Source organism: Cibotium barometz, chromosome 20 (assembly GCF_041138505.1).
Source record: "Cibotium barometz isolate CiBa-2024 chromosome 20, ASM4113850v1, whole genome shotgun sequence".
In the NCBI taxonomy this organism is placed as follows: domain Eukaryota; kingdom Viridiplantae; phylum Streptophyta; class Polypodiopsida; order Cyatheales; family Cibotiaceae; genus Cibotium; species Cibotium barometz.
Window position 1 is genome coordinate 20,602,894 of NC_141065.1, and position 72,089 is coordinate 20,674,982.

Sequence of the window (72,089 nt, forward strand, 5' to 3'; positions counted from 1 at the left end):
TAATATAAAGCTTTATTGTAAAGATTTTAAAATATTTAAATTAAGCTTCACCCACAAGTCAGCGAAAAGCGCGTAGAAGAAGACAATAGTTAAAAAAAAATCCACCATCGGGAGAGGGAGAAAAAGAGAAATGCAAAAAAAATTAATTAAGAGAATTAAAAGGAAAAAAATCTTTGTTTCTTCAAAGGGAGATCCTCCAACGCACAACCATTTATGGAGAAGGGAAGAAGAGGAAAAAAAATTGAGCCCTCCATTATAGAAATTGAGTAAAGAGTATGATTAGCAATTCTAAAATCAGGGATTTGACCTTCTCAATTTTTTGATTCGATCTATAACATACGGATTATAAAGAGGATTAGTGAGATTAAAGATGTTTTTGTGGTTTTCACAAACCCACTAATGGTTTTCCACCTTGCTTTACCTTTTGGGCAAAAGATTGATGGAAATTCGTTGTCCCCAATGGTTAACAGCAAGCCTTCTTTCAACCATACATAACCATGAACGTATTCTTCTTCAAATTAAATTGAAAAAAATCGCTAAAAAACACCTTTACCTTTGTCTCCTTCTTCTCTTTGTCCAGAAGTCTTTGACCGGCTTCAAGAAGATTAAATTAATCTAAATCTCTGATACCAATGCTAATAATTAACCTCCATCACCATAACATAAGCTTGGTAAATAGACAAGAAGAACATAAAAAGCAAACTATGCACAACAAAAGAGTGGGTTTAATCTCCCCCATGCATGAGTGAGCACGTTTCCTCATGCATGTATTTATTTATTAGCCAAAAAGCAAGTGCTAAAAAATAGCTTTGATACATTCCACTTTGGGCTATTAATATCAAAAAGTAACTTGGTCTCCAAGCTTGGCTATTTACATTCAAATTGTAGCAATTTAATTAAATGAAACTATGGGCGAGTGACCATTGGCGCACACCAAAACCCGACGGCCGCACACCAGCCAAAATCCATCGCACCCACGCTACTCCGTGCATTGATCTGCTCACCAAAAACACAAGACACATTAAATCTCGCTTATCTTCCCATCACGATGTGACCACTGCTCCACGCTCTCGCGCATAGCTAGTCACGACCATGCGGCAAATGAGCGTACCATAAATATCACATAAAATATCAAATAGTTCCACAATTCACATTTCCATAACATAACCATCATTCTTCATAATCAAGGAGGGCCAGTCGTTTGTCCTTGCCATGGATAGCAGGTATCTCATCTTCCTATTGTGTGCATCTATCTTGAACTTTCACTCAACAGGAACCTAGACAAGCGTCCCCACACTTGAAAGGGAGGTGAGGTTCACTTGAAAGGGAGGTGAGGTTCACATGAAAAGGACCACCATTAGTGTCCCCACACTTGAGAGGGGAGCTACATGTTTGGAATCATCACGAAGGCAGAAATGTCACCTAGAGAGTTGAGCCTTCAACATCGTTATCATGACGTTATTTGCAAAACGAATAGTGAGAAAATAAGACATGGATATCCCCACACTTGAGTGACATCTAGGTTAAACTACTAGGAGCACCCAAGGAGGTGTCTACTTACTCAGCTAGAAGGAACACTACTGAACAACCAAGGGAGACAGTGAGAAGATAAGGGGAAGCAACAGGGGTTGGGGATGGTGGGATTCACAACAAGGACCTAATGATTTATACACCTAAGGAAGAGTCAAAATATTTTATAGGAAATCTGTAGAGGCTGAATTCGGAACCACCCAAAGAGGCGGTTAACTTTTGTACCATCTTGTGTTGTGAGGTTACCATATGCGGAAAGAAATCTAACAACTGTCGAGAGACATAGTATCAAACCTATTTTTGGAAAGGTTCGAATGGTAGAAAGGGACTAGACCAAGAGATAACATCCAGGGGGCACTAGGAATAGGGAGGGTTCTTGTTAACAAGGATGTCCACCTAGGGAGGATACAAGCACTTCAAAAATATCACCCAAGAAGGCAACGATAATCATTGTATGAGGAGATCCACCCAAGGAGGCGGGAGTAAATTACTGAAGAGGATGTGTGCAAAGAAGCTAAACAAAGGGAAGGGACCCAAGGCATGCTCCACAAGATCAACCAAGTGGGGGTAGATGAAACCGCGGCTAAGGGGGGGTGTTGCCACCTATTGTGTTATGTCCACCCTTTAGCTAAAGGGGAACATCCGGACGCTAGTGTGCCATAATAGTGAATCAGTATCGTGGGTGACCTTGCATTAAATACCAGTTACCTAGTGTTATTGGTATAGCTTGAGACTGTGCTTGATGGGTGTATGTTATTGAAGTGTAACAAGTAGTGCCATGTTTGACGACTGTGTGTGGTCGAAGTGAAACAAGTGGACTACACTAGACAACTGCACACGGTCGAAGCGTAATAAGTGGTTTATGCAAATGATGTACCATGCTAGATGATGTATATAGTGATATGCTCATTTTAGTGTAACAAGTGGTAAGATGTGCCATGCTGCTAGATGATGTGTATAATGACACTCTCATCAAAGTGTAATAAGCAGTGAGTGTATATTGTGTTTGTGCCTATCAACATTTCATATTGGGATTAATTATTGTGATAGCAATTAGTTGGAACAACTAATGTATAAAAAAAAAGATAGGTGATGAGCAGTGCGTGCATCGCACATAGAGAATCTTATCTAAATCATCTCGCATTATTATTATTTCGTACGAGTTATTTTGTCGGCCATTTGTCAAATGATTGTACATACTATTTGTGCACGGTTGTGCATGGCGTTGCTATATTACTATCACATGTGTTAGAAGAGTTTTAGTGATTTTACACTTAGTGTGTGAACAAGCTCTAGTGCTTGAGTTATTTTCGTAAAAGTGGAAAAGCAAGCCCTATTTTGTATGCACAACTATTATTAGCTCCTTGGGCTATTTTTTGAATACAATTCTCAAAATACGCATATCGTGAAAGGAGGAGCTTCACGCATGAGGGGAGATTGCACCCAATAGTGTGTTAATGGTGATGTTTACTCTATTTTCATGTTCTATGCTATGATTTAATCTTGTCAATTTGATTCAAGTCTATGGTTTAATCCTTGATCTATCAGTGAGTTTGATTAATTTTTCAAGTACATGTGACATGTTGTCACCTTTTCCCTGACCGAGGCTCCTTATTTTCTCCCACAAGGGATTTTTCCCTCTTTTCTTTAAATGCTAAGATAATGGAAAACTTCCCAAGATAGGGAGGGTGGGATTATATGCTAAGATAATGGATCATCCCATGGTAAAGAACCTCGAGGGTAGAGCGCAAAGTTCGGCCTTGGTTCACCATTCTTCAAGGATTCTTTGCCACAATGTTTGGGGAGCCTTTGGAAGCATCTTCTTGTGAAATTCAATCAATGCCCAAAGTACCATCATCATTAAGAGGGTTAAGAAGCTCACAAGAATTACTTGCGACTATAATTGTCGAGACTCCTGCGGAGAGTGGTACAAATAGGTGACTATGACTATCCTAGGATGTATAACCTAATCCTCTCAATGGAAAATAGGGGGAGATAGATAACTCTCAAGAAGGATAGGTTCCTAGTAAGGTAATGAATAGGATTCCTAATTCTTTGCAGTATTTTCTCATAGAATGCAAAGAAATAGGAATAGGATTCCTATTTCTTTGCATTCTTTTCTTGTAGGAGGAGACTTCTTTTCAAAGGGGGTAAGAAGCTTACCAAAGAAGGTTGGTCTTTCTTCTTTTCTTTTTTCCTTCTTAATTGCTAATTGTACTACATTCTGGCCATCAAATCCTTCTTTGGAAACTTCCTATCAACTCCTTGGTTGTTGAATGCATGGTTCCCCAGTTATGCACAAAAAAATGGTCCTCTCTCGAGCAACATTTTAATCAAGGGTACTCATGCAAGAAAGTATATCTTATAATTCAACAATAAATCAAGAGAATAATTTATTGACAGATAGACAGATAGATTCAAAGAATAAATCAAGAGAATAATTTATTGACAGATAGATTCAAAGAATAAATTAAAATTACCAATAAGAATATCATTTTCTTTATTTGTTTACCACTACCATGGATTTTTAATGCAATAAACAATGAGATTCAATAGAATTTGTGATGATGTTTTGATTTAATTCAATAAAACAATTCTTTTACCATTACAAATCAAAGATTAAAACATCTTTTACTTGAATTTGACTTTGAAGCATTGATTGGTACATTTAACCCTTCTACCTATATTTGAATCATTTCAGGATATTGTTTTGTAAACTATTTTTACTTGTAAACCTTTCAAAGGTTCATGAATATCGTTATGGTTTTCCTGTTTTCCATTGCTGTACCAATTCTTATAGAAGTAATCAAGAGCAGTGCTCAGGGCATACACTCCCAAAAGACTCTAGTACTTGTTACTAGTGCATCACTGCTACAAGGTAGTGCTAAGTAGTGATAAAAATGGTAAAACAAGCAATGTTGTGACTACTATAAAGCAGTGTTATTACTGCTAAAAAGCATCCAACTAAGTCAAAAGCTACTACAAAGCAGTAAAATAACAGTGCACTAACTACAAATACACTGCTCTGCCTACCAAAAAAGTAGTTAGAAGTAATTTTATAACTGCTATAACTACAACAAAGCAGTCAAATGTAGTGCTATGGCTGCTAAAAAGCACCTAAACTTAGTCAAAAGCAGTAAAAAGAAGTGTTGTGACTACTACAAAACAGTCAACTGCAATGCTCAAAAGCTCAAAAGCACTGTTGTGGCTATTAAAAAGCAGTCAGAAGGGTGCTTCAAAGTAGTCAAAAGGTAGTGAAAAGCGATGCTCTCACTGCATGGCAGTCAAAAAGAGCCAAAATCAGTGATGTGTCTACTACAAAGTAGTCAATAGCAATCCTATGGATGCTGAAGTAGTGAAAATAAGATACCATTACAACCAACAGATACCCTTGCATCATTTGGCAACAAAAAACATTGCATGAATATGAAAACAAGGTAGGGAAGCAATATGAAAACAAGCAATATGAAAGGAAGGTAGGGAAATTTTTTATAATTACCCAATTTAAAGCTCATATAGCATGATATTGTAGACTGCCTCGTACACTTCAAGTGAAAAGAAGTACAAGTTCTCTCCCTCAATGGGTTCCATTGGAAACTTGCAATGAAGGGGCAAAGAGAGAGAGAGAGAGAGAGAGAGAGCACGTCCGGATGTAGGAGTTACAAGCTGGTTTTTCTTTTTTCCTTTTTCTTTTTGTTTCAGCTCATCCTTTGAAATTTCAATTTGCTTGTACAAGTAGTCAAAAAGCAAAGTCTCAGGACACTGCTTTTGAGTCCACCCAATCATGCATCCACCCACGATCTAAATCAATAAGATCTAAATCAATGATGTGCTTGTGGGGGGGGGGGGGGGGGGGGGGGTGAAGTACTGAGAGTTTCCACTCATTCCACTAAGCTTATGCACATATGGCAAGAACTAAATCTCCTCCTAAGAGGGTGCATCCAAATGCAAGACCATAAAAAGGAGGTGAAAAGCAAAAACTAAGGACTAGAGTTAAATAACCATTAAAGGCAAAGAAAGAACAATACCTAGTGTCAAAGCCCTTCAAGATGTAAGAAACCTTACTCTAGTGGTAAAAACCTAGAACCCTCATGAAATGTAAGATCTTTTTCAAAAACATAGCTTATGCACAATAGAAGACAGAAATAGAGACAAGTAGGGTATATTGTGCTAAAGCAAGAATACAATGATGGTTGCATTCCACACCCATGTGCTCTAGTAGAGGGAGTTTAGATGGCCGTTAGAACTGCTAAGAGAGTGGCTAGTAGGTAAGGGGGTAAACACAAAGTGATGACTGTGAACTGTGTAGAGACCGGATTGACATTGTCTAAATAGGCCTAGAGATGTGGGGCGGCCATGACTAGTTTGTGGTATGTGGTCATAGTTGGTGCCACCATCCACAGTGCGAACTCGACCCATAAACTATTAGAAACTAATCCGAAGATTTCCCCCACCTCCCATGACCATCTAGTCCCCGCAACGTCAAGACGTGTCCATGAGTAAATTATACCTACCTTGGTGCATCATCGTGTTTCCAACATAACTGTCCACATCGACCCGTAGCCTATCTAGCAGTGTGCCAGTCCTACCAGTACCATCCAGCCACCAAGGCCATCGCCTGGTGTCTAAACCAAGCCTATGTATTAAGTTGTTTACAACTTAGCTCATGTGGCTAACTAGATAAATTAGAAATGGAATGAGGGAAAATATTGATAGCTAACACCCCACCTCAATGAGCACCGCAATGAACTAGGTGTGAGGCCCAATGTTGAGTCGTCGTCAATTCCACTCGAGCTAGTCCCTACCAAGAGCCTTGGTGAACATATCATCACAATGCTTCAACATGGGATTCTTTGCAATTGCCATGCAACTATGGTGGTTGCCTTGCAAGTTTGTTGGTTGCTCTTGTAGCACTACTCTTAAGTCCTCCAAGATTCACTTGAGCTACAATGCCTCATAGGAAGCTAAGCATGCAGCTTTATACTTGGCCTTTGTCAAAGAGAGGGCCACAATTGGCTATTGCTTATTATTGAGCATCTGGTGTCTGAATCACCGACGTAGTCTAAATCACAAACCCACCCACAAACAGTTTTGCGTGAAGTGTAGGTGGCACCATAAGCTAGTGTCCCATGGACATAGCGGCACCCACATTCATGCCTTCCAATGGTTCTCTCGTGGTTTATTAGAAAACCTACTTACGACACTAACAACGAAGTTAATGTCTAGCTTTAATACCTAATATCCATTATTTTCAACATTTTTTAATCGAATTCCATTTCATTTTCTTCCATTGATCAACGCTGTGGTGTGTCCAACTCATCATACCAAGGACATTTCTCCCAAAAATACTAGAGATGCTTGAAGAACACTGGCTTTCCACCAAGAAATCCAAAATGAGCATGATCACAGTACTCTTGGCCCATGAAGTCAGGAAAATACACTTTGAACCGCATTGTCAGGTTGTCAGTACGCTACGAACTCTATATGTAGACATTGAACCAGTATATTGCCTAACACGAGAATACCTCCACATCTGGCTGCACAAGAAATGTGACTTCAATATCAGGCCCTTCGGAGAAATCTCGTACATGCTGCATTGATGTATGCCATCAAGGCCAAAAGTCCATCTTGCCACGATGATGCATATGTACGAGCACCCCATTCATGCCGAGGATCAGAGCAGGACGTTGTGTGCCCTTGCACTCAGGCATGCTCAACACATCTTCAGGTGGAGGCAGCGTAGGCCGAATCTCCCAATTTGGCAGCGGTATGGCAGTATCACTGCCACACCAAATGACCCCAAGCTTGGCAACAGACCTTTTGTATAGTTGCATTCAGTGATCCGGATGAGACTGACATGCGTACCAAGCCCGTTCATAAGCTTTCTGTTGATGCAATCTCTCTCTCTCTCTCTCTCTCTCTCTCTCTCTCTCTCTCTCTCTCTCAAAGTGTTCAAAACAGAACATGTTCAAGAACATGCAGAAGAGATTTGGAATTTCTCATTGAACATCGAGATACAAAAAAACATCGTGAGGGCTGTGGCCCTAAAGACTACTGGGGGTACAATGACTGTCTCGACTCTCGAGATGAAACTTGCTGACATAGCTCAATAACCCTAAACGCTAAGCTAAATATTAGAGCCTCCTGCATGTTTGCAACCTGTGGTTGGATGCCGTACTTTAGCTAATCTTTACTGTAGGACTTGCAACCTTCTCTGCAGTAGTTGGGGTTTTAGCTTTCTTGCTCTTCTTCTACGGCAGTTCTGCATTTGATAGAGTCAAAATCTTACTTACCTGCTGCAAGACTTACTTCAACAACATAAAGTAACCAAATCGCATACCAGTCTCAGCATCAGACTCATTGCCCTTCATGCACACCTTTAACCAGTCTCCCACCGTCTGGTCCCCTGGACTGGTCCCTAGGTTGGGCTGGTGGGTGTAGCCTCTCCTATGGCCTCACCTGCATCTCTGGGATCAGCCAAACATTCCTCACCCACATCTGTGTCTGCCTCACCAACCTCATTGCCAAATCCAGCACCCAAGTTTACTACTCCACTGTCCTCTTGTGCAGTCTGAAGCTTTGGCCCCAGGGTTTACACGAGAGTCTTCTCAAGCTGTGCACGCTTCACCTCAAGATCGCGTTCATCACTAGATGTGTGCACAGAAACATGTCTGCCAGGCTTGTATGAGGACCCAGCTTGAGAATTATCAACAAAGACTGCACAAAGAAAATGTCAAATTTCATACGGAGATTTTTTACCTGCTTTTATACCAAAACGGGGTTCTAGCAACTACACGTAGGCTCTTGGGAATGTGACCCAAAGGTGTCAATTGTCAAACCAGCTGGATCACCTGCAGAAGCATCAAGTAGAATGTTATATGAAAAGACTGCTAGAAATTAGAAACTACCGAACAAAGTGAAGCACGTCTATCAAGTGGAATGGCTGTAATATGGCAGTCCAAAAGCAGTCCACCCTTCTGCACATCAGTCCAAAAGCAGTCTCATAAGCTGTGTAATCAACACTGAGTGTACACTAATAGAGACAATTAAAAAGCGCTATGAAGTGTGAAATTGCACTGATTGGGAATTCGTCTATTAGAAAGCAGTCCACAACAATCAGCCACAAAGCACCTACAAATAGATCTCTTGTGCTAGAAAGAAAGGTGAAAGCTTGTAGGTCTCTTCTGCTAGAGCCTAGAAAGCAAGGTGAAAGCAGTCACAAAGTAGTGTGAAAGTAGTGTAGTCAAAAGCACCTACAAGAACATTACTTGTACTAGCAAGCAGTGGGAAAAGCAGTCACAAAGCACCTACAATTGGTGCCTTTATTACTTGAGGGACTCGCCATCCCCCCAAGCAGTCAAAAAGCAATCAAAAGCCACCTATAGAGGGTGGCTTTATTGCTTGGGGGCCCCACCAAGCAGTCACAAAGCAGTCAAAAGCACCTACACAAACATTGCTTGTGCTAGAAAGCAGTGGGAAAAGCCCTACAAGCAGTCAAAAAAACACCTATAATTGGTGACTTTATTCCTTGGGGGACTCATCATCCCCCCAAGCAGTCACAAAGTAGTCGTAAAGCACCTATACTTGATGGCTTTATTGCTTAAGGGGACTCACCATCCCCCCAAGCAGGCAACAGCGCTATAAAGCAGTGGGAAAAGCAGTCACAAAGCACCTACAAGCAGTCAAAAAGCACCTACAGTTGGTGGCTTTATTGCTTGGGTGGACTCATCATCCCCCCCAAGCAGTCACAAGCACATCTATTAAGTGGAATGCCTTTTATAAAGTAGTCAACACTTTGACAAAGCAGTCCAAAAGTAGCCTTATAAGACACTGCTATTAAGTGGAATGGCTTTTATAGAGCAGTCAACACTTTTAAAAAGCAGTCCAAATTCACTCTTATAAGCAGTGTAATACACTTAGTCTAAGAGAGACTGCTATAAAGGATAAAAAGCACTATGAAGTCCGAAATGGGACTGGAAGCACCTACCAGCAGATCTCTTGTGCTGGAAAGCAAGGTGAAAGCATTCACAAAGTAGTGTGAAAGCAGTCAAAAGCACCTAGAAGAACTTTGTTGCTTGTGCTAGAAAGCAGTGGGAAAAGCAGTCACAAAACACCTACAAGCAATCAAAAAGCCCCTACATTTGAAGACTATATTGCTTAGGGGAATTTAGCATCCCCCCAAAAAGTCACAAAGCAATCCAAGAGGACTTCAAGCTATCCAAAAGCACTCAAAAGGAGACCATAAGCAGTCAAAAAGCAGCCTAAGCGAAACATCCAAAAGAAGTCACAAAGCAACCAAGAAGTCTATAAGCAATCCACAAGAAGTCCAAGAGCCCAAAACAATCAAGAAGCCTAATAGTGTATCACACTAACACGTTACAATGTTGCATAATACCTAACAGTAAGGCAAAACATGGATTGAAGCATACCAATTGAGGACCTCACAACCATTGATTTAGCTGCTGTGGGGACTTTTTCGGAGCAGTCGAGTGATCTGCAATGTGACTCTTCAAGACACATATTTGCAAAACAAATAGGATGGTATGAATGTCTGCATCGAAGTATCCAAATACCAACAAACTCCTTGTCGTGAAGGGGAAACCCGCACACAGCACAAGCAGCCACAATAATGATTGTTGTGATTTGATCTTCATCAGGCACTGCAGTTCGTGGGGCTGGGAAAATGAGAACTGGTTAATTGCACTGCACTGGTTGCATCATGTTCTTTGCAAAAACATATTGAAGTTTGATTTTCTCCAATTCAACATGTTTGGTCTCTAGTTCCACCTATGATTGAAAATAACACATGAAAAGATTGCCTATGAACTAGAAAGACATAACACATATGGTGTATTGAAAGGAACCTTCTCAAAGGACAAGGACGTTCTCTAGGGTGGTCTTGAATGATGCAATATCTGTTGGGTTTTATGCTGTGTATGCACCCAGAGGAGTGCTAGTGATCATCAGTAGATTATTGGGGCACTTTTTACTTCAGTTAGTGGAGGTTTTTTCCCCCAGTTTTAGCCTAGTTTCACTTATAATAGTTTATAAGTGATTTGGTCCACCTGGCACACTTTATGGCCGGACCATGTGAACACATCTTTTAGGTCACTTCATTATGTGGCTATTGTACTTCACTTTATCACTACTGAATACAAGAGCAGTCGTGTTCCTTCCTCTGCCTCTCACGTTTTCTGTTTGAAGTACCTCCAAACCCTAACCCTAACTACTGACCTCCTTCATTTGGTATCAGAGCCAAAGTTCGCCCAGGTCCGTACAGATCGCCTGTTATCATTTCTGTTCGTACAGCCAAGTTCGCCCAGTACCCGTCAGCTCTGCAAGTACAGTCGCTCTGCTCCATACAGTCGCCCAGCCCCGTACAGTACCTACAGGTGACCTAAACTTGCTGTCAGCTGCTCGTTCAGCTCCGTACAGAACCTACTGCTGTGTACCTACTCGCCCAGCTCCGTATAGTACTAGTCGACTGCTGTCTCCGTACTGTACCTGCTACGTGTAACTGCAGCTCTGTACATCTGCCGTATAGTCGACCGAACCTGCAGTCTGCTCCATACAGTCATCGTACAGTATTGTAGCTGTACAGTCATCCGTACCTGCACAGTACAACAGTCCAGTACCTGCTGCGCATACCTGAAGCCAACCAGTCGACTGTAGTTTCCGTACAGTACCTGCTGTGTGTACCTGCACAGTACAGTCGACTTGTACCTGCAAAAATCACAGTTGTGGTAAGCTTTACAAGTTTTGAAATTTGGGCATTTTTCTCTGTGAAAATTTTCTGGCAGATACAGGCAGATTTTCTTGCAAAGAAATCTTTACAAGTTTTTTGCAAGGTTTTGGGTGCAGTAACTTTGGGCATTTTTGAACATTTTGGCACTGTGTAAGCCATTTTTGCTGCTCTACTCAGTCAGTGGTGCATTGTTTTGCACATTCAGAGGATTGAGAGTGCACGCATATTTGGGTTAGCTGTATTCAGTGGAGTACAGTTGCTTTCAGGGTTGTTGCTATTGGGTTTTTTGATACACAAGTACAACATTGTGCATTGGCATAATGGCAAATCAACAACAGAGTGATGTATTCACGTATTTGTCTAAGGAAGACAAGTTGGATGGCATGAACTACTTCTTGTGGAGTTTTATGCTGAGAAATGTGCTCGTGGCAAAAGGTCTTTGGGATTTTGTTAGTGGTGATGAACCACGTCCAAGTCCATTGGCTCCAGAGACTCCTCCCCAAGGGGGTGCTCGCGGACGAGGACAATAGGTACAGGCACCAGGTCAACCATTGCCTGTTCAAAGAACAAATGCTCAGAAGACATGGGATGCCAGAGATGCACAAGCCTTGTCACTCATTGCATTGTCAGTACAGAGGTCTATTATACCTCATATTCGTTCAACTGGCTCTTCACGGAATGCATGGGTGACTTTGGAGCAGATGTATGCTGCTCGTAATGAGGCTCGGATCTCGTTTTTGAAAAGAGAGCTGGAAAATCAGAAAATGCATGAAGGAGATGATATGTCTAGCCACTTGAACAAGCTGCAGGATTTGAGAGAGCAACTCATCAATGTGGATGAGATTATTCCTGAGACACAGCTTCTGTCCACCATCTTGAACTCTTTGCCAAGATCTTACTTGGCTTTTCATACCTCTTTGAACCTCAGCATGAGAAATGCTGTTGAACCCCTTAAGTATCAGGAACTTGTTGCTCTCTTGCTACAAGAAGAGCAAATCAGGAAGAATATGAATATGAACACAAGTGCTGAACAAGCATTTACTACAGGTCAAAAAGGGAAAGGCAAATCTCAGCCAAAGAGTTCAAATCAGAATTCAGGTGATGGTGGTTCATCTCAAGATACCAAGAAAGGTGATGGACAGCCCAAGAAGAAGGGCAAATGCCATTACTGTAAGAAGCCAGGTCACTACATCACAGAGTGTAGAAAGAGGATTGCCAAAGAGAAGGCAAAGGAATCTGGGATGTCTGTAAATGATTCCTCTAAAACTCCTCCGGAGACTGCTTCTTTTGTTGAGGACAGGGATTACTGTTTCTACACATGCCGCTATGATGCCTCTTGGTCTTCACAGGCACTCAGTGTGACAGAGCATGCATGTACTTGGTATTTCGATAGTGGTGCTTCAAAGCATATCACATCTCGCAGGGATTTGTTTTGTCATGTAGACCCTGCTCCTCTTGGCAAAACTGTTTAGTGTGCCAATAATGCTTCATATCCAGTTCGTGGCATTGGGGAGTTTCAGCTCACAGCCATTGATGGCTCTATTCTTCGCCTTACAGATGCCTTATGTACCAAGGATAAAGAAGAATTTGTTGTCCATTTCTTCTTTAGCACACTGTGGTATGCAAGTCCACTTTGATGATGACAAATGCATGGTCAAAGACAAAGCTAATGCTTTGACCTTGACGCTTACTAGTACATTATGTCATGGACTTTATCAGTTGGATGCATTTCAGCCAGTGGATTAGTCTGCTTATAATGCATTCACTCTTACTCCAGCTATGGTTGATGCGGAGTTATGGCATGCTCGCATGGGGCATGTAAATTTTGGTAGTCTTATGCTTATGCAGCGACATAACATGTTCATAGACCTACCTCTTATGGAGAAGCCTCCAGATCACATATGTGAAGGATGTATTTTGGGAAAAATGCATCGGTTTTCCTTCCCACGTGATCAGGCTCTACGAGCAACTGCAAAGTTGCAGTTAGTGACTTAGTGGTCCCATCAGACGAAGTCATTAGGAGGTTGCTTCTATTTTGCTACATTTATTGATGACTTCTCTCATATATGCTGGGTCTATCCGTTGACACAGAAATCACAGATATATGATGCATTTTTGGCCTTTGTAGCACTTGCTGAAACAGAGTCAGGATGCAAGGTTAAGACTCTTCGTTCTGACCGAGGGGGAGAATATATGTCACACATGTTGAATTCCTTTCTTGAGAGTAGAGGTATCAAACATCAGTATACTACTCCTTATACTCCACAGCAGAATGGGGTTGCAGAAAGGAAGAATCAGTCAGTCATGGAGATGGCCAGATGTATGTTAAAGGCAAAGAAGCTACCACATATCTTTTGGGTGGAAGCTGTCATGTGTGCTTGTCATATTTTGAATCGATGTCCCACAAAGGCATTGGTTTCCAGTACTCCTTTGAGGCTTGGCATGGCCACAAGCCTTCGGTATCACATTTTCGTACTTTTGGGTGTCTTGCATATGCACACATACCCAAAGAGTTGAGGAGGCAGGATGATGATGAGCCTGATTCATTTGTGGATGCACGAGACAATGTGCATTGAAACAAAGCCATGCAGGATGAGCTTGATTCTATTAAAAGGAATCAAACATGGGATTTGGTTGATCTGCCCAAAGGCAAGAAAGCCATTGGTACTAAGTGGGTCTATAAGTTGAAAAGACATGCAGATGGATCCATTGACAGGTACAAAGCCCGTCTAGTTGCAAAGGGCTATGCACAAAAGAAGGGCATTGATTATGAGGAGACATTTGCTCCCACATCCCGTATGTCGACACTTAGGTGTGTCATTGCATTGGCTTCACATTGTGGTTGGGTTGTTCACCAGTTGGACATCAAGACTGCTTTCCTACATGGGGACCTCGAGGAGGAAGTTTATGTATATCAGCCCATAGGTTTTGCAGAACATGGTCATGAAGGGAAAGTATGCAGGCTGAAAAAGGCCTTGTATGGTTTGAAACAAGCTCCACGAGCTTGGTATGCAAAGATAGATGCTTTCCTACTCACTCAAGGCTTTGTGAACAGTCCATCAGAAGCCACTTTGTATGTAAAGAAAGAAGAGAAAGATCTGCTGGTCATCAGTCTTTATGTAGATGATCTTTTGCTCATGGGATCAAATGATGACAAAATTGCAGCTTTTAAAGAGATACTGCAACAGACATTTGATATGTCTGATTTGGGACTCGTACACTACTATTTGGGCATACAGTTTGTGCAGGATAACAGAGGCATTGGGTTGTTGCAATCTCGGTATGTTGCTAAACTTCTGGAGAAGTTTAAATTTCAGGATTGCAAGCCTATTAGCACTCCTATGGAGCCTGGGAAGAAACTGTCACTACAAGATGACAGTATTTCTTTTGATGCCACTACATATGCTCAGGCTGTTGGGTGCCTTATTTACTTGTGTACTACACGGCCAGATATTCAGTATGCCGTATCTCAGTTGAGCAGATTCATGCACAGCCCTCGATTGTCACATTGGCAAGCTGTGAAGCGTGTATTCCGGTATTTGCACGGTACCTTGTCTCCTGGATTGCTTTATCCTGAGGGGGGTGACATGCAGTTATATGCTTACAGTGATTCAGATTGGGCTGGTGATTATGATACCAAACATTCCACTAGTGGCAATTGTTTCTTTCTTGGCTCTTCATGTATTTCTTGGCTAAGCAAGAAACAGACCACAGTGGCCACTTCGTCTTGTGAGGCAGAGTACAGAGGAGCCTACACTACTACCGTTGAGTGTGTCTGGCTGCGTCGTCTCAAGACTGATATGGATATTTCAGTGGAGGAGCCTACACCTATCTATACTGATAGTCAAAGTGCCATTGCTGTGGCCAGGAATCCTGTGTTTCATGCTCGCACGAAACACATTGAGATTCACTATCATTTTGTTCGGGAGAGACTCCAGGCAGGTGATATCAGTCTGATCTACTGTCCTACAGATCAGAATGTGGCAGACATCTTCACCAAGGCATTACCACGTCCAAAATTCGAAGCATTCCGCACTGCTTTGAATTTGTTTCCTTTTGGTGGATGATGTACAGTGATCATATATCACTCCAGGGAGGTTTGTTGGGTTTTATGCTGTGTATGCACCCAGAGGAGTGCTAGTGATCATCAGTAGATTACTGGGGCACTTTTTACTTCAATTAGTGGAGGTTTTTTCCCCCAGTTTTAGCTTAGTTTCACTTATAATAGTTTATAAGTGATTTGGTCCACCTGGCACACTTTATGGCCGGACCATGTGAACACATCTTTTAGGTCACTTCATTATGTGGCTATTGTACTTCACTTTATCACTACTGCATACAAGAGCAGTCGTGTTCCTTCCTCTGCCTCTCACGTTTTCTGTTTGAAGTACCTCCAAACCCTAACCCTAACTGCCGAGCTCCTTCAATATCTGCCTCCAACTCTCTACGATGACATATGTCTACTGAGCCATCCAGAGAAGCCAACTCCATCTGAGCAGCCTGCACATTGCTCCTCCTAAGTTTATCCACAGCTGTCAACATATTCTCTTGGCAGAGCTTCTCCTTCTTTGCCTTGTCAACTGCACCAATGACCCTTCCCACCTCCAAACATGCCTTATCCAATCTCTCCTTTGTAGCCAACAACATACTCCTACATAAATTAACATGCTCTGGCAAAGTAAAACTCATGCACGGTGAGCCAAACCCACGTGTTCACTGTTACCTGAGCAGATCCCAAAGCCCCGGGGTTATGGGAAATGGAATGCTGGCTGTGTGCACCCTGCCCTAACGTGTTGGACTTGGAATGGGCATAGCAGCTATACCCTGTGCTGTACCTTCAAAAACATTGGCAGATAGATTATGGGTTTTCATCCATTTCCCAATCTTCCTATCCAGCTTTCCCTGATGGAAACATTACAAACCACACACTCGGCTAACTCTGCCCAATTCACAGTGTACTGTTCCTTGTTGGAGGCATTCTTGGCAGCCTTGCAATGCTCCAATGCGAACCCCCGTGCAAATTCAACAGCCAACTGCATGTTTGGTGGAGCCACCTGGTAAACCCAGTGATGCACCTCCATGACTTCTTGCAGAAGGTCCGGGTCTTGTAGATTTTTGCACTTGATCCTGTACTCTTTGCTCTTTCTAGCTTCAGTGAAGACAGTCAACTATTCACATTCTGGTAGGTCTTCCTCGGTGAGCCTGTGTGAGTTCTTCCCCATTATGCTCAGCCCGTAGACCTCATGGAACTCTTGGGCAGTATGACAAAACCTTGTGTTCTGTCGGAGCTCAATGGATGACCGAGACATTACTGTAACAATAAAGAGCAACAAAGAGCTCAGAAAGCTCAGAGAGAGAGAGAGAGAGAGAGAGAGAGAGAGACCTTAAACCATGCTAGGAGACACAGAAAGCTCTGCGCAATACCCTAGACCCTCCAAACACGGAAGCAGCCAATCCACGTGGTTAGAAGAAGTGGTGGCATAGCAGAATCATGATGTTTATGCCATGAACTATACATAACTGAAGGATGTGAACTGACTTTTTTTTTCACACAAAATTCTCTTTTCACTTTTCACAAACAATCAATAGCACACTTGTAAGGTACTAAATGTGAGAATATGTGAATATGAAGCGGAAGCAAGTAGAGATCAAACAAGAGAAAGTAGACAGCCAGATCTGAAATGTATTGATTGAATTATGAATGAACAATGTTCATGCTTATATACATATCTTTAGAGCCAGTTGGCCTGTAGGGCTCGAGGACAAATGTTCACGATTGATAAGAATGCCTAAAATAGCTGATAAATATGGGAAAATTCCCTAATTACATCATAAAAGGGGAAATAAAATGGAGTTTAAATGCTGGAGATGACATGTCCAACAACTCCTCTCAGCTCCAACACGGGGTCGTCGATCCAGTCCTCAGGGTACAATCACATCTCCTCTTTCTTGGACTCCACCCATGCGTCTAAAGGGTGCTCGAGAATATATACCGATCACGTTGTTAACCCATTCTTAGGGTTAACAAGAGCTACCGCCATTATCTTACATCAATGAGTCAAGGTAGATACACCAAAAGGTCATACATTCAAGATATGAAGCACTGGTGTCCAAATCTACAACTTGGACAGGTGCCCGTAATGGTCCGATGGAATACTTAAGGAGATTCCCGCTTTAAGAGCGTGTCGTAGCAAGTTGGATGAAGTCCTAAGTGATGTACTCCATGGATATATTATGAGAATAGTCATTGTAATAGCATTAGGTCTTTTATGAGCCTAAAGTGCATGGCTTGCCATAGTTTAAGTGAGTGTGAACACTTATGGCTATGTATATAAGTGAATTTCTCTCATAATACAATAGACTCTCCCATTGTGCAATTGAGTCTTACTCTTGCTAATCCTTTTGCTAATCTCTCTCCCTAATACATGCTAGTGAGTGTGTATGAGTGATGTGAGGAGCTGATCAATAGTATCTCGAGGAAGAGGTTTGGTGAAGAGATCAGCAAGGTTGTCCTGAGAAAGACGATACTCCAATGTAATGATGCCGTCGGCGACCAGCTCACAAGCGAAATGAAAGTGAACCTCAATATGTTTCATCCTGCCATGGAAGGATGAAGTTCGAGCCAACGCCAAGGCGCTCTGGCTGTCCGTAAGAATACAGATTGGTGAATCCGAGAGTACATAAAGATTGCTCAACATCTGGAACAACCATAACAACTCACAGCAAGTATCCAGATAAGCACGCTACTTAGCCTCAATAGAAGATAATGAAACTATATTCTACTTCTTGGATCTCCACAACAAAAGACTGGAACCAAGAGTAAAGCAATAACCATAATTGGATCGTCAAGTATCTTGATCACCTGCCCAATCAGCATCAAAGTATCCAATAAGATCAGTGCCTCCTCTGAGGAGAGACCATAGTCCGTCTGAAACCGTAACAATGAAAGTTCAAGTTGGTGAGCCGAGTGAGAGGAGCCTATCCAGCTCGGTTCGGAGAGCACTTTACCATGATACACATTTAGGGTGAACAGAGGAAAAATCTTTTTTTTTGTTCTACTTAACTAATGAGAAGTCGTATGAGGCGGAAGCTTCACATACAGTTTTGAGGCCGAGCCTTTCCAGGAGCAATGAGGCGGCTTAGGGACCGATATCAAGGTACCGCATAAGTATCGGAGAACCCTCAGAGCGGCCTACTGATGAGAATGTTGAGGAGCGGAAGAAAACTGCCTAAGAACACTAACACTGTAAGAAATGTCAAGCTTGGTGTAAGTCAAATAAATAAGAGAACCAACAAGCCTCCGGTAATGTGTATTGTCCTCGAAGAGGGGAGAGGAATCATTACCGGAGAGCTCGGAGTTAGGATCCATCGGACAAGATATTGGACGACACTCGGTCATTCCAAATGTCTCCAGGAGCTGCTGCAAATATCTGTAGTAGCTAAGAAACACTCCATCAGAAGACTGATAGACCTCCATCCCAAGAAAGTAGTGAAGTCCTAAATGAGCCATCTCAAAGGTGAGAGCTAAATCTAACCAAAGCTGTTCAATCTTGGCAAGATGTGAGCCAGCGATCAATAAATCATCAACATATAAGACAATCAAACAGAGCAAAGCATCATGAGCAAAGACATAGAGATTGTTGTCTGCAAAGCATCTTTGAAATCCAAGGGAAAGAAAGAATGCGTCAATCTTATCATGCCACGCCTTGGGTACATGTTTCAAACCATAAAGGGCTTTGTGCAATCTCTACACCTTACCCTCATGTCCGGGAATCTAAAAACCTGAAGGTTGTTCAACATACACCTTCTCATGTAAGTCACCATTAAGAAAGGCAAACTTGACATCCATTTGGTAAACCGGCCAATGCTCATGAGCAAAAAAGACATACCCTTCCGCAACCAATCTGGCCTTGTGTTTGTCCAAAGATCCATCAACATAAAACTTGGTCTTAAAGACCCACTTGACCCCAATAACTTGTCGATGCAAAGGTTAGCCCACAAGCTCCCATGTATGATTCCTCTCAATAGAATCAATTTCGGCCTCCATGGTTGCCCGCCACTCAAGAAGAGCAAGAGCCTCTTTCGCTGTAGTAGGCTCATATGACTATAACATTGTACTTATCAAGACAAGGTTACAAGAATGACGAAGCTGTTGTAATCTCCGTGCCCCTGTCAAAGATTGTGCTGAAGAATCAGCAAGCTGATGAAGTTCCATATCGGAGAGATAAGAATCACAAACAGTGGTTTCCAGCCATCGTGGAATCTTGGGGGCAATCCTCCGTTGCACAGGAGCAGGAGCAGGAGCAGGAGCAGGAGCAGGAGCAGGAGCAGGAGGAAGTGGGGGTGGAGAGGCACGGGGAAAAGAAGCTGATGGTGGAGAAGCTGGTGGTGGAGTTGGGGTGGCCGAGGAAGGAGGAGGGACCTCAATGGTAAGCTCGAGATGAGAACGAGAATCATCTGAGGATTCAACAAAGTGAACATCGTGAGAAATCACAAAGGATCACGACTCAGGATCCCATAATCTGTAAGCTTTGGAATGAGCGCTATATCCAAGGAATTTGCACTTCTTGGACTTGGGATCAAATTTGGATCTGTCAAAATCAAGGATATGAACATAGGCATCATAGCCGAAAGCCCTAAAATGAAAGACGGAAGGTTTCTCTCCAATAAAAACCTCCTATGGAGTCATATGAGAAACTGTCTTTGTAGAAGAACGGTTGATGATGTAAAAGCCTCCTATGGAGTCACAACTTCTTCCCATAAAGAGGGAGGACAATCAAAAGAAGAAAGCACGTACGGATTATCTCCTGAACAGTCATGTTCTTGCGTTCAACCACATCATTCTGCTAAGGAGTGTGTGGTGTGGAAAATTAACGGCTTCTACCTTTCTGTGAGCAAAAATTATGGAAGGCTTTGGAGATGAATTCTCCTCCATTGTCGGAGCGGACTTGTCTAACCTTCTATGTGGTCGTAGTCTTGACCAAAGTCACCCACTCTTGGATGTGGGAGAAAGCTTGAGATTTTTCTGCCAAGAGATAAACCCAAACTTTGTCTGACTAATCATCAATAATAAGCATAAAGTGATAGAATGCACAGCGGAAGAAGGGAAAGTGGAAACACGGGAGAGAGAGGGAGAGAGAGAGATGGAGAGGAAACACAAGTATAGACCTGCTCTCAATATCATCAACCAAGAATACATGTCCTGAGCAAAGAGGGGAGAAGGCCTCGTATGTGAGGGACTGCAGCAAACAATGCTAAGCTGAGGGAGGGACCAGCTATATATATGCCCAGATGTAGGCAGTCGACCAGCTCACGACTAGGGAAAAAATTTGAAAATATGGTTTAGCTTTTGATATATCTTTAACCTTTGTGGTGGGTGCTTTTACAAGGTGTAAAAGGACTAGATAAGCTAGTTAAATTTAGGAGTCTAGGTGGTAAGGGAGTCACATGGCATGGGTCAAGCTAGCATTCTATTTGAGGGGAGTTAGGAGGTAGCCTTAGATTCTCTCAAGGGGCTGTTAGAAGTCATCTCTTGTCTATTTTTATACACCAGGGCCTTTGTTGTGGGTGTGTCCGCCCTTATTAGGTGTTTTCTCATTTTTCCCCACTCTCTGTATTTTTCCCCCATTTTTCCCTATTTTTTCTATGGCTTGGGTGGCTTCCCTGTGTTGGCAGGAGGGCCTTTGTGCTGGCCGACTTGTACCTTCAAGAACCCGACCTCATATCTGTTCAGGCCGACTCAAGACAGCTGGCCGACTGAGTGTGTTTGTTGGTCGTGGAGGTTCAGGGCCAGTCGGTTGCCTTTAGCACAGGCCGACTGGGTATTTGGGGCCATATAAAATGGCCCCATGGCCCCCATTCCATTTTGTATCATTCTCCAGATCTTCTTGTGTATATAGAGCAGAGTTACACGCGTCTATCTCTCTCTCTCTCTCTCTCTCTCTCTCTCTCTCTCTCTCTCTCTCTCTCTCTCTCTTGTGCTGTGATTTTCTGCACTGCGTTTTGCTCTTGTGTTCCCAGATCTGGTCATCATCTCCACTGCGTATTCTGACATGGTATCAGAGCCTAGGCTCTAGATAGAGCTTGGGATTTGTGTGAGCAAGAGGGGGACTGTTGTGTTGCTGATTGGTGGACTGTTCGGGACTGTTCGAGAAGAGGAGAAGCAAGAGGACGGCGGGCTGATTTGCTGGGCAGCCACTTGCAAGTGTTAGTTCTTCTTTGTTCCCACCCAGCCACCCTTTTCAGAGTACATCCCCGCAATGGCAGATCTGTTTGAGATGGCCGAGAGGCATGTGAAGATCCGGACACTCCCCACGTTCCCGATGGACCGTTAGTTGGAACAACTACGGCATATGGAAGGCTATGATGGAATCTGTTCTGGAGTCTTACGACCTCGCTGATTTCGTTGTTGTTGGGGTTCCACGGCGGGAAGTAGAGTAAGGGGATTTACCGTCGATCCAAAAGGACCGGGAGGCTCAGACACAGATGTGGGATCGTGTCAACGCCAGGGTCCGTTCGTTTATCTTTCTCAATTGCACACCGCAGGTAATCAATCATGTAAAGCATATGACGCTGGCCAGAGGTATATGGCAGCATTTGGCTTCTCTTTACAACAGGGAAGAGGATTTCCTTGGAGGTACAGATGCGGGTTATGAGCCTCGCAAAGTCCTTGACGATGCGGGAGCATATTAACAAGCTGCCTGCTCTTCAGCAGGAAGTTCTTCAGGCTGGGAAGGAGATATCGTCAGAGGACATGGCCATAACGTTGTTGTCACACTTGCCCTCTCAGTACTCAGCATTTTACTCGTCTTTGATTACCAGTGGCTGGCTCAGCACATGATGATATCCGTCATTACAACCTTAATTGATTCCCTTGTTTGTCTAAATTTTTTCTTTTTGCTTTTCATTCTCTCTCTCTCTCTCTCTCTCTCTCTCTCTCTCTCTCTCTCTCTATGTGTGTGGAAAGTGTGTGTTGGGGTAAAGGCGTTATGCCCACCCTTATAGTGTGTACAAGCCCATAAGTTATAGTACATAGTACACTTAATACTTTTAATGTACTAAGTGCACTATGTGTACTAGTGCAATATACATGTGTGATAGGGGAGTCACACACTCATGCCTCATGAGTTGACTTATCCCCACAACTCTCTCTCTCTCTCTCCCTTGTTCTTCTCTGTGTATGTCTCCCACACATGAATTAACCTAACCCTAATTCCTGTTTCTCCTACACAACTGGTATCAGAGCCATGGTCATAGCCTATGGCTTGTTCTTGCTGGATCCATCACAATCTGAGGGCGGCCGAAACTAGTAGCTTCACCCCTTTAGAACCGTCGCCCTCTTCAGCTTTTAAAACAAGTGGGCCTTCTGCGTTGACAGAAAAAATCAAAAGCTTCTTCGCTTCCTGTGTGTGCAGGCAAGGGGAAAGTGGAGCCCTTCTGCCGAAATGCCTTGGGGTGCATGAAGCTGTGGAGGATCCATCTAGGGTTAGTTCTGTTCGATCTCACAGAAAGCCATTGAGGATGGACATAACACCAAGCCCCCAGCTGAGCAGCCGTTGATCGTTATTAACAAGGCGAAGTCGACGGCGAAGGCTACTAAACGAGCGAAGAAGCGTCGGCTGGGCGTCAACAAAACTACTAGGCGAGCGAAGAAGCGTCGACTGGTCCACAAGGCGGGCATCAACAGTGCGAACGTATGCGAAGGCAGTAAAGCGTATTAGCGTGGAGCGAACACAAGGCAGCTAGGCGTTAGTCGTCGACTGGCTTACAGGCGGAGTCGGCTCACAATGCGTTGGGCGGAATCTTCAGAGTCCACACCAGCAGCGGTTTTGTTCTCTGTAGTCGTTAGAAGCGCCATCGCTCCATCCTGACCGTCTAAGCAGCTCGTCTTCTTCCGGCAGAAGAGCTGCAGGCGCATCAACAGTACCTTCAACAAGCCTAGCCCTCTATTGTCAGTGTGTACAGCAGCATCAACAGCAAAAATCGACGCCTCCTTTTCTGCAATAGCATCAACAGAAATTCAGCCTGCAGATCAGAGAAATTCAAAAAAAAAATTAAGAGGTATTTGCCTTCAATTTTGGGAATTTCTTATCAATTCAATCAATTGAGCAGGTACAAGTGCCGAATTGCTCAATTTCTGAGCAAAATTGGCAAAATTGGGTGACATTGAAACAATCAGGATCAATTTGCAGGAAATTGGATGTCGAAATTTGGGGCTTTTAATGTAATTGTGCAATTAAGCACTCATACATGCTGTATGATGTGAGAAATCGCACATTTGGGCAAAATTGCAGCAAATTGCAGTGCAAATCAAGGGGCTTTTGTGCCGATTTGGTTGATTTGCATGCAGGCGATCGCATTTGATGCTGTGAATAATGTGTTGATGCCTTACAAGCACTCAATGTGCCTGTAAATCAAGGGGCTTTCATGTATTTGATGTATATGTGGCCAGGGGGAAGCATCGTGAACACTCTGGATGCCTTCATGTGCGTCAATGTACCATGTATGATCAGAAATTGATCTTATATCAAGGGGCTTTTCAAGTTCGTATGCTTATTGAGCTTGGCAAAGCAGCAGGCAAGACATTTATGCCTTGAATCCTCAAAAATCAGCTTGCAGTCAAGGGGCTTTTGCCCAATTTCTGTTTGGGACTGTTGTATGCAGTGTACAGGACTGTAAAAGTCTGATTTTCACTCATTTGGACAGCCAGGAGAGCATTTATTGCTATTGTACCTGCTGGTACAGATTTGGCACAGCTTTGTGCAAGTTTTGGCATGGCTGTACACTGTTTTGAGTGACCAAAAGGTTCAATTTCAGCTGCTGTACTTGCCGGTACAGGTTTGGTACATCAGTGGTGAGCACTTAGTAATGCTGTACAGTACTTTGGAAGGGCAACAGAGCACATTTAAGGTGCTGTCCAAAATCTGCAGCAACCAGATTTTGCTGATTTCATCACATACAGTGGGAGAAAAGTTGCATTTGTGCTTCCGCAGTGGGAGATAAATCTTGGGAGAATAACTGTGAGCACTTTGTGTGCTTTTGGTGCAGTGATTGCACATTTTGCAGGGAGTCAGGCATTGACAGGTTGCATATTGCTATGGCAACCACAGGTGAGAGCTCTTCATTGCTTCACATCAAGAAGCTTGAAGGCTCGCATAATTATGATATTTGGCAAACCCAGTGCTACAATGTGTTGCTCCAGAAAAAGCAACACAAGCCTATCAAAGAAAGGGGTGTGATGCCCGCTTCTCTTACTGCTGAAGAGTGGGAAGATATGGATGAGCTGGCAAGATCTACTATCATGTTGTCTGTGTCAGACTCATTACTTTTCAGCATTCGTGAAGAGAAGACAGCTTGGGGAATGTGGCAGAGATTGCAGGACTTGTATGCCCAACAAAGTGCCTCAAGCAAAGTGTATTGGTTGAAGAAACTCATAGGTCTTCAGATGAAGGAAGGGGCGTCTATGACAACCCATCTAAATGAGTTTAATGGTATTGTCAGCCAGGTCATTAATCAAAAGTTGGCAATGGACGATGAGTTCAAAGCCACTTTTCTGTTATGCACTTTGCCAGAGAGTTGGGACACATTCAGGACAGCCACTAGCAATTCGCATGCTATGCTGTCATATGCAGATGTTGAGGGTGCTCTTCTTCAAGAAGAGATGAACAGGAAAAACAACTCTGTTGGAAAGTCCAATGCAATGAATGCACGTGGGAGATCCCAGCAAAGGGGAAAAAGCCAAGAAAGGGGAAGAAGCAAGTCTCGCTCCAAAAAGGATTTGGAATGCCATTATTGTGGCAAGAAGGGACACATTAAAAAGCAATGCTACAAATGGAAAAATGATCAAAAGGAAAAGGGAAAAGGCAAAGACAAAGAGAAAGATGAAGCCAAAGATGTAAAGCCAAAGGACAAAAGTGGAGTCAAGATTGAAGAAATCAATGTGTCACATGCAGGTGGCAGTGAGGATGAGGTCCTATTTACTTCTTCACTTGATGCCCATTCACTTCTTACAGGTAGTCATGGTATGCACTCATGGATCATTGATTCAGGTGCCTCCTTTCATGTCACAGGTTGCAGAGACTTGTTTGTCAGGTACACTGCTGGCAATTGTAATGTTCACATATGCACATTGCATGCTCTATGTCGAATTATTGAGAAATTGGTATTTTTGTATATTGGATTTGCTTGGAAACTCCGTCCCGAAAGAAATAGAAAGGATGCTCTTCATGCATTGGAAAAAGTGTTATCCGATATAGGTCTGCATGGAGGTGATGTTCATATCACAAAGGATTTTAAAAAGTCTACCAATGGCAAGGAGGTACCAGTCAACAAGCCCTCTATTGGTGGTGTTAAGGCAAGAAGATTCTTATCTCGGCCCAAACATAGTAGTAAGCAAGTAAGGCAAGGTAGAACAGTTTCAAGGATTAGTTATGGATTGTGGAAGCAAGTCCATAATGCCGTGAAAGATCATGAGGCAGATGTGGAAGCACGAAATGTGAAGGCAGAGGTGTGGAGTGCCCCCACAAGAAAGCTCTTGGACAGAAAGATGCTCAGTTAGAGCTTGTGCATACAGATGTATGTGAGATGCCTCAGCTTTCTTTGGGAGGGGCAAAATATTTTGTGTCTTTTATTGATGATGCCACACGCAAGGTGTGGGTTTATCCTCTTCGTTTGAAGAGTGATACATTCTCAGTGTTTGAGAAGTTTGTTGCTCTTGTTGAGAATCAAACTGGCAAAACACTGAAAGCTTTGCGTTCCGACAATGGTGGAGAGTATATGTCCAAACAGTTTCAGGACTTTTGTGATGCTAAAGGCATCAAGAGGGAGCTCTCTACTCCTTATGATCCTCCACAAAACGGGACAGCAGAGAGGATGAACAGGACCATACAGGAGAAGGTCCGTTCTATGTTGTCACATGCTGCATTACCTCATGGTTTTTGGGCTGAAGCTGTTATGACAGCCGTTCACCTTATAAATAGGTCACCTAACACGAGGCTTGGTGGGAAAGTGCCAGAGGAAGTATGGACAGGGAAGCCTCCGTCATACAAGCACTTGAGAGTGTTTCGTTGCGTTGCGTATGTGCACATACGCAGGGAAATGCGCACCAAACTTGATCCTAAGTCTCACAAATGCATATTCCTAGGATATGGTGACAGAGGTGAAATGGGGTATAGACTTTGGGATCCCATGAATAGAAAGATCATACGCAGCAATGATGTCATTTTTGATGAAACATGCATGTATAAGGAGCCTGCAAGGCAACAGGAGCCTGGCAGAGTCATCTTTGATGATGATGGACATCATGGACAACAACAAAGGGCTGTAAATCAGCCATTACAGCAGGAAAACCAGCCCTTAAATGGTGCTGAAAATGGTCCAAATGGACAGCCAGAGATGGCAGAAGATATCCCTATGGATATACCACAGTTAGAGGAGATACCGGGCATGATTTTTCAGCCTTATGGCATGGAACAGGAGCCACCAATTGGTGATATGCAAGCTGGACAGCAACCTGCAAATGATGGTCATTGGGTACGGAGGTCCACAAGACCCTCCAGAGCCCCTGAAAGGTTTGTTCCAGGGGTTGACTACTTGATGCTTACTGACTGTGGGGAGCCCTCATGTTATAAAGAGGCTTTACAGAGGGCAGACAAGGCTCTTTGGGAGCGTGCCATGAAGTCAGAGATGGATTCTCTGCATAAAAATGGAACTTGGAAGTTGGTGCATTTGCCTGCAGGCAAGAAGGTTTTGCCATGCAAGTGGGTTTACAGGCTCAAAGTTGCACCTGATGCAAAGCCAAGATACAAAGCCAGGTTAGTGGCTAAGGGCTTCAAGCAGGAATATGGTGTGGACTTTGATGAGATCTTCTCTCCAGTGGTCAAAATGACCACACTTAGAGCTGTGTTAGCTTTGGTTGCGCATGATGATCTGGACTTGATTCAGATGGATGTGAAGACTGCTTTTCTTCACGGTGATCTCCATGAGGAGATATATATGCAGCAGCCAGAGGGTTATGCAGTGAGTGGAAAGGAGAAGCTTGTATGCAAGCTGAAAAAGAGTCTTTATGGGCTCAAACAGGCACCAAGGGAATGGTATCACAAATTTGATACATTCATGAAATCCCAGAAATTCAGGAGAAGTGACATAGATCACTGCTTGTACACAAAGAAAGCTTTGGATGGCAGTCTATTGATCCTCATCTTGTATGTTGATGATATGTTGATTGCCGGGAAATCTCGTAAAGAGATGGATGCCTTGAAGCAGAGGCTGCATCAAACCTTTGATATGAAGGATTTGGGTGATGCAAATCACATCTTGGGTATGCGGATACTTCAGGACAGAAATCAGTATGTGTTGTATTTGTCTCAGAAGGAATACATTGGCAAAGTCTTGCAGAGGTTCAATATGGACGGGGGGAAGAAGACTAGTACTCCTTTGCCTCCATATGTGAAACTCAGTGCTATGGACAGCCCACAGTCGGATAGAGACAGGGCTGACATGGCCAAGATTCCGTATGCTTCAGCTTGTGGCAGTCTCATGTATGCCATGGTTGCTACTAGGCCGGACATTGCATTTGCAGTGGGAGTGGTTTCTAGATACATGGCCAACCCTGGCAAGAAGCATTGGGAAGCAGTGAAAGGTGTCATGAGATACCTGAAGGGCACACAGGATATGTGCATTTGCTTTGGCAAACAGGATGCATTAGTGCATGGTTACACGGATTCGGATTATGCCGGTCATCCAGATAACCGGAAGTCTACTACCGGTTATGTGTTTACATTCACAGGAGGTGCTGTGTCATGGATATCCAGGATGCAGAAGTGCACAGCCTTCTCTACTACAGAGGCCGAGTATATTGCAGCCACAGAGGCTTGCAAGGAGGCATTATGGCTATCTCGGTTAGTGGTTGATTTGGGTTATACAGGGGATATTCCATTGTTGCATTGTGACAGTCAGAGTGCCATCCAGTTGGCAAAGAACCATGTCTTTCATGCAAAGACGAAGCATGTGGATGTGAAGTATCACTTCATCAGAGAGGTGATAGAGAACAAGCAAATTCAGCTTGTTAAGATTCACACGGATGACAACCCGGCTGATCTGTTGACAAAGAGTTTGCCTCCGGAGCGGTTTGCTCATTGCAGACACTTGATGGGCATTGGATGAGGCCAGTTTTAGCCTTGATATGGCCTTGTATATTATCATGTACATGCTGATTTTTCTTTTCCTTCATTTAAGGGCACTTTGCCTTTAAGTGGGAGGTTGTTGGGGTAAAGGCGTTATGCCCACCCTTATAGTGTGTACAAGCCCATAAGTTATAGTACATAGTACACTTAGTACTTTTAATGTACTAAGTGCACTATGTGTACTAGTGCAATATACATGTGTGATAGGGGAGTCACACACTCATGCCTCATGAGTTGACTTATCCCCACAACTCTCTCTCTCTCTCTCTCCCTTGTTCTTCTCTGTGTATGTCTCCCACACATGAATTAACCTAACCCTAATTCTTGTTTCTCCTACACAGTGTGCCATTGGCCTCTAATCTCTCCACCATTTCCGTCAACTTCTATTGCCATGTTCTCTCTTTTTTTACGTAATTTATAAAGCTTTACATGGAATCCCCTAATGTATTTTTTTCTTAATCGTCTATTTGCCTTAAGCAGTTATGTTGCCTTACCTCTCTCTCGTCTTTCCCCCTCCCAGTTAACCTCTATTTCTTACCTCCCCTTTTTTTGAGATTCGCCTTTGCACTCATTTGAGCATCAAATCCATTACACACAACTCAACTCCCTCCTTGAACTTACTTCCTTTGTAGCTCTTTGGCCACTCAACGTTTGTTGGTCATACCTCTCCATGTTTGTGAAATGTTTAGTTTCGTGTCTTCGAAGAAGAGATTATCATGAACATAAAACTCGAGGGCACCCACAAATAGTCTCTTTCTTTCTCGGTGTTGCTCGACTGCCCGGGGGGGTTCACCTAAAAATATGTAAGTATACCACGTGAGTTTAAATGAAGAGGTATTTTAATTTAAAATTTAAAAGTGAATTTACAAAAATACATTTACAAAAGGGGTTTTTTTAATTGATTTTGGAAAGCAACAGGCCAGGTAGTTGGGGAAGGCAGAGTGGAGAATGGAGTTTACAAGCTTTCAGCACTCTCTCTCCGAGGTCCTCAGGTTTGTGATGAGTGGCAGTCTGGTAATGGCCACTTAAGTGTGGATACGCTGCAGGTGCAGGCTTTCCGAGACCAGATGCCAGTAGATGGCAGCAGTTGGCAGGAACTCTCCAGTACTGATGTTGGTAGTTCTTGTGTTCGTTAGTCAAAGGAAACGGAACAGGTAACTTATGCTCTGATGTCTCGTAGTATTCGGAACAAAGAACCTCCTGGAGATGAGGATGTTCTTTCCACGGGGACCTTTCGGAAAGCCAAGCAGGTGGCAGTGGATTACTTGTAGGAGGAGGTGCATACTCCAGGCTTTGTGGTTCCGGATTCAGAGGGGGTGGTTGACAGGTTTCCGAAGGCCTTGCATGGTCTTCAACAGGTTTCCAGGACTTGTTTTTGCACCGTAACAGGTGTTGATCCTTGTGAGCAGTGTGATGCCTCTTTGACTCAGAAGCAGAATGGTTCATTGATCTGGTTGATGGACACCAGATTGGACGGGAGCTTCCTGGTGAGGCAGTTGAGCTCATGGTTGCAGAAGACTCTTTGGGAGGCAGGATTGCGTTTCCTGTGGTTTCTGCGGCATGCGAAGGATCATGGACTCTTTTACATAGGAGGGGGATTCATTGATGGAGTCCGACTCCACGGTTGGAGTGACTCAGTTTGGGGAGGAGATCCGGACATGAGGAGATCTACTTCAGGCCCAGGAGCAGTTTTTTGGAGCAGTAAGAGAGTCATCTTTTGCCTTGTCGAGGACAGAGGCAGAGTACCGGGCTGCTTGTGATGCTGCTCGTGAGGTGGTGAGGTTACAGAGGTTGCATTGCAGGATTGGGCTTCCACTGGAGGAACTCATGGTCATCCAGAGGCACTTTGTTCGTGAACAGATCGTTGCTGATGACATCTTGCTAGAGTTTTGTTTGACGGAGGACAGTACGGTGGACCTCTTCACGAAGTCGCTATCTCAGGATTTACTCAGGTGGCACCCCAGCTCCTTGTGGTTGGTTTCACAACCAGGAGCTGAGAGGGGGTGTTAGAAGTCATCTCCTGTCTATTTTTATACGCCAGGGCCTTTGTTGTGGGTGTGCCTGCCCTTATTAGGTGTTTTCTCATTTTTCCCCACTCTCCGTATTTTTCTCCCATTTTTCCCTATTTTTTCTATGGCTTGGGTGGCTTCCCCGTGTTGGCAGGAGGACCTTTGTGCTGGCTAACTGTACCTTCAAGAACCCGACCTCATATTTGTTCAGGCCGACTCAAGACAGCTAGCCGACTGAGTGTGTTTGCTGGTCGTGGAGATTCAGGGCCAGTCGGCTTCCTTTAGCACAGGCCGACTGGGTATTTGGGGCCATATAAAATGGCCCCATGGCCCCAATTCCATTTTGTATCATTCTTGGGATCTTCTTGTGCCTTGGAGGCACGATAGGCATGTGAGCACTAGGATTCCAAACGGCCTCATACAGGACCTTGAGATTTGCAGGCAAGATAGAGCAAATATGGGCGGGATTGGATTTTATCTCAGGTTCTGCCGCATGCACCTTGGATGCGGGCCTTGGCGAGATCAACTTCTTTTTGCAAGAGGCAGCACGGAGCAGATTGGAGGGATTTTGTGAGCAAGAGAGGAGCATTTAAAGGGGTCTTTCTTCTCTGCAACGTCTTGAAGAGAGTTCCCCCGATAGCCTGTGGATTGAGAGTCAGGTTGCTACCGCCCGTGCAAGGATCGGATCCATCGAGGAGAGGAGGGTTGAGTACAGATACCATGCCAGAGCTTCCCTCTGGACCCAAGCCGGAGATGAGAGTTATGGGGGACTTCTTTGAGATTGCACGCCTCCATAGGTGGAGAGATGGTATTCACAGGTTGCATAACCACGATGGAACTATTGTTTCTGACCCCCCCCATGTGAGAGCCATTGCCACTGATTTTTTCCGATCCCTCCTCACGAGTGCCCCATTATCCCCATAGGTGGTGGACGCACGATAGAAGGTCTGGCAACACACGAGAGAGGTGGTATTCAGGGAGCCCAAGGTGACAAATTCTCCCTTTCTCGCTCAGTCCGGCACGGCTATCCATTGGCACCTTACCTCTTCCTATTTGTCCCTGTCAAATCCCCACGGATCCCCTCGTGATCGATCTTGGTTCGAAACTCGAATCCTGCAAACAAACGAACAAACAAACAAGCAAGGGGGTGCAGGCCTGACTCACCTCCCAACCATGACAACGGTGGGCAAGCCCACAGTCTTGGCTGTCCCCACCGAGCCACGAGCTGAGCTAACTAGGATGACGTACCGACCAATCTCCTTCTCGCGACGTCCCATACCGCCACGAAGCTGCCCTCGCGGGCCTCGAGACTGCTGCCGGCCTCGGCTGCATAAAGCAAGTGTACGTCTGCACTAGATCCAGGCTCCAAGACCATAGAGCTCTCACAAACTCGCGAGACTCTCTATAATACAATAACTAACCTTGGCCACCCTTTTATAGGCTCTTGGCCGGTCATCGGGCATCCACACTTGGGCGCCCGCCCGTCCATACTTGGGTGCCCGCCCGTTAGTATTTCCCTAACTCAGCTCGTCAATCAGCCTGCCAGCTTCCCCAAGCCTCGAAACTAGTCTTGCATGCGTGTAGCACACGGTAGATACACACTGTGCACATGACATACTCCCCTTCCTCTAAGAGCTCACTCTTCTAAGCTCACTAAAAAGCCAGGGTAATCTCTCTGAAGAGTAGTCAATGTCTCCCATGTAGCGTCCTCCTCAACACGATCCTTTCAATTAATCTGGTATTCCGTGATAAGCGTATTACACAATCTTCGTTCACGAAATCCAAGAATCTTTTCAGGTTCGTGCGGAACAAATGTCCTGTCCTCGACATCTATAATTTCTTGAGGAGTAACTAACTGATTTGCTCCACCCAGTACTTCCTTAAGTCTACTGACATGAAATACAGGATGAACTTTCACATGAGAAGGCAAATCCAATTCATATGCAACTGAACCAATCCGTCGTATAACACGAAATGGTCCATAGTATCTAGGGGATAATTTCGGAGATCTACCTGTCCGTAAAGTCTCGAAATCTTTCGGAACTCGCAAATACATCATCGTTCCTTCAGAGAACTCTCTAGGTGAACGATGTCTATTCGAATAAAACCTGTCTCAGTCTTGAGCACTTCTAATAGATTCCTTTGCAACTTGTAATATTTCTTGCATATCTTGCAAAAAATTACGTGATGCATCATGCTGAAGTCCTGAGAATCCTAATGTAACAGGAGGTTGAAAACCATACATACGCATGAAAGGACTAAACCCTGTACTCGTATGCTTAGTACTGTTATAAGCAAATTCTAACATAGGAAGATAATCCTCCCATGAACTCTGTCTTTTGGATACATATGCTCGAAGCATATCCTCCAAAATCTGATTCACTCTTTCAGTCTGGCCACCAGATGGAGGATGATCAGAGGAACTCAAATTCAAAGTTGTATCCAACTTCTCAAAAACAAGTTTCCAAAAATCACTCGTAAACTTAGAGTCCCTATGACCTGACTATGTCCTGCGGTAACCCGTACAGTCTAAACAATTGCTCGATAAACTGCCAAGCTAATTGCGTAGCTGTAATAGTTTTCCGGGTCGGTAAAAATCTAGCCATTTTTGTCAAGCGAACTACCACAACCCAAATAGAATCATGGCTGTGATGTGTTCTTGGCAATCCGGTAATAAAATCCATGGAAATACTTTCCCATTTATTACCTGGGATTTGCAAAGGATGCAACAATCCAGCCTGTCTAAAGCGTTCAGCTTTATTTGCCTGACAAATTTGACACTTTTTATTGGCCAAAGAGAACATAATCTTCTACATATCCTTTCATCTTTGGCCAATAAAAAGTGTGTTTCACTAATGATAGCGTCCTGTGTACCCCAGGGTGTCCAGCAGAAGGGGCGTCGTGACACTCCTTAAGAATCTTGGACCTAATGTCCGGGATCTGTGGTACACAAATTTTGTCATTACGGAGTAGCAAACCATTCCGAATCATCCACTGGCCTCCTGCAGCCTGAATAGTAGACTGCTCAGTCATCGAGTCTTAGTCAATCAATGAGCTCCCGTCCTGGATCTTCTGCCAAAATGGACCAAAATAACTATCAGTCCTGCAAAGCCCTCTCAATGACTGAAATAAGTCAGTAGAAATCTCGGTGAACGACAAAGAATTCACCTCTCTAATCCGACTAAGCGTATCTGCAATACTATTCATGGACCCTTTCCGATAACGGATCTCAAATTCAAAATCTTGCATTAACTCTGCCCAACGAGCTTTCCTTCCTCTCAAATCATCTGCATCACACACATACTTGATTGACTGATGATCAGTCAATACCACAAACTTGGAGCCATATAAATAATGTCTCCAAACCTTGAGAGCATGAATCACAACATAAAGCTCCTTCTCAAGGGTTGGCCAACGAGATTGAGTGTCGTCTAGCTTTTTACTTTCAAAAGCAACCGGTCTACCATCTTGAAATAAAGCAGTCCCGATAGCATAGCCACTGGCATCAGTTTCAAGAACATAAGGCCGACTAGGATCAGGCAATGCTAAGATAGATGCTTCCTTGACTTTATCTTTCAAAAGTCTGAAGGCCATATCCAAATCGTTATTCCAAGTGATAGGCTGATTTGACTTACGTCCACGACCTTTCAATAAGTCGGTCATCGGTAGTGTGAGCTGAGAGTACTCCCGTATAGATTTCCGAAGAAAAACAACAAAACCGAGAAAAGAACGAAGTTGTTTCACTGTTCGCGGTATAGGCCAGTCCAAAACCTTCTGAACTCGGTCATAGTCAATGCTCAATCCATCTCTAGTGATCTTGTGTCCCAAGTAAATGATGTCGGTCATAAAGAACTCACATTTACTTAACTTAGCATATAGTCGATTCTATCTTAAAATAGATAAGACGATCGTGAGGTGTTTGACATGATCCTCAAGAGTACGACTATAAATCAAAATATCATCCAGGAACACCACCACAAATCTTCCCAAATGTCCACGAAAAAGATCGTTCATCATTTGCTGGAAAGTGGCTGGAGCATTGGTTAACCCAAAAGGTAATACAAGAAACTCGTAATGGCCATACCTAGTCCGAAAGGTGGTTCTTTCGACATGCCTTTCATGAATACGTATCTGGTGATAGCCAGTACGTAAATCTATCTTCGTGAAATATTTCGCTCCTGCTAACCGGTCAATCAGGTCATCTGATCTAAGGAGAGGATAACGGTTCTTAATGGTCAGCTTGTTCAATCTCTTGCAATCTATACACATTCTCCAAGTATTGTCCTTCTTTCTCCTAAGCAACACAGGTGCTCCCCAAGGTGATTTACTTTGGACGGATTTGGCCCATCCTCAAATAATCTTCGAGTTGTTTAGCCAACTCATCTTCCTCAGCTTGGCTCATCCTATAAGGTGGAATACTGACAAGATGAGCACCAGGGATCAAGTAAATACGATGATCTACTGCCCGTTCAGGTGGTAAACCCGATGGCAGTTCCTTAGGAAATACATCTTGAAACGAATCAAGTATCTTCTGTAATTCTTTGCTTTCAAACACACTTAATTCATTCACATCCAAGGAAGGGATGAGAAAAGAAGAAAGTGGAATCAATACACAATGGAAAGCGGTATACAAAGAAGAATCCAATTATATTTCCAAAATCAATTGTATTTACAAGAGGTCCCTGAGAGGGATGGATACAATCACCTAAAATACTATACTTGGTGTCCCTATGCTGAAAAGAAAAAATATGACTAGACCAATCTATCTAGATGTCAAGAGTCTTAAACCACTCAATCCCTAATAACAAGTCTACATTTTCCAGATACATAACATAGCATTCCAGAGTATCTTTGTAGTCCTGAATCTGGATTGGAAGCATCTCCACCTTGCGATCCCAAACTTGCCTTCCCGCAGGTAGGCGTACCTCATAGGTATGGTCGCTGAGTGTCGTATCAAGACTCAATTTCTGCACAAGTTTGTAGTTAACAAAGTTATGCGAACTGCCAGGGTCTAAAAGAATGTGAATCTTATGGCCATTCACTTCTCCATAAACTCGGAGAAGATCATGCAAGCCAAATACCTTAGAATTGAACAGACAATCAGAACAAGTACTAGGGCGAGAAAGTACAGTAATTGACGTACCTGTCAAAGACAACTTGTTAGCTGCCTTTGGCTTGGGTCCTGCGTTTGACTTGGTACCCTTTTGCTTTGGGCACTCGTTACGCATGTGTCCTTTTTCTTCGCAGATAAAACAACGTCCTTCCTTCTTGAGCTTTAAAGCCCTAAGGAGTCGTTTTTTCTTCGCTGGTGTCGAACTGGAATTCTTTGAAGGTTGGTCCGAAGACTTTCCTTCTGTCGTGTTAGCCATAGGTGCGGAGAACTTTCTTGAAATAAAGTTCCCCTGCTCGGTAACGGATTTCGACCTGGAAGAGACCATTGTATCATCATAGATACGAGCTGAATGAATGGCCTCGTCCAATGTTTTACATTTGTTATTTTTAACCTGTAATCGGTACGAGTCTGGTAAACCAGCTACGAAAAACCCCAAAAGAGTAGTGGGATCCATCTTTGTAGCTTTCATCTGCAAGTCACGAAACTTCTGGAGGTAGACCTCATAAGTGAGATGCTGCGAGGTCATGGTCAAAGCTGAAAACCAGGCAACAACATCATAGTCATCCTCTTTCTTGAGGAATTCTTTCTTGAAGATATCTTTAAATTGTGCCCAAGTCGTTGGCTTAGAATTGAGTTCCTTCCACCAAAGCAAAGCTTTGCCAGACAGGAAACCTGCTGCTAATTGGATCCTCTTTCCATCATCATATGGATGAAACTGAAAGTGAACTTGCCACTTATGTAGCCACGTATCCACGATCTCCTTGGTTCGCTACTTTTGCTCGCCCCCGAACGGTTCCGGAGTAATATTGGAGCCTAAAGCTGAAGCCAAGGTATCCATACCCAAGAAAGTAGAGAGGGTAGTGGTCAATAGAGCGATGGAGTTCTACAAAGCTTGCATCTGGGCTGCGATTTGTGCCTGACGTTCCGTCGAAGAAGCTTCAAGAGCTACTTTGAACTCTTGGAAATCTAATTTTGACACAAAATCGTCAAAAAGATCGACATCGGTACCTTTCGTAGCCGGCAAGCCTTCGCGTTCCACAAGGGGCTCCAACTCTGATTCTTGGGTCGACATTGTGAAGAGAGTACGTGGAGAGAAAATTCGATCTTTGCACAACAAAAGTGCGAGCGAACTTGAGAGCTTGAGAGCTTGAAAACTTGAGAAATGTGTGGCAAGAAGCCCACTTGAGGGGGGTTTATAAAGGTTTCCCAAAAGCCAAAAAATCTCCAAAAGCTAGGCTTAGCTTTTGCTTTGCTTTTGTGTGTTTTTTTTTGAATATATATATATATATATTCTAAGGTCTTTTTTTTTTTTTAACACTTTGGAAACCTTGGAGAAGAAGTCTTTTAAAACTTTAAAAAAAAATTTAAACTCCCAAAAAAAAAACGAAAGCTAAAAAAAACGTACGCTTTCTTAGTTTTTTTTTCTTTCCCCCTGGATACGCCCGTCGGTGTGCTGGCTGCCATCGCTGACGCTGACGTTGCTTGGTGAGCTACCGGCGCCTACGTGTGTCAGACGTGCTGCTGGCAGCCAGCACTACCTGCGCCTGTGCCAGCCTGCGTGGGCCTGGGCAACACGGCAGCATAGCCCTGGGCGCCTGCCCACTTGGTCTAGCCTAGGCTGGCTGCGCAAGCCTGGCCGCCTGGCTTGGCAGGCGCCTGCCAGCCGACTAGCCCTGGCCGCCCATACACTTGCGCCCTCAACACCCCGCAGCATCATACAGCACCCGGCCAACGCACGTGACCAGCAGTGCAGCGTTCGCTTCGCACGCTCTCTCTCTCGTTCGTTCAACGAAAAGCAACGAAAAGCAAACATGCTTTTTTTTTCTTTTTTCTGTTTTCTCTCATGCGACTGCACAAACAAGACTCTCTCTTCTTTGCAAAGCAACGACCCTTACTACACTACCATCTCCCATCAACATGGGTCTCTTTGATGAAGAAAAAACACATACTAAATCTGAAATCTGCAATATGCACAGAAAAAACAGCAAGTTTTTTAACACATACCGTTCTTCGACCTCTTCTTCTCTACCTACCGACTTGTTCGTTCACGAGGTATGCTCTGATACCACTGTCAAATCCCCACGGATCCCCTCGTGATCGATCTTGGTTCGAAACTCGAATCCTGCAAACAAACGAACAAACAAACAAGCAAGGGGGTGCAGGCCTGACTCACCTCCCAACCATGACAGCCGTGGGCAAGCCCACAGTCTTGGCTGTCCCCACCGAGCCACGAGCTGAGCTAACTAGGATGACGTACCGACCAATCTCCTCCTCGCGACGTCCCATACCGCCACGAAGCTGCCCTCGCGGGCCTCGAGACTGCTGCCGGCCTCGGCTGCATAAAGCAGGTGCACGTCTGCACTAGATCCAGGCTCCAAGACCATAGAGCTCTCACAAACTCGTGAGACTCTCTATAATACAATAACTAACCTTGGCCACCCTTTTATAGGCTCTTGGCTGGTCATCGGGCGTCCACACTTGGGTGCCCGCCCGTTAGTATTTCCCTAACTCAGCTCATCAATCAGCCTGCCTAGTTCCAAGCTTCCCCAAGCCTCGAAACTAGTCTTGCGTGCGTGTAGCACACGGTAGATACACACTGTGCACATGACAGTCCCCGAGGCCATGGTCAGTTTTCTCTCAGCTCGGGAGACGGGGCTCCAAGGATTGCGTCAACCCTTCCGTCCTCAGGAGGAGCTGCTAGACTCAGAGCTTGCAGATGACACAACAACATACCTTTCCGGAGATGTGGGGATCTCCAAAGATTCGCAACGGCAATTGAGATCTTTTGTCACGCAACAGCAGCACAGATCAACTAGCACAAGTCTTGTGGTTTTTCGTCACGCAACAGCATCACAGATCAACTCGCACAAGTCTTGTGGTTTTTGGGTAGGCTCTATACTTGGCGTCCAGTTGAGACTTTCCAGTGGATCCCGAGGGGCATTCCACTCCGCTCTTTGGGATGCCAGGTGGGCATCGATATCTCCCCAGAGCAGTAGCTTGCCCCTCTTCTTCTAAGCATTCGGAATAAGCTTTTCTACTGGAGTTCTACGAGACTCTCCTTAGCCGACCGAGTGTGGTGGTGAACCAAGTCCTTGCCACCATGTGGTACATTACTTCTTATTGGGCCTTCTCCCAAGCATGCATTGGTCAGGTACAATGGTTGATACAGAACTTCTTGTGGGTTGACAGTGATGGGAGGCTTGCTCGGGCCAAGGTGGCATGGAGAGTGATCATTCAGCCGCGACGCAGAGGGGACCTAGGCATCATTGACCACACCATTCACAGTCGCGCCCTGCTGGGCAAGTTGATTGTTAGAGGCCTTCTTCCAGGTGATGAGCCTTGGAAGGACTTTCTCTTGGACAAGATTTCAACTCATACTCCAAGCCTGGGGGACCCCTAGCCGCATAGCACTAGATGGATATCCACTGAGATGCGGGCCCACAGGTTTAGCCAAGCTTTTGAGGACAGATTTGCAGCCAACCTACTCCGAGCTTAGGATCACCTCAGGCCCGGCCCTTCAACAGTTAGCTCAGGTAGCCTTGGAGGAGCATCTTCGGCAACCCCTAATCTAGATAGAATCCCCCGATCCGTTTACCCAGTGGCCATATGTTGGGGGCCCGACCTCATGTAGCTTGGGGAGCGCTAAGCATAGGACCTGCCACGTCCCTTGGAGATTGACTTACATTCAGACAACTTCCCCCGGAGGCTCAGGAGAGAGGCTTGGCCAAGATCCAGGGTAGAGACAGACTCAAACTCGACATCAACTCTGCTATTAGTGGTTGACCCCTATCCTGGACCCGACACCCCCACAGTGGCTAGACGTGTTTACTAGGCATGATATTCTCTTGGCAGTCCATGGTGCGGATGAGAGTTGCGCTTTGCTCACTTTTTCTATCAAACCCCATGGCGGATTAGAGAGATCAAAGTCCCCTCTGGGTGATTTCAGTGGCTGCACCTTACAAAGGGTGAGGGTGATTGGATTTCAAGCACATGAGTGGCACTTTGGCTCCCGGCCAGCCAAGGAGGCCAGGGACAGACTCTAGCGGTTATGGATTTGGGAGAGCCGTCTCCTCATGCGCCTCCAGTGGGACCCGACGAAGTGGACTTGGCGTGAACCTACTGACTGGGAGGAGACTCAGGATACCCCATTCTTCACATACACCGCGCGGCTAGGCCACAAGATTCAAATGCCCGAGGTTGCGCGCACCCCGGCAGCAGTAGTATGCTGGCAGCCATAGGGCCTCTCACAATGGTTTCTCTCATATTTTTGGAAGAGGCTCTAGGATAGTTTTCGGCCTCGAAAGATCACCCTCTTTCTTTGGCTGTTGGCACATAGGAGCTTGGCGGTTGGCACGTAGTTGGCCATTGGTGGTCAACCAGTAGCTTATCCGAGGGGTAGCCACCCTCAAGAGTCTCTCAACGACATTGTTTTTGGGATTGCCCGAAGGCTCAACCAGTTTGGCAGCAGATTCTTTGCATTTTCATGATGGCTAGGACCTCGACCCGTATCATTCGATAGGGCATTGTCGCTTGGGCCACAGAGGCTGAGGTTGCATGGCTTATGAGGAGGAAGGTGGGGGGCTAGCTCTTCAGGTCTCTCACCTTCGCGTTTCAGCAGTCCCAACCCCATCCTTTGATCACTGGACTCCGGGCTCATGCCAGAGATAGGAGATTTGTAGCAGCATTACAGCCTAGCACATATGGAGAGCTCGTTGCAGCGAAGCCATTGCGGGCACCCACACACCGCTTGCGGAGTCCATCAAGAGCATTTGGCTCGACATCATTCATACCCTCCGCGGTCGGTGGGGAAAGCTGAGGGTGGCTCTGACCGCAAGCGGAATTGGTTCGGGCAGCTTTCTTGAGGCTCTAGCTTTTCTCACAGATAGAGGTGGTGATCCCACTTGGCATTACAGACCACCTATGTGGCTATTCCCTCCCCCTCCCCCTGTATGAGATAGCCTTCTCCTCATAGAGCGGGCAACCGGTGGAGAAGTGCATCTTTCTCCACCTTTTGATTCTTTGATACATGGAGGCGAGTTTATATCTAACCCTTCGTGGTTGTATTTAGCCCTTCGAGGCTGGTTTTTTTTGTTAACTAATAGAAGAATCTTTTTCCCCGAAAAAAAAATAATAATAAACCCTAAGCTTTTGCAAACCCTAATAGCATTGCATTAGTGTTTGCAAAACTTTATACGACAAGAAGAAGAGAGCTGTCTGGAAGTTTCGCAATCCAAACAGTCAAGCATCAAAGGGTTCCCTAGCAAGGATAGCATCTCGTGCATTGGCTGTAGCTGGCACTGTTGATATCATTAAAGCAGGTTTCAGGGCAACAGGGATATGGCCTTTGAACAGAAATGCCATAAGCTTTGCTGACCTTCCTTCTCAGCATACGGAGGTGACAATATAAGCATCTACCACCGACTGGATGACGATGGTGAGGTTCACTTAGCCGAGTGGCATGTACTCAAGAGGCTGAGGGACCCCCCAATAATGGCCTTGAAGGCATAGCCATACATGCACTTTCAGTTTTGTCCACAAGTGGAGATGGGCAACCTACACAAGATCTGACACCAAGGATTTAGGAACTGCTAAGGGTACCTCTGGAAGAAGTGAGCATCTGAAGAGTGGAAGGAGAAGCCTTTCTGGACTACACCAATTCTCTTGTAATCACCTCTGAGCAGTACACTGAGTCAATGAAGGCCAAAACCCAGAAGAAGGTAGAAGTGGAAAGGACTAAGGTAGAGAGGAAGCAAGCAAGGGATGTAAAGCGGAAGCAGTGGCTCTTCCAAAGCAAAAGCAAAGGGACTCAGAAAAGCGTGCATTCAGGAATCAGTATTTGAGAGGTATATGCAGGCTGTCCTATGGGAGGGAGTAACTCCAAATGGTACTTACATGTGCTTACCATTGGAAGTAACTCCCAATGGTAGTCATTTGAGGCACTTACATGTGCTTACCATGTAAAAGCTTAGAGAGGCTCGACCCCGAAGACAAGAATGCACCCAGGCCTTCAGTCCAAGCTAGCTTCCAAATGGGGATTATGGCATCATGTGGTTTTTTTACATCCTTTTTGTACATCCTCCTGTGGTTTATGTATTTCCAATTTTTGTACATCCTCTACCAGTATAAATACATCCTCCTGCAGTTTTTTGTATTTCCAATTTAAATACATCCTTATTATGCCTCATTAATTTTCCTTATTCTTCCCCAATCTACAGATGGAACATCGGTGTAAAGAAGGAATAGAAACTGATGCAGTCCTGAGCGAGGGGAGACCCCTCCAATTATATTAGTAACTTTGAAATCAACTTCAAAATTACTTATGTATTTAATTACAAGCAGTTAATTAATTTCCTTTCAGAACACAATTAACAAGCTTGGCTTAATTTAAGCACAAAACCTAATTCCATGCCAATATCTTATTACTCAAATTAGCATACAAAAAAGGATGCCTAAAGAAGGATTAGAAACTGATACGATTCTGAGTAAGGAGAGTCCTCACCAGGGAGTGATGGCATCCTCTAGAGCTCTGCGATCCTCGCCAGGGAGCGATGCAGGTATTGTAACGCCGGCCATGCATTCCATCTTGTGGGCACAATGGCCCTAAACCTTTCCCGGACAATGGCAGGTCAAAAACTGTCACTGCCAAGTCCCCCATCCTTGATTTTCTTCGGTGACCTTATATTGGCACCTCTGCCCTAAAAGTCTTGCTGAGGGCTCTGGTGTGGGTAGGTTGTCGTGGTATAAATCACTTGCATGTGGAGCGCTCCGGGGTTGTTCGAAGGAAAAAACCTACGATTGGTGGGTGGTGTGAGATGTATGCAAAATGTGGTGCACTTGCAAAAGCACTTGACGAGCAGCCAACTCGGGATGTAGTCTCTTGGAGAGTCTTTGTCATCTTTATCAGCTTCCTTGGACTGTTGTCCACTTATCATTTGGTGTTGATTCTGACATTGCCTATCCTTATAGGCATTGATCTCCCTCTCTCGAGGGGTACCTTTTGCATGTAGCTCCTTTGCATCCTTCAATCACACTTACCATCTTCAAAATTGTGAAAGCGGTTTGCATCTCTGTAGCAAAATGGCCGTCACCACAAATCTGCATGTTCATCACAGGTATGGATGCCCCTTCGGGTGTATTGATGAGGGCACATGCAATGGCCAACTTTTCGTTGTGCCCACATAGCACATCTTTCTTTACATCATCAGAAATGTCATTTGACACCCAAAGCTAACCTGGAGAATACCCTTCCTGTGATACTTTATGAGAAATATCTTCTAGTTGGGTATATCCTCTAATTAGTGCACTCCAAGAGACTACATTCCGTGCTAGAAGCTCATCAAAAACTTCATGTGCTTTTACGAGAGCACCACATTTGGCATACATATCCACCAATGCAGTGCCAACCACAATACTTTTTCCCAACAACCCCTCTTTGACAATCTCAGCATGTATTTCTTTGTCCTTGACAGCTGTTCCTATGCTACCACAGGCTTTCAAGATGCAAGCAAAGGTAACCACATCTGGAGAGAAACCCTCGCATTTCATCCATTCAAAACATGTTGGGCATATTCTGCGATAAGCACATTCCAGGAGACTACATCCCGAACTGGAAGCTCGTCAAACACTTCTTGTGCTTTTCCGAGCACACCACACTTGGCATACATAGTCACCAATGAAATGCACAATATCCTTGTCGAGCAACCCCTCTCTCATAATCTCAGCATGTTTCTTTTGCCCTTCTCAGATGCTCCTATGCTGCCACAGGCTTTCAAGATGCAAACAAAGGTGACTGCATTTGAAGTGAGGCCCTCACATTGCATCCATTCAAAACAGTTCAGTGCTTCCTCACCCTGCCCATGTTGGGCATATCCTGCAATTAGCACATTCCACGAGAATACATTCTGAACTAAAAGCTTGTCAAATACTTCTTGTGCTTTTGCAAGCCATAAATATTGACCAAGTTGTTACCGACATAAAATGTTTTTTTCAAGCAATGCCCTTTTCAGAATATCAGCATGTATTCTGTTGCCTTTGTTCAGATTGGCACAAACCTTCGGTAAGGCCACAACAGCCCTATCCTCTTGAAATTTCTGGTCGTTGCCATTGCTAACAATCAACGCTTCCTCCTCCTGTGCTTTGTAATGGGTTCCTTTTGCCTTCCTCGTCTCATCTCCATCTTTTCGCTCTGTTGATCTCACCAGTGACTGCAGTCCTCTTCTTCCCAGCTCTTCTTGAACCCATGGTGGATTGTACCAGCCATGGTAATTTTGTGCTTGAAGTCTGGGGACCTTGGATTGTTCTGTGATGCAGAAGATTACGCACATGAAAGCCAGTAGAAGGAAGAAACCTACCTTGCTCTTCCGGTCGTCGGACCATGAAGTTCTCCTCCCATAAGAGGTCCATGTTCCTCCTTGTTTCTGTGCTGAGAGGGCGTACTACTGTGAAGGAGTACCACTGTGTGCCTGTGGTGTCTACTGTCAACACTGGTTTTCCTTTGTCCCACCATTGTTGTTGGAGGTCTGCAGAGGGGAGGTGGCGGCAGCTTCAGCAAAGACAAAGTGCTTTTTCCTCTGTTTTCAGCAAGCGTTTTTCACCTCTCTACCGGCATCTGTGCGAAGAGGGGAGGTGGCGGTAGCTTCAGCAAAGACAAAGTGCCTTTCCCTCTGTTTTCAGCAACCGCTTTTCACCTCTCTGTGTGCGCTGCACGCTGTGCCTTCTGCCATGCGCTACCTGTAGGTACACTTATAGCAACTTATAAACCTAATCAGAGCTTCCCTAAGCTAGGAATCCGCTGATCCTATGGTTAGCATCCAACTATAACATAGATCTTCAATATATATATATATATATATATATATATAATTAACGCGGCTTGACTTAGCGTTTGCGTAAGTGCCATGTCGTTTGGGCCAGTGGGCCTACTACCACCTGGTCAGAGTGCCATGAAGGTGGCTTGGAGCCTTAGAGAATTCAAAATCTTTACAATTGTCACATCCTGGTCCCTCTCTCAGTCAAAGGTTCAGCACTCGTCTTGGTGGTGAGCCCCCCGCAACCCCCCCCCCTTTCTCTCTCTCTCTCTCTCTCTCTCTCTCATGTTTCTATGTTTTTAGTATTCCATGATGAGTTTCCATGGACAGTTTTGTATCGCCCCAATGAGATAGATATGTATATGGTTTCTTTCTGTTTTATTTTCCATTCCATGATGAGATATGCCATGGACATTATGTATCACTTTGGTCTCATAGGCCCATTGGGTCTTTAGTAGACGCTTAATATCTCTCTCTCTCTCTCTCTCTCTCTCTCTCTCTCTCTCTCTCTCTCTCATGTCCTCTCTGTGTTTGTGCAAGTTGCAAGCACAATCGTCAATGGGAGTTTGCCCCTCACAGTCTCCGAAGCATCACCAAACAACAGGAGTTCGTCTCCTTTTGTGGTCTCCGAAGTAAGCATGTGTTGTGTTGTTTATGACTCAACTTCAAAACTGCATGCTCTATGTTTGTAAGCAACACTGTGTTGAATCACAGATTCATAGTCGAAGTGATATGAATATTAATTGCATCTGTGCGTTTGAGAGAGAGAGAGAATCTCTCCTAATTGGTTCTAAACGCGAATCTCCACAAAGAAATGAGGTTAACAGAAAAAAGCTTAGAAGTGCAACCCTTATAAAGAATTAGAGAATCTCTCCTAATTGGTTCTAAACGCGAATCTCCAAAAAGAAATGAGGTTAACAGAAAAAAGCTTAGAAGTGCAACCCTTTTTAAAGCTGTGTGTGTGTGTGTGTGTGTGTGTGTGTGTGTGTGTGTGTGTGTGTGTGTGTGTGTGAGAGAGAGAGAGAGAGAGAGAGAGAGAGAGCTATGTGTAGTGGCAATGGAAAGCCGTTTTGATCGGCATCTCCTCTGCATGAGGCCGAGAGATTGTATGCGTAGTGCGCATGAGACCGACAAAGCATGCGATGTGTTGTTTATGACTTAACCTTAAAACTACATGTGCTATGTTTGTAGGCAACACTGTGTTGAATCAAAGATTCATAATGTCTCTGTGTTTGTTGAGAGAGAGAGAATCTCTCCTAATTGGTTTTAAATGTGAATCTCCACAAAGGAGGAGAGGAGAGTGTATTAACAAAGAAACGATGTTGAAGTGCAACCTTTATAAAGACGTGTGTGCGTGTTAGTGTGTGTGTGTGTGTGTGTGTGTGTGTGTGTGTGTGTGTGTGTGTGTGTGTGTGTGTGTGTAGATAGATAGTAAAGGGCGGTGGTGTCAAGGGATATGACGGCATCACGGTAGCATGTACGTACTTACAACACCCCATATGCATACATACATACATACACACTCACACACACACACATATATTCAAACATGCATGCATGCATACACCCCACATGCATATATATGTGTATATATGTATGTACATACATATATACCCATCTACATATGTACATATATACGTACATATAAAATGCAAATTGCAAAAACATGTGTATGTACTTACGTACACCCCACATGCATACATGCATACACTCACACACACACACACACATATATTCAAACATGCATACACCCCACATGCATATATATACGTGTATGTATATATGTACATACATATATACCCACCTATGCATGTACATATATACGTACATATATACGTACATATATATGTACATGTACATATATACGTACATATATACATACTCATACATGTTATAAAACACAACCCAACAATATTTAGGCATGTTTATCGCATGTTCTCATGAATCTAAGGATGCTGAAAAGTAATGCCTTCCAAGAGACCCTATAGGAAGCTTGCAATTGGGAGTGCCTCACACCGTTATAATCAAGAAGTTAGTGCGGAAACTTCTGCAATCCCACACAAGCAAGAGGAAGTGTTAGAATTCGAGCACAATTTAGACCAAGAAAAGGAGTGCCAAGGACTAGAAGTCGAGCATGGTCTAGGTCCAGAAAGCCCAAAAAGGGTGGAGCAACAAAACCAGGAAGAATAAGCACAGCAAAACCCTCGGAGAAGGCTCAGGGAGCCATTGTGCCGTTAGCCAAAAATTTACCGGTGTTCTCAAAGGGGAAGATGCAGATCTACATGTAAGGATGTTTGAGCAATGCTAGAAAGTGGCCAAACCTTGGGATGTGGAAGAGCTAGAGCTGAGTGAAATCCGTAGAGATGCTTTCATGAATACCTTCAAAGGCATAGCCATAGAGTCCCCATAGAGTGGGTGTCAAGATATTAAGACAACCATTTCCAGACCTATGAAGAAGTCATGACTGCTTTTCTGGGAAGATTCCACAAGATAAAGTCTGTAACTTAACTCTACGATTAAATAAGAGAGCTCTGACAAGAGGATATGGATGTGGAAGCTTATCCAACAAAGCTTCTAAGCTTGAGGCAGAGAGTGGCGGAACAAACCCGACCCTCAATGCAAATTGTTGGTAATTGGTTTGTCTAAGGGCTTAAGCTGGATATCCACGCAGCAGTCAGCACACACAAAGCAAGCGAAAACTGAAGATGAGTTCGAGAAACTAGTTGAGCTGGCCAAAATGGCAGAAAAAAGAAGTCGAGAAAGGAGACAAAAGAGGAAGCCCAGGAAGAGTGTCACCACTGAGGAGGATGATTCAAGTGACTCCTTGTTGCAAGACACTCCAGCGGGCGGCGGCAGCAAAGAAAAAGAAAGACAAAAAGAAGAAAATCGGGAAGGCACAAGCAAGCCCGGAGAATTGATGTTGTAGGTAAAGCAGCTGATGCAAGAAATGAAAAAGAGAAAAGGCTCAAATTTCTGCAAAAATGTGTTATGTTTCCAACGCAAGCAGGAAGGTCACCTCAAGGAGGAATGCACTGTGCCACCAACTTATACCATTTGTAATATGTATAATCATAGTACATGGAACTACAAGTACAACATGAAAAATAAAGCTCCCATGGTGAACAACATGGAAGGAGCGGAAAGAAGACCCCCAAGAATGGGAAGGTATGGAAATAGAGGCTGCGAAAATTATTTAGGGAGAGGAGAGGCCAAGGACGAGTCGGTGGTTCTACAACCTTCACATGCTACTATTGTCAACAACAGCCAAAACACACTAAAGTGGAATGTGCTATGAAGAAAAAGCACGATGAAGAAAGACAAGTAGAATTGATACAGCTCAAAGAAAATCTGTCAAGCCAACATGATGCAGGCATATGATATACAGAGGGAGGTGTATGACATCTTGGCAATCACAAGGGCTAAAGCTAATGAATCTGGTGTAGTAATAACTCCGCTACATAATCAAGACTCACCCTGAGCTCACAACAAGAAGGCAGCTGCGAATTGGGATCAGCAGGAAAAGATGAGGATTTAAAATACTAAGGAAATAGAAAGAAGGCAAGGTAAGCAAAAGAAGGATGAATCACGCGAAATCATTGCAGATCTTCTAGAAACAAGTGAAAGCAAGCATGCAGAGAACCTTAATAAAGAATGCCTGGAAGAAAGCCACAAGAATGCTTACGTGTTACAAACCAATGTAATGTTAATGCTGCTAGTAGATAGACAGGTCCGGCTAGGATAAGTGCTAAACTTATGTTCAAGATTCAAGGCCAAAATCCTAATGGCAGACATTGAAGGGACTGAGCAAGGAACTGAAGCACTCAGTAGAGGAAGAAACCCCGGAATGCAGCAACATGCACGCCAAAGAACCCCTAGCATCCTTGTATATGGTGTGTTGAGTGTTGTGTGAAGAAGAAGAAGATTTTCAGTCTCTCACCTTGTGTGTTCTCTTTTAGGGTTTTGTGAGTGTGTGTGTGCTTGTGCAAGAGCTCAAGCTCTCTTCTCCCTTGCATCATTTCAAAGCCTAGTTGCCCCATAATTTTGGAGAAGAAGATTTTCAGTCTCTCACCTTGTGTGTTCTCTTTTAGTCACAATTCAATTGAATAACATACTCATCAATGATGCAGTGCTAGATAGAGGATCCAGAGTGAATGTCACTGAGGAAACTACATTGGGATTGGGACTCAAGTGGGATCCCATTCCATTCTTCATAAGAATGGCAAATAATAGGATAGTAGTACCTAAAGGAATCATAAAAAACGTCCCAATGAAAATCAAACAAGTTGACTTCAAGGTCATTACCACAAAAAACCACACCGGGTCTTACCAGGTGTTATTGGGAAGGCCTTGGTTGAGACATGGCAAGGTAAAGCAAGACTAGGGTAGGAACACAATCACCATCAGAAAGGGAAAGTGGAAAGTTCATGTTGATCTTTCCAATGCAAGGGGATCAGTGAAAGCTACCTAGAGGCCATTCCATGTTGAAACATTCAACATGTCAGAAGGCTTTGATGATGATGAAGAGAACATAATATTTTGTGAACACCCGAGCCTGGTGCCCTTATACATGTTAAATGTGGATGAAGTAATAAGGCATTATGCGGAAGCAAAGGGTGAGAACACGGAAGTAGTAGACAACCAAATGAAGAGAAAAGAAGCAGAGTCTGAAAAGACAGAGGGCTCAAAACTGAGCAAAATCTTGTAGGAGAAAGCCTCGAAAGAAATTTAATGGGACCAAAAATCTAGAGCAAGAAGAAGAGATCCATGAGATCTGAGATTGGGTGCAAAAGCAAAAGGAGAACTAGGAGAACAATGCCACAAAAGTAAGCCCGGACAAACTATAAGAAGTAAATCTAGGGGATGGAAAAGAAGAAAAACATGTGAAGATCAGCCTTGAACTAGAAGAAGAATTCAAACAGGAGTTGGTGTCCTTGCTAAAGGAATACCAAGATGTCTTTGCATGGTCATATGAGGACATGGAGGGCATCGACCCTAAATTTTCTAGCAGCACAACATCAACTTAAAAGAGGGAGTTATACCTATCAGACAACAGAGGTACATAATGAACCCAAATCATGCAAAGCAAGTCAAAGAAGAAATTAACAAACTACTGAGAGTGGGTTTCATCGTGCTAATGGAAAAAGCTGCCTAGATATCCAAGATTGTAGTAGTTCCCAAAAAGAACATGAAAATCAGAATCTGTGTCACTGTGTGGACTACCAGCTGAATGCCGCAACTAATTGAGATCTCTTTCCACTTTTGTTTATGGACTCCTTACTGGATAAGGTAGCCAGAAAGGAGATGTACTCATTTTTGGATGGTTTCAGTGGGTACAACTAGTTGAAGATGGCTCCGGAAGATAGGGAGAAGACTGCATTCATCATTGAATGGGGTGCCTTTGTGGCAATCGTTATGATGTTTGGCTTAAAAAATGCACGTGGTACCTTTGAGAGAATGGTGCAGGAAATTTTCTATGATTACCAACACACTTCATGAAAGCTTTTAAGGATGATTTCAACGTGTCAAGAGATAAGGCAAAGCAATGTTTGTAGAGATGCAAGGTTGAAGTTAAATCCGGCCAAGTGTGCTTTTGCAGTAAAATCCGAAACACTGTTAGGACACATTGTGTCAGCCCAAGGATTGGCCATAGATCCGGCTAAGGCAGATGTCATATCCAAAATGTCTGCTCCTCAAAACAGTAAGCAACTTGAAAAGTTCCTTGGTAAGGGAAAGTGGCATGCTAGATTTTTGAAATATCTAGCACATGTAGCCTACCCATTATATGCACTTACCAAGAAGGATGCAAAGTATGAATGGAGTCCGGAGTGTCAAAAGGCATTCCATTGGCTGAAGAGCATGGTGTCATCTACACTAGTGATGATCAATCCGGAATGGAATCTAACGTTCCATGCTTATGTAGATGCTCCAGACAAAGCGCAGTGGACTGATGTAGGAAAAGCAAAAAGGGTTATATGCAACCCATCCATTATGCCAAAAAAGCCCTCACAAGGGTGGAAAGGAACTATAACACAATAGAGCATAAAGCTCCTTTCAATGATCTATGCTATGAACAAGTTCTAGCACTACCTCTTGGGAAACAAATTTATTTTCCATGTGGACCATCAAGCCCTCATTTATTTGGTGAACAAAGCTTTTATGGATAAAATAATAAGTGAATCTATTATAAAATCAATATTTTGAGATATACAAGATTTAGAAAGAGAAGAGAGAGGAGCAATATTATAACATTATTTTTGCACTTTTCCTTGATTAATGGAAGAGAGAGAAAGCCCTTAGAGGGTCATTTTGTGAGTCTAAATTTTTCCTAATGGAAATCAATCCACACATTAGCCTTTGCCAAACATGTCCCTCCACCATTACTTTGGTCTGAAACAACATTGTGGACTTTCTTCCATGTGGGAAAAATGGCAAGATGGATGCTCCTACTTCAAGAATTTGAGTTCCACAGCACACACCTGGAAAAGAAAATGCAATGGCGGACTTTTTGTCCAGGCTAGATTCCAAAGAACCTACTCTAGAGGGTGTAGAAGATGAACTCTTCGATACCAACTTATTCATAGTAGTAATAGCCGAAGTAGAAGAAAATGGGTATTATGACATGATACAGTTTCTGGAAGATGGGACTTTTCCGAAAGGGTACACTTCTGACAAGCAGAAGTGTACACTTTTTTGGATGGGTACACTTCTGACAAGCAGAAGAGAATCGCCTCAAGAAGCAGAAATTTCACCATGATTACTCGGCAGCTCTAAAAAAGAGGCATAGACCAGATCCTACGCAGATGTGTCCCGGATCATGAACAACAAGCAGTGTTAATAAGAAGGACACTGTGATATCACTGGAGCACACATGGGCGGAGAAATAATAGCCTTGGAAAATTTTGCAAGCAAGTATGTGGTGGCCAATTGTCATGAGGGATGCCAATAGTGAAGCAAAGAAGTGTGATGTCTGTTAGCGAATGGGTCAACTCGAAGATTCCAATAGATTGCCCATCTTACCTATACTACCGCTATCTCCATTCATGAAATGGGGATTAGATTTTGTTGGGTTGATTAAGCCACTCACAAAAGGCAACAGATGTGAGTACATCATTGTGGCTCTACTGACTATTTTACCAAGTGGCAGGAAGCTAAAGCTATAACGAGAAACTCCGTAGAAGAGGTGGTGAAGTTCCTCTTCAAGGACATCATTACTAGGCATGGGTTGCCGGTGGAAATAGCCAGTTTCTTGAACAAAGTAATGAAAGGATTGATGGAGAGGTACCTGATCAATCACAAGAAGTCCTCACCCAACTACCTATAGTGCAACGGCCAGGGAGAATCGACCAACAAGGTTCTGACCAAAATTCTAAAGAAAATTATAAATGCTAACAAAAATGATTGGGACAAGAAGCTAAATGCTGCCCTTTGGGCATTCCGCACATCTTACAAAGTCTCAATTGGGCAAACACCATTCAAGCTAGTTTATGGGTTGGAAGCAGTTATGCCTATGGAATTTGTGGTACCTAGTCTAAGAGTGGCCATTTAAGAGAATCTACCAATGCAAGAATCTCGGGAGCATAGAATACATGAACTCCTAGCCTTAGAGGAAGGAAGGCAAATCAGCTCTCTAAAGGCAGAGATAGTGTAGTGGAGAAGAAAGGCATCTTAAGCATAGGATTTCCGAGAAAGGAGATCTTGTATTGGTCTACAATTCCAAGTTGGGACCTCACCCCAGAAAATTTAAAATCTGGTGGATAGGACCATTCATAGTGAAAGACCCGGTCAGCCCACTAGAATGCCTTTACCTTAGAAAACTTGGATGGTACTCCTTTTCCAAAGACAGTAAATGGCTTCAAGATGAGAAAATACAAGGGCCAATTGGTGGTAATTACACTGGAAGTAGAAGAAGCCGAAGACCAGGAGCCAGTACGGAGCATATGCTGTGGCATAATCTCACTAGTGGAGGTGGATGTGGAAAATTCAAAAAACCACAAAGCCGTGGAAGGGTGGCCAAACCGCAAAGGCTCAAATTTCTGTAACCAATCAAACCCAGGATAGTAAGAAAGCAAGTGACCAAGTGTGCGCCATCTCGATCCACGTCAACAACTTAAAAGGCCACGATGTCAGCATAAGCAACTGCATGAACAAATGTCACAACATCATTAAAACTCCACTCAAAATGGTAAGATGGGAAGACAACAAGAATGATTTAATACCATTAAACCGAGATGGTGGGCATGATATGAATAAAAGGTCACATCACCTTGAAATTTGGGAAGCCGAAAACAACAACGCCCCAAAAAAGGAAGTGAAAAAGAGAAAACATCGCAAAAAAGAACACAAGGAGTCTAAATACGCACATTCACAATCTGCCCTCTTGCTCACAACTCTCTCTCCCATCTGCAGTGCTCTCTCATAAGACAGTGCCATGCCGAAGATCAACAAGTCTCTGAGGCCATACAAAAGGCCTAAGAAAAGCCTCTACATGCCCATGTTCATCCGTGACATGAGGAAGAAAGAACATCAGGAGTGGGCAAAGAAGTGTGGGTTTGAAAAACTCTTGGAGCACTAGTGGGTGGAGTTGCAGGACCCCGAGGATGGGGGGAAACTAATAAATCAATTTCTGGAGACCAACACAGTGCACATAGAGGGGAAGGAGCCCATAAAAGTTTGAGAGCTCACAGTACATCATGCACTAGGATTTTCAATGGATGGAGCAATGGACACGAACATGAGCCAAGGGTGGAAGAAGAAATTTCAAAAACTGGAAACATGTGCTAGGTGAAGGACGTGGCAGATGAAATCCAACGGGAACAGTTTATCTTTTTCTTACAGAACGTCATGTTCATGGGCAAGACAGAGGATATGTCCAATAAAAACTATAGATTGCTTAGAGTAGCAAATCAAGAGAAAAAATAAATTGGGCCGCCATTTACAAAGAAAATTTGGTGAAGAGGGTAGCCACTTGGGCTAAGGATAAACAGCCAATAGTAATGCATGCGCACACCTAAGGGTGATTACTCAGGCTGCCAGGTCAGTGGAATTGCCGGGACAGGAGACGTCTATGTCAAACAACAACATAAGGAAGTCGGAGGATCATTGAAAGTTGCCAAGGTGACTTTCAATTCGTTTGAGGATGACATAGATGATGAGGAGGAATGGTAAAAGATTGTCCAGAAAGCCAGCAAGAAGAGAAAACACAGAATAGATGAAGAGATGCTGCCTAACCCGCAAGAGGTCAAGAAAAAGAAAGCAGAAGAAGAAAGAAAAAGGGAGCTAGAGGAGAGACAAAACCAGGAAGCCGCTACAAAAGCTGAAAAGAAGAAGAAGCCAAAAGAAGAGGGAAAGAAAAAGGAGGAAAAAGAAAAGAGAAGGAAGGAGGAAGAAGAGAAAAAGAGGAGAGAAGGAGAACAACAGAAAAAGAGAGAATACACAGCTCAAAAAGGAAAGCTGCCTACAAGAACAGAAGTGCGGGCTTGGGTGGCAACTCTGGCACACACAGAAGGTGTAGGAAGGCCCAAGCCACAACTTCAAGCTACCCGAAGAGTTGGAAGCGGAACTCCCTAGCTAGTAGAATTTGCACACAAACAAAGGACTCATCTCTGGGCCTAGAACATCCTCTCGATGGAGGAGTATGAGACGCAGGCTCTCTCTTCGATGGAGGAGTATGAGACGAAGGCCTGGAGCACAATCAATCAGATGGATGCCCTGAACCATAAACAACATGAAATGCTAATAAATGCCACAACTAAAGGGCCCTAGAATAGCAAAAGGAGCTGAGTAAGGGGAAGATCAGAGCCCTCATTAGCGAAAGGCACCTGGTCCAAGCTCAGGTGGAAGGGCTCCGAGCGGAATTATCAGAAGCAAGAAAACCATTAAAGGTCTCGGCCGACACCATCCAAGGACTGAAGGATGAAGTGCTGGATCCAACACAACGACATTAGCAGTCACCCAATCGGAAAGCCTAAGCTCTGAAAAACCAAGAAGAAGAAGAAGTTATGTGCCTACCACTGGATTACAAAGTAGTAGTGATAAAAACAACAAAGGCCTGACTCAGCAAGGTTTGGGATCAAGCACTGCAAGCCCTGATAGAAATTTAAGAACAGATGTCTTGCAAACCACAATAGGTCATTCATGACCTAGAGGAAGATGTGTTAAAATTACAGCAATGTGATGAGCTATGGTGGATCAAATGCTAGAATCAACATCATTAACAAAGAGATTAGACGATAATTAAGTTATGATTAGTGAGCAATTTATTGATAGCTTAATGTAGGCATGGATAATCAAAAACCAACAAATTCTCATTAGGCCAATGCCTCAATTTATAGGGTTTACATCCAAGCATCTAATCCCATTGATTTCTCCTTGATTCACTCCACCTCTTTTGCTTGATTCTCTCCACCTCTCCCAGAATATCTCCACACCTCCTAAATCTCCTCATACTACCCGTTATTCTCTCCTAGTAGATACTTCTCACCTTTTCACTGGTTCTCTCACATTTACAGATTCTCTTTTACAACCTCTTGCTTGCTAAGGGCTTGTTCCCGCATACACCCTATTCACTTGTATATTTCAACACCTCCCCTCAAGTGAATACTCCTAGCACACCTGGACCCTATACCCAAGAATGTGACCGTGCCTATGAGCTATTAAAGAAGGCCTTGGCGAGTGCTCCAATCTTGAGAATGCCTAACTGGGATTTACTCTTCCATGTGCATATTGATGCATCAAACTTTGCTATTGGGTGTGTGTTGACTCAACCTGGAGAACACAAGCTAGACTACCCCATTAGCTTTGCCAGTCGCCAGTTGAACGATGCTGAGATGAACTACACCACTACGGAGCGAGAAGGGTTGGCAATGATATATGCAGTAAGGAAATTTCGTTATTAGCTCCTTGCCACCAAGTTTGTTTTCTATGTGGATCATCAAGCATTGTTGTATCTGGTAAACAAACCATGCTCCACAGGAAGAATCACACGATGGCTATTGATTCTTCTTGAGTTTGATTTCACTGTTGTTGTGAGACCTGGCAAAAAACATGTTATGGCTTATCATTTGTCTCGCATACCTAATGGTGAGGCTCCTACGGGGGTTGATGATGACTTACCGGACACTTCCCTGTTCATGGTGGAGACAATGCCTGAATGGAGTGAGAAGATTGTTAACTTTTTGGTTAATGGCTTTCCACCCAAGGAGCTTCGTAAAGATCTAGCTCGAAAGCTAATCAAAGAATGCGAACCCTATTGCCTGATAGCCGGGACTCTTTATAAAAGAGGAAAGGATGACGTTCTCAGGCGTTGTGCCCGAGAGGATGAGTATCTATACATTTTACAAGAGGCACATATGGGCGTAGCCGGTGGTCACTTCTCAGGAGACTTAACTGCGCGAAAGATCTTACAATCAGGGTATTGGTGGCCCACTATGTTCCAAGATGCATCACTCTTTGTGAAGGGTTGCGATGAATGCCAACGATACAAGAAACCCCAGAGGAAAGATCAGATGCCCCTACATCCGATCAAAGTAAACCAACCATTTGAAAAGTGGGGTTTAGACTTTGTAGGTCCAATTAGTCTAGCGGCCCGAAACACACAATCTCGCTATATTATTGTGGCCACTGACTATATGACCAAATGGGCTGAAGCGAAAGCAACACGTAAGGCAGATGCGAGGACAACAGCCAAGTTCCTCTTTGAAAATATAATCACACGATTCGGTTGTCCTTTTGAACTTGTGAGCGATAATGGTACGCATTTTATAAATGAAGTGATTAAGGAGCTCACAACAAATTTCATGATATCCCATCATAAATCTACTCCTTATTATCTGCAAGCGAATGGCCAAGCCGAGAGTACAAACAAGACATTAATCTCTGTTTTGACAAAGACAGTTGAAGCTCATCGCACGGATTGGGATCTAAAGCTTACGACAGCTTTATGGGCCTATCGTACTGCGTACAAAGTGGCTATTAATTGTACACCATTCAAAATGGTATATGGCCAAGAAGCAGTCATGCCGTGGGAATTTGTCATTCCTAGTCTTCGTGTTGCTACTCAAGAGGGTTGGGATGGTAATCCCTTAGTGGAGCATCTATATATCCTTGAGCGGCTAAACGAAGAAAGACAATTGGCTATATACAATGCCCTTGTGGAGAAGGATAGGAGGAAAAAATGGTTTGATCGCCATCTAAAGGACAAGGACATCAAGGTTGGGGATAAAGTCCTAATGTATGGAGTGCGAAACGAAAAGAAGAAGCTCAAATATGCTGGTAAAGGACCATATAGAGTATGTGAAATTACCCCGCAAGGTACCATCAGAGTGGAGACTCTCGACGGAGTTGAAACCATTGGATTCCTTAATGGGAGTAAATTCAAACGATACTATGACCCCCTGAGCCAGGAGGAGTTACATGCAATCCATCAAAAGAAGGCAGCTAAAGAACAAGCTGAGCTTAAAAAGATACAAGCGAGAGTTGAAGCCAAAGAACGTCAACAGCGTGCTAGGAGATAACGAGAAGCCAACTTGGGAATTACGTAAGTATTTTTCGAGGAAGCAGAAGAGGATGCACTGGAATCTGACCCACCTCTAAGATACCCAATTGAGTTACAGAGTCCTTACGGGGAGGTGCTGTATAATGCATTATTGGATACAGGAGCTCAACACAATTTGCTATCATATGGCGTGTGGTGTCAACTGGGAAATCCACCTTTATCCAAGAGTTCTATCCAAGTTCAAGGAATCAACAAGAAGAAAACCCCTGTCTCAGGAATTCTGCACACTCCGGTTGCTTATGACAAGGGAACCATAATTCAAAGCTTTTTGGTTATGCCTGCTGGTACCATGGAAGGGACTGTAATCTTAGGGCGCAAATGGATGATGGCCACCAAGTGCAATATCGATTGGGCAACCAGACAAGTCACAACGCAAGAACCAACACTAGGTCTGCTGACTACTCAAAATCCCGCACCTAAGTCATCCACTCAAATATTAGATAATGAAAAATCACAAAGTCCAATGGCAAAACCATCTTCGATTGTTGGCCACCCCTCTAACGCTTCAACGCCAAGAGTGGAAACAGGCAAAGTGGTCCCTAAAGCTTTGCTTACTATGCCAAAGAGTACATACAAATGGGTCCCGAAAGCTTCGTTAATAGCTACTTCCCCTGCTTAATCTTGTTCAGCCACCAAGAAGCCTTGTAAAAGGAAAGCAGCTACCCACCAAAGAAAGGGCAATGTAACATCACGATGGATCCCTAAAAAATTATTAGTAGCCCAAGGGTACTACGAGGGAAATGACCAGATTTGGGTCCCTAAACATAAGCTGAATCCCTCTACATCACCTGTAAAACCTTGCAAACCAATTGTTGCCACCCCAACGATAATTCAAGATCGTGGTAAGGGAAAGGTAACAGAGTGCTCCACACCCCTTCTTCCAAAGTTAGTTTGGATTCCCAAACGATATCGATCATTACCACCTAGCTCAGGAAGGGGGGAGCCACATGAAGCTTCTAGCTCCTCATGCCAGGCACACGCTGATATAGAAGTTTCTACATGCTCTACACCTACTCTTGCCAACACCCACCAAAAAACCGATGAGTCTACGTCTCCCCTTGTAATAGTATCGTCGGAAACCATTTCCTCCATTCGTCAATGGGAGCGTACACTACCATCTCTACAATTGGATGTGGCCACAAGGGTCATAAAAAGCTATCTGCCCACATCACAACCTATGACCCGCTGGACAAATTGGTTCCAAGAGGCTGCAACATCATTGCAAATAATATGATCTATCCAAGGAAAGGGGGAGCATGTACTCACGCTCGACATTCTAATGCTTCCTCCTTAGCCTTCTCCCCTGACCATGTAATTGCCAAATTCAAGGGGATGTATATATATAGCTTCATACACAGAAAAACAAAGAAAAGAAAAACAAAAAATAGTAAAAAGAGCAAGAGCACAAAAACAAGAGAAATATCCGTATACAATCAAGAACTAGATTGTCCTGTCATAAACCTACTGATGCTATATCTGTGTTTGCAGATATGGCAGATGCCCGATCATCATACACTTCATCCACTCCTACCTTTGGTGAGAGGTATCATCTGTACCTTTCTCAGATATTCCACATGTGCTATCCTGTAATTGAAACTGAATGGGATCATATAGATGTACTAGCCAGAGAGGAAAATATTGAGGAATTAGAATGGCTAATTCGCCTATTGACCATGACTGACCCCTACTCCGTAGAGGACATATCCCCGATAGCCCAATGCTTTCCTTTTCCACAAGATGACTATCCTCGCATGGTTACATTTTTGATGAGTTTATGTGGATGGAAAAATGAAAAGAAAATATTTGACAATGATGAATGGACGGATGAAACTCATGGCACTACTGAGGTTGACTTTATTTGTTTGGATGATGCGGATAGAGGCTTAGCCTTAGGGCTAGAGCCAGGACTCTACAACATCCTCTTACCGTATCCTCAGTAGTAGTGTGGTGACTGGTAGGTAGGTTAGTGTTTTTAAGTTTTTTCTAGTTTAGATTCCTTAAACAAGTCTTGAAATTTTCACACTGATGTGCCTCTCGAGGTATAGTGCTTGTTAGTTGATTGTACAGGTTAAAAAAGTTTGAGGTGGGTTCGCTTTCAAGTCCTGAGACTGCCGCAACGTTCATCAAAATATATCTACATCAAATTGCAAGCTGTCTCATCGAATCAAGGAGATCTCCAATTACAGGTGTAATTCTTCCATACCCACTCTCTTTCGTTTTTACTGTTCAATCAATTGCATAAACTATAATGCATGACCACATGGAAATTGTCAATGTACTACTTAGTTTTTGAAGTTGCTTGCATGCTAGTGTAAATCATTAATGAGCTTAACTTTATTGGAAATATTCCTAGGCAGCATGACGTCTTTAGTTAACCTTGGAATACGATTGTCTTAGGTCTAGGGTCAAACCATCTTAATGTTTGACACCTGGCCATGTGTGTGTTGACCTCTAGGACATAGCTATTACCCCTTTGTCGAAAGGATGCAAGACAAATTATAGTTCAGGAGCGAAGATCAAAAGAAATAGATTATATAAAAAAAAGCCTACAATAAATGGCAATACAAGTCTATGATGTGCTTTAATGTTGGCCTATCGCCTTATTGATACTTGGTAGGCGAGGAGTATTCTACTCCAGACCGATGCCTTGGTTGGTAGGGGGTAGCCTTGCCTAAAGTAAGCTAATAGATTCCTGAATAATGCCTTGTGTTAAACATGGTACCAGGATCGATGTTAGTTTTGCCTTAGGAAGGTCGCCATTGTGTGTAAAAATTGTCACGTGCATTAAAAAAAAAAAAGGCAAAAAGCTCTTGTAACTCTGATGTTTCTTGTGTCCCAAGGCTTGTGGTATTAACTTGTTCTTAGAGTAGACACAGTATGGTCATCTGTTTATTTATTAAGCTTGGTTATTTTCCTTGACTTAGGCCAGTTATAAACCTTGATTAACCTTTGACACCTTGCTTACTCTTGATTTACTTTCAATAATTTTAAACTCCTGTTAATTTGCTACACTAGCTCATTCAAGTGACCCTTAAACTAAGTTCTCATAGCAAAATCCATTGTGGTCTAACATGCTTGAATTTATACACTTTATATCTTTTGAATTCCAGCATACCTTCACTCTACTTCCCTGTTTTGCAGACGGTCTACCACAACAACCCTCTCGAGCTTACCATACCATAGCTTTCGAGGACGGAATCTACATCAGGAAGGGGGGCATGTTAACCCATGGCGGACATTGCGACGTACTATATTTTACGTCATTAATTTAAATATTCTGAGTCATGGGCCGGGCTTATCGGCACCACATGTTAAGGATGAAGGGATTGGGTGATCGCCGATGAGAGGCGCACCTTGGATATCAGTAGGATAAGGGTTAGGGTCGGCCGGCCATGTATGGGCGCCCAAGTGTGAACGGCCAAGTCACCTATAAGAGTCAAATGTAACCCTAAAATCCTCATTCTCATGTGTTGTGAATACAAGAGTGCTCTTGCCTTATCTCCTTGGTTTCCTTCTCCTGCGTGTGAGAGAGAGAGAGAGAGAGAGAGAGAGAGAGAGAGAGTGAGAGAGCGATCGAGCGCACTGTGTAGCGGCACGGCGACGGCGGCGAGGCGGTAGAGCGGCGACGGCGGCTCCTCCTTCACGGCTGCGACGCGGGAATCCTTCAAGGCGGCAGTTAAGCGGTGAGTGACACACCTTTTGCATTCTGTTTTGAGCTTGCCTTCCTGGTTGTATGCTTGCAGCCACTCGTGGCTCGCATACGGTGTTCGGCAAGTCCCCAGCTACGACCTGTGCGGCAAAAGCGCACACTGTGGAAAAAAGTATCCTTTGCTTCATCCTCCTTTGTTGGTATAAAGCATTCTATGACCCATCGGTCCTCTTGCAATCTATAAAAACAGAACAATGTTAACATCTCTAGAAGATTCCGGATGGGGAAAGTACGTCCTTGTCCCCTAGTTATTGCATACTTAATTTTTTCTCTTGCAAAATTGTTATACCAATCATAGGATAAAGAAAAGGTGTGAAAGCACTAGGTGTACCAATTATGATAGAAGGTCATTTCCCAGGTGGGGAAGATGAGTCAGGCTCAATACAAGGGTTTAACAAAAAGTTTATCATCTTCACCCCTTTAAACTAGCCATAAGTAGAAAGAATAGTACTAGGTTCATTTCCCCTGAGTTTTCTAAGCACCTCAAGCATTGTGTTGTGAAACTAAATGAATGTAATCTAGGCAAGAACCAAGTTTGTGGCTTGGCCACCCAACCAAGAACAGAGAAGTGATAGATGAAACATAATCGGTTTGTCTAAAAACATAATCGGTTTGTCTAAAAACAGGTCCTCCAAGTGATTTAGAATATACCATATAGCATGGTAAAACCAAATACTGTTAGAATCATAAGGATCATTTGGATCCAAAAACTTATAAGAACATTTTAAGTATGACCTATAAAGATTTTAGATGGTTTTGGAGTAATATTCTGTACTAGCGTTAGTGAAAGCCATGGTGCCCTACATTCTCCCATAGATCCCTATTGGTGATGAGTAACTATTAGGGTCGAGAAAACTCATGGAGAAGAAGGGTGATTTTAGGAGTTCACCCTTTTCCAAATTTTAGGGCACGAGTCTTGCATTCTTCGTAGGTTGATTTGCAAGAAACACCCAAGTTTCCACCTGAATGGGTGCTAGAGAACCTTTGTTAGCTTAAGTCTAAAGCCAGTGCACGTAATCATCTCTACCTTAATCTATCGAGGAGGTAAAAAAGAGTAAACCTTAGACACCTTCAAAACCAACTCTAGAAGCCTTGAGTCTGTCATGGTACACATGTTTGTTTGGAAAGCCTTGAGATCCCATAGGGCTCATAGAGGAAAGGATATTCTTTTGGGCATCTTTGTCCTTAATGAATGCAAGCCAAAACATGCTGACATGCCTTGGATGGCATGTGTTTAGGAGGAATCTTAGACCCCTAGAACAAAGGTAAAATATATACCACAAAAAAGAGGTAAGCATCAGACCATCATCTTAACTACCAAAAAATCAAGAAATGCAATAGGAGATGAAAAAAGTGAAGTGAAAGGAAGATTGTGACTTCCTCTAAAACTAGCCCTAGAAAATTTCACATAATGGTTGTGAGTCATAATCCAAACCAAAGGATCAACCACCACTTCTTTAGACCCATCGGCCAAAGGGCACGTTGATAGTGATAAAGATCATATAGTCTAAAGGGATCAAGATTGGTAGGCCCGAATCACCTAAAAGGTTCTCCCTGCAGCTAGTGTGTGTGTCTTTGTATTAAACATAATATAATAATCCACAGCGGAATAGAAACATCTACTCAAAGGTCTTAGACTATACTAGTTTGACTTACACATAGATTAAGTCTGTGCACTTCACAATTGGGAGGATGAGGTGTGATAGAACTCATATATCAAATTGGTATAATAAATACCCGGGTTTGGATTTTTACATTAATTGGTGTGAGTAGGGTGACAACAATGATAACCAAAGTACTAGGAAGATAAAAACTACTAGCACAACTATAACCTCCTGCTACTATTGAATTACTAGTGATATACGGTATACAAAAATTAAACTAAATGGGCACACATTGCCCAATGTGCATAGTTAAAAAAAATAATGCACTTTACTATTTATTCCCTAACATAAGGGTATACCTCTAGAAAATAAACCTAACATCATATAACCTCATAAATATAGCCAATGTCTAGGCTTCTATTTTCCAAAACATTGCCCATACCTAGGACGAGGTCCAAACACAGACCAGAGTAGTATAACTTCATAACATAGTAGGAACAATTATAGTAACCAAACCAATGGGTAAACTGACGGGCTGAAATATCATTAGGTCTAAACTAGCAAAAGGACCAACAAAGATTAAGACTAGAGCAAACCCCAAATAGTTAGAAGGGTCTTTCTCTCCCAAAATAAAAGGTGCTCCAAAGAATATAAGCAATATTGAAGCAGGTGGACAAACATAAAATAAGAAATGAATCTCAGTTTAGTTTTTTATTCCTAGACATTGGGGTATGCCCTCAAAAAATAGACTTAGATCATCCAATACCAACTCAGAGAATAAGCCCATGTTTAGGAATTTATTTAAAAAAAACTGAGAGAATAAGCCCATGTTTAGACTTTTATTTAAAATTAATCTGGCCCACTAACCTAGATTATGTCAGACACAAACCAAGGCAAAGCTTCATATTAAATCAGGAGCTGATCCATAAGGATTGATCCAATTAATAAGCTAAAACTCTAAATCAATAACAATAGATTTAAACCACCAAAAGGACCAGCCAGTTGAACCCTCAAAGTAGCAAGCTAACCCATATTACAACCCAAACCACTTAGCAGGGTCTTGCTAGCCCTATTATAGAGCAACACAAACTAAGGACTAAAGCACAGTCTAGTATTTATCCAATACACTGGGTTATGCCTTCACGAGATAGAACCAATGTCATTTTATACCAACACAGAAAATGAACTCATGTTTAGGCCTCTATTTTCCAAAAATTCAGCCCCACTTACTTGGATTACATCAAGCATTAACCAAAGAATATTTTCAAAACAGATCATGAACTGATCATAAGAACTAAACTAGTGAGTAAGCTAAGGACCTGTATTAGCAAACAGGTTTGCACAAGTAGCTAAACCCTTACACCAGCCAAAGGACTAGCCCATGGCCAAAATAGTAACTCCCAATCAATTAGCAAGGTCTTGCAAACCCAATCAAGACACTTCAACCAAAAATGAATTGGCTAGGCAAAACAAATGACACTTCAACCAAAAATGAATTGGCTAGGCAAAATAAATTTTCTTTTTGACATAACCAGACATCCCCAAAACACCATGAGTAGTGTAATAACCCAACTAATGAACCGGTCTGAGACTAGGACCAAACATAGGAGCCAAAGCATTGAGTGAGTAGCCCAATCAAAAGACATCATCTTCCATACTCAATACCAAGAAGAGTATAAAATCCCAACACCACACATACAATGAGCATGCTCTCCTAATATTTCATTGAATAATCAAGTAGAGGTACTACTCAGAAAGACACCAACTTTTGTATCCAAAGTATCATGAGAGTAAATAATCCCGGCAAACTTATCCAATCATTAGGTTCCCTTAGACACAATAGTACCATCTTATGAACACCCTTTGAGTTATCTAAAAAACAAAACTAGTGTGGGATTGAACTAATTAGACAATCCAAACACCCAGGAAAGGAGTTTTACGAGAAACAACACAAGGCCAATAGTGGGATAACTTGGCTATGTGACTTGGCACTCTAGCATCTTTCACTTCAACACCCCCCCTTGATGCTAGATTGGGTATAATTTTTAGGCTTTCACTCTTCCTCTCTCTCCCCTTATGCTAGGCTACTTTGGCCCTTATGCTACTTTGACATTATAGCTACTTTGGCTATGAATTTCAGCTTAAGTGTGTCATATGGCCTCATAGGATGATTACATCACTCTTTTTGTAGAGATAAGAGGGGTGAAAAGTACAATTGTTCTTTTCACCCCTCTTATCAGCTTAAGTGTGTCATATGGCCTCATAGGATGATTACATCACTCTTTTTGTAGAGATAAGAGGGGTGAAAAGTACAATTGTTCTTTCTCTAGAAGAGTTCGTCTTCAGCTAGGGCAGCTTTGACCTCGATGTAGTTTTCCTACTTCTTTTTGTCATAGAAATCTTCTTCTAAGTGGACCAATTTTTTCACAATAGTTATAAACAAGATTTGGATTATCTTTATTACGACATTCATTCTTGGTATGTATGACCAAGTTTTCTATAGTGATGGCATCTTGGAAGTTGAGATGATTGATTTGTCCTTTGAAATCTCCCACCCTTTGTATACAGTGCTTGCTCACTTGAATGTGATTTGAATGGTTCTTTATCCTTAAATGATTCTTCTTCAAGTAGACATGATTCTACATCTTGAATTTTAGTGTTGGGCACATTTTTAAGTGTACCAATAAGTGATTCATAAGGTTCTTTGTCAACACTTTTTAATAATATGGCACTAGATTCATCTTCCTCAATGACTTTCTTTAATGCACTAAGTTGCTGCTCGATACCTTTAAATTTACTGATATGTTGTGCCATGGTTTCGGTCTCTTTCTTGTCGAGCTTGTAAAACTACATGAGAAGGTTGATCTTTGAGCTCTTTGAGTCAGTGTGCCGAAAATCTTATTGAGTTCCTACCTTGCCAACTCGGCATCCTTGATGCAAGCAATATGACTAATCACATCATCATGAAGATTTTGAGCGATAAGGTCCAATGCTTTGTTGTTTTGAAGTGGTTCAAACTCCACTTCTTCATCCTCAATTAGGTGTGCCAAAGCCCCTCTTACACATAAGCAAGTACATGGTCTTGCTTTGCTATATGTGAAAAACCCATCACCATTAAATCTTGAGATGACTTCTACACGCTCCATGATGAGAAGGGGGTCTTACCTTGAGCCTTGCTTTTAGTGCTCAAGCAGTGTCTAAGCCTTTTTACAGTATGAATGATGCAATGCAAAAGAGAAATTATGTATGACAATGATTCGTACTTGGCAAAAAAGAAAAGAAAAGATGTGAACACCTCCTATGTGTTAGGCCAATGAGAACGAGAGCTTTTGTGTGTGAACACACCTTTGAAACTTGGATAAGGTTTAAAATCAATGAGAAAGGGATGCTTTGTGTGTGAATACACGTTTGAGATTTGGCTAAGGTTGTTGACGGCTACCTTCAGCAGCTCCTTGTAGCTGGTTATGGTGGATGACAGCAAAGCAGACCTGTGGACTTCAAAGATTTGCAGAGCAGTAAAGTAAAGCTTTAGACTCTCTTGCTGATTATGTTGAAGGTAGGAAGCTAGTGTAAAACCAGGTTTAATGACCTAAGGCATCCATTGTGGATGGAGTTGTGCACAAAAATGCAATAACTGTAGAGAGAAAAAATTGGCTTGTGGAGATTAATGCTGCATATTCAACCTAAAGTAGCTTGGAAAAGTGGCATAGTAATGGTTAAGAAAACATTATCAACCAATGATTCTACCTAATTCACACCTCTTCTTGTTCTTGTTAGCATTGCTTCTCTTCTTGGCACCACTTCCAAGAGAAAAAGAAGAAGATACCTACTTGTAGAACAAGACCTACATACAAGAATTACCCTGCCATAGCTAGAGCTAGCCTGGCTCTGATACCATGTTAAGAAACATGGATCAAGCTCAAGCTATGGCTACAACTATGACTACGGAGGATGAAACAAAAACATGCTTAAGGTTAAACAAGAGCTTAAGAGATAACCAAATGCAAGAATTACTCAATATGTGCTCCAATGCTTGACTCTTGCTTCATGTTTCATTGCTTGAAATGGTCCTCTTTTATATGAGGAGGTACAACAAAGCTATGACAGCTCATGTGGGATAACTTGGCTAGGTGACTTGGCACTCTAGTATCACTCATTTCAACAAAACAGAGACTAGGGCCTAACTCCCATACCCAGTTAGGATCAGATAAAATAACAAGAATTTGGTATGAACAAAAATCCAGCCAAGATTAATTGGTTTAATTACCAGAGTTCAAGTCACACTTTGTTAAATTACCATATTTAGGAGTTCCTTAAAAAAGTGTATCAAGCTTCCAAATTTTTATCTTTAAATAAAATTTCCTTTTTCCTTTCTTTTTATCAAAAAATCTAGCAGTCTTTATGAACACATTTCTAATACTTTATAATTTAAAATCCCATTTTCTAAACCAAAGACCAGACAACTAATGGCCTCCATATGGCAACCTCACTCATTATAGAGCAAAAAGAGTGGTTTACCTCATTATTTAGGTAAAGCAAACCCAAATCCTTGAAAGTATAGTAGCAAGCATCAAAACCCTAGGACTGCAAAGCATCTATTATATCAAGCATGCAATGCAACCCCAACATTGATAGGGTAAATGTACCACATATTAAAGTGTAAAGCAACATGCAAGAGTCACCACAAATTGTCACTAGGAAAAAACCCTTATAAACACTTTGAAAGCAACAAATGTCTATTGAAAAATTGTGTATGTGAGTGTAGGAGTACTTGTGTGGTAGCACTCCTTGTAGAAGCTAAAACCAGAGCCATGATATAGGTGTTGACACTTAACAAACAACAAACAAAGACTAAGTGAGTATGAAAACTCACCCGCATGTCCATAATATATAGCCTTTAGATGAGTTCCATAACCCCAATCGTCCAATGTGGAAGCATATTGCTTGCCATAATTTATTCATAGAGAAAATCTCAAGCATGTTGGCTAGCACGCCCAAAAAGGAATCATAACAAAAGGTAATAACTATCCAGCTAGCCCATCCCTCTTTTTAAAAAATTCCAAGTTACTCTAGTGAAAAGCTTTTAGTATAGTGTAAAAAGTATTCTATAATCAATGCCCTTTAGAGCAATGCAATATGTTACTATTAAAGGTGGGTTGTGTGAGTGTGTGTGCATGTGTATGTGCAAACAATATTATTTTTAAGAGAAAATTATACTCAATTATCTTAAAAAACATTGTGTGTGTGTGTGTGTGTGTGTGTGTGTGAGAGAGAGAGAGAGAGAGAGAGAGAGAGAGAGAGAGAGAGAGAGAGAGAGAGAGAGAGAGAGAGAGAGAGAGATTACATTCAAGATACATTTATTTGAGAGAGAGCACACTTGACCACACATCTCCACCCATTAAATTTTAATTTAAATTAAAGTTTAATTACTTAAAATTATGTGTGTGCATATGTATATAAATTTATTTATATTTATAAATACACATATATATGTATGTATAGGTATATGTGTCCAAATATAATATAATATATAATATATATTAATATAATATAATAATGATATGAATCAATATACATATAGTAAATATAAATATATAATAATATTATATTAATTCTATTATACACATTCACACACATATGTAAGTGTACACAGTCCACGTACATGTGGAGGGTGTGTGTATGTGCAAGTGTGTGTGTGTGTGTGTGTGAGAGAGAGAGAGAGAGAGAGAGAGAGAGAGAGAGAGAGAGAGAGAGAGAGAGTGTACGCAAGATGAGTGCAAGAAGAGAGAGAGAGAGTACATATACACATATATGTGTGAGAGAGGGTTGTGTATGTGCACGTGACAAAGACATTATAGAGATAATGCATCTAAGAGACAGACTAGTTGCTACATCAAAGGGGAACCTCTTGGTGGACTCATTGGGCCTAAGAGAATTTCAATTATGAAGTTTCTACCCATGAGTAGGACCAATTTGTCACTGGCCTCAAGAAATGGTTTCTACTACCCCACTATCTTAAGCGACTTGAGGATGAGTATAAGGGACTACACTAGAACATGCTACCAATCCTTGAGTTTGCAAATAAAGTCATTGATATTGCAAGAATCCTAGCCATGCAATTGAAAATTGCTTCAAACTTCAAAATAAAGAAAAGAAGAAAAAGGAATCCAACAAAATTTTAAGTAGTTCTGCTCCTAAGTTCCAAGACATAGGGCTTTGCTAATGTCCTTGTGTCTATAAAGACTTCTCACAATGGCTATTTGCACTTATAATCCTGCATGTCCTAATGCTTGTGCAACTATCTTTGATAGTTAGTTTCTTGATAGTGGTGCTTGTAAGTACATAGCTTCTCAAAGGAGTTTGGTTGAATATATGGAGAATGTACAAAGTGGTCACCTTGTTACATGTACCAAACAATGCCGCTTACCTCATCAAAGGTATTGGTGAGATAGTTCTCACTACTATAAGTGGTGAGGATATTTATCTTCAAAAAATACTTTTTATCCCAGGAATTCAAAAGAATCTGTTTTTGTGCCTACTCTAGCAAGGGAGGATCTTAATGTTGAATTTGTAGATGATAAATTCATTGTCCATGTAGAGAATGAGATAAACAAATTGTGCTTTGCTGGTGGATCTTTAACCACTAATGCTTTGTATAAATTAGACATGTATGACAAGTGTGATGTTGTTTGTCTAGTAGATACTTCTAATGCAATGAAAGATGCCCAATGCAAAGTCTGGCCACACTCCAATTGGTGGTTTAATGTTTTTTTAGCAACATGGGATGTTAGAGGCTCTCCTCACCTTGATCCCCCACCAATTGGAGTGTGGCCAGACTTTGGTGGTTTAATGTTTTTTTAGCAACATGGGATGTTAGAGGCTCTCCTCACCTTGATCCCCCACCAAGATATGGCATTTGAAAGCAAGAAGCTTGATGATACCCAGGTCAGATGGAATAACATTGTTCTAAGATGGCCGACTTGTGGCATTTGAAAGCAAGAAGCTTGATGATACCCAAGTCATATGGCACACTGAGGAGAAAGAGCTGTATATGGTTATACAAGCTCTGAAAACTTGGCGATGTTATAGTTATGGAGACAAGTTTGTTGTGTTGGGACCGACCATCAATCGATTAAGTACATCTATGCCACAGACCCGAGTTGAAGGGGAGGAAGGCACATTGGGCTTAGCTCTGATGCAAGATTTGATATGGAGATAAAGTATTAGGAAAGGGTAGCTTGAATAGAGTGGCCGATGCCTTGAGTAAAATTGGGAAGGTGAACTCTTTGAGCTTCATTTGAGATTAGGGATGACTTTTATGACTCTCTGAGAGGGATATATGAGACTCACAGTCATTTTAGTTGATATTTGTAGTAGCAAGTCCAGGCAAGGAGTTCCATAGATTTAGACTAAGACTTAAGAGTTATGCCATCTATTAGTGTGGTAGGTGGTCAGTATATGGAATGGATTGCAGTTCCAGAATGAGAAGGTTTGTGTACAGATAATGCTGAGATTAGTTCCTTATGTGGAATGGATTGCTGTCCCAAAATGAGAAGGTTTGTCTATGGATAATACTGAGATTAGTTCCTTATGTGGAATGGATTGCTGTTCTAGAATGAGAAGGTTTGTGTATGGATAATGCTTTAATTAGGAAGAGGATCTTGTATAAATGCCATGATGCTCCTACAATGGGTCATCTAGGGATACGTCAAACCTATGATTTTGTTAAATAGATGTTTTACTAGCCTAAGATGAAGGCGTATGTTCAAGACTATGTGGTAAAGCTCATCAGTGTTAAGGGAATAAGACTGAATGCCTTAGGACCGGATGTATGTAACATCCTCTAGAGATCCTAAGAGGTAAATGGGAGAGTATTTCCATGGGCTTCATTATAGGTTTGCCATAGACCAGTAGAGGGCATGATGCTATTCAAGTGGTGGTCGACATATTGATGAAGATGGTATGATTTTTACCTACAAAAGTGATAGTGAAGGTAACCAAATCGGCACAACAGTTTATTGAGCAAATTTTTAGGTTATATGGACTACCTTTTGATATAGTCAGTTTGGGATTGGAAGTTTTTTGGACATTTCCTAGCAGCTAGTTTTCTAGAGATTAGAGACTATGCTAAGTATGAGTTCCTTTGACCATCCTCAGTCTGATGGGCAAACAGAGAGGGTGAATCAGGTTTTAGAGGATATGTTTCACATGCGTACATCTCCAAGAGACAATGACATTGGGAGAAGTACATCCCAATGGTCGCATTTAACTATAGTAGTGCTAAAACATGCGGCTACTGGTTATAGTCTATTTATGATGATGTACGGATACCAACATAGATCTCTAGTAATGGTTGGACTTAAGGGTATTCAGATTGATGCAGCTAGAGATTTTCTTAGTAGATATGTAGGAAATGCTAGTCAATGCATGAGAGGCTATTAGAAGTGCATAAGATCATGTATAGTTTAATGGAGGGAGTTTACTAAGGGAATGCTAGTTCATCTAAGAGTGCCCAAGAATTTAGAGATGTTACATATACGGGGAAGGTTGGGAAGTTATCCCCTAGGTGCTGTGGATCTTATAGGATGTTGAAAAAGATTGCTAAGGTTGCTATAGACTAGAGCTACCTTCGAATGTGAAAGTTTATCTAATCTTTCATGTTGATTGAAAGAGATGCTGGGAGAGCTGACGATAATCTTGTTACCCCTTAGGAACTTGTTGAGGTTGAGGACTTGTCCTATATTCCACACGAACTTTCCAACATGATTATAAATTTCAAGGAAAGGTAACTTAGGAACAAGTTGATCCCTAAATATAAGACTAACTAGAAAGATAGGACACATGAGGACTCGACTTGGGAGTTGGCAGAAGCTAGTTTGAGTAAGCACTTCCCTAATTTCATTTAAGAGTAAATTTTTGAAAGGGGAGTTAGCAGAAGCTAGTTTGAGTAAGCACTTCCCTAATTTCATTTAAGAGTAAATTTTTGAAAGGGGGAGAATTTTATGAGCCCCTCAGGTCCCATTGGGACTCCATTGTAGAGCCAGTTGGATGGCTAGTACGTTTCTATCTCCCAGATGAACAAGCACTTCTGGCACATGAGGGATCTTCTTCTTCTGCTGTTTTGCGGCAGGGATTGCTCTCTTGACTAGTAGGTTGCAAAGCTACCAGAATCAGCTATGGGGAAGTTGAGGTTTCCCGCAAGGCTTAAGCAGACAACTGAGGTAATGGAGGCCTTTAAGAAGTCTTTGCTACCCAACACTTTGCTTCTCTCAAGAGCATGGAAACCACTTGGACTTGCATGGTAGTTTGTCTTAAGCATACCTTGAGCTAGCAGTAGATTGACACACATAATCTCTAGCGACTTTAGAAGGATCTCAAAGACCCTTTCATATCATGCTGCTCACCCATTGATAGTCATGGCCTTCTTACATGAGGAGTATCAATTGGAAGAACCCATGGATATCGTGTCCCACCGTGCTTTTGGACCCCATTGTTCTTAACTTATGAGCATGGATACTCTTACTGATGTCTTTTTAGTAGATGAGGAGATGCTTTTGTGAGGTGTCCTAGAGGAGCTAGAAGGAGATGTGCCCTTTGATGCAGTTGGGCATTGATGTTATCTGAGGGGATTAAAGAGGCCATTTCCACTTACCATCACTTGGTCTCTCACCATTCACTCATCTATAAGCAAGAAGGGATGTGCGTAAACTCATCATAGGACATATTCAAGGCTTAGTCATGTAGCATTTGGGCAAAGCTTTCTTCTTCCATAATCATGTTAACTACCTAGATGTGGAGGATTCCGAGCTTGCCATTAGGAGAGAGTACATGTAGGA

General features: G+C 42.9%; 1 protein-coding gene across 12 annotated transcripts; it reads right to left on the minus strand.

Moving 5' to 3' along the window:
• Positions 1 to 7,502: 7,502 nt before the first annotated feature.
• On the minus strand, positions 7,503 to 44,392 carry LOC147627650 (uncharacterized). Of its 12 annotated transcripts, none has more exons than XR_015268279.1 (5): positions 42,080 to 44,392; positions 9,960 to 10,205; positions 8,290 to 8,381; positions 7,871 to 8,201; positions 7,503 to 7,792 (listed from the first exon to the last, which is right to left on the minus strand). XR_015268279.1 is itself a non-coding variant. In XM_086814571.1 (4 exons), the coding sequence occupies exons 1-3, from the start codon at positions 42,093 to 42,095 to the stop codon at positions 8,314 to 8,316; spliced, it is 330 nt and encodes a 109-aa protein (XP_086670697.1). In that variant the 5' UTR covers positions 42,096 to 44,392; the 3' UTR covers positions 7,503 to 7,792; positions 8,290 to 8,313. The 12 variants fall into 12 exon arrangements, 5 of the variants coding, with proteins under 5 accessions (XP_086670697.1, XP_086670696.1, XP_086670699.1 ...); XR_015268281.1 differs by having other exon boundaries at positions 8,290 to 8,507; XR_015268280.1 differs by having other exon boundaries at positions 7,503 to 8,201; positions 8,290 to 8,507.
• Between the last annotated feature and the right edge of the window lie 27,697 nt (positions 44,393 to 72,089).

Bases quoted from the DNA above. Each gene is read 5' to 3' on its own strand.
- LOC147627650 (XM_086814571.1), bottom strand. The intron at 8,382-9,959 runs GTATGCTTCAAT...ATGCTTCTGCAG, and splicing joins GGTTGTGAGGTCCTCAATTG to GTGATCCAGCTGGTTTGACA.